Here is a 72,089-nt window from a genome sequence, read left to right on the forward strand (position 1 = left end):
TGTGTTGCTCTCGATTGTTATAACCATGGTCACATTTCTCACAGTAATAACCGTATTTCAGGAATCCGGTGATACTGGTAATGGTATCGAAATGTTCATCGTGATGATAGACATGAATGTATTTTCCGTCCTTAAAGTCTTGGCCTCGAAACAACAGAGGTCCGCGCACTTCTTGAGGGTGCACTTTCAAGGTGTAGCATGGAGCTAGGGCATCTTGCAATTTTTGCATCTCAGGAATGCCACAGGGTGTGTCTTTGGACAGGCCAGCTTGTTGCAACAGGAGTTCTGCTTCGTTTCGTTGCTTGGCTCGATGGGAACGTTGAATAGTGTTCCAGGTTCTTTTCCATTCTACCGTGTCGTTCTTGTCGGCATAGGTTCGTCCCACCACGATGGCACGGGCTAAACACATCTGGTCATGAGAGTTGTTAATTAGGACGAGACTCTTTTTGGTGTTGCGAAGGTCGTCCACCAATAACATCTTTTTGCGTCCTGTCCCTTGAGGAGGAGAGACGTGGGTCATGTCCAGTGTGGCTTTACCATCGGTGATGTCAAACTGATCATTAGATTGTTGTACGTGTTGAATCTTGTCCATGACTTTGGAAGCAGTCAATTCTGCAGGGGTGCTAAACTCGATCCAAACAGGGGATTTCAAACCGTCGTGTTGTATGGAAAGTCTCAAACGATCGTCTTCTTTGGGTTGACATTGTCGCTTGAGTGCAGTGAGCAAAGAATCCCACACCTCAGTGATGAACACTTCTGCTTTCTCTAACGGTACTTCGGACTTGAAATCTTTAAACTTCACCGTGTATTTGTAAGCCGTGGTTCTAAATTTTCTAGAGGAGCGCTTTTCCGTCTCTCGAATGGAATAGTACTTTTCAGGGTTGACAAAGGGTGGTGAACTTGGTTTAGAGGGTTCTGATTCTGGTTCACTCATGTCCTCTTCAAAATCACTGGCATGAATTTGTGCCAAGATTTCAGCCCTGGTACGAGGCGATAGATCACGTTTCTGCCTCTTACTTTCTTCTTCTTTCTTCTCGAATGAATGGGATCGTTTCATCTTGAAAGCAAAAAGTCAGATGACTCAAGTTCAAACACCATAAACTACTTTATAGTCATAGCAGACCAGCGTATATAAAAGGGTGTGTGTCTTGTCCTTTCACTATTCATTTCACTCTCAAGCCGAGCACAACGATGGAAGAGACTGACCAGATGGAACGTTTCGTCAGAGCTTTGCGAGGGGTCATTAGAAAATTCTCTTCAGACCAGCCTACGGACTACTCTCCTTCCTTTAGAGATAAAAGTCAAGATACTTGCAATATCTGTCAGAAGAAAGGGCATTGGTCTTCAGAGTGTCCAGACCGTCAAAAAAGAAAAAAAACAGGGGATAAAAAAGACAAAAGTCAAGATACCTGTTATTATTGTAAAGAAAAAGGACATTGGTCTCCAGATTGCCCAAAAAAGAAACAAGAGGAGTCAGAAGAAAAGAGGAATTCTTCAGAAGAAGAGAGGGATTCTTCAGAGGAAGAGAGGGATTCTTCTGAGGAAGAAAGAAGACAGGTGAAGAAAAAGAAGCAGGAGAAAAAAAGAAGAAGGGAAGAAAGCGAGGAGGAGGAAGAAGAGGAAAAGAGTGTGACGGTGAAGAAATTCAAAAAACAGAGAGACTAAACAAGGAGAAAAGAAGAAATCAATGAACTTATTATTAAAGTGTTGTGTTGTGAATTGTGAATTGGATTGTAAAAATGGAGAAAAGAATAAATGAATGATATAAGGTAAGAGTCTTTGAGTTTTGATTTTAAAATAAGAAGCTACACTCACGCACTCATACACAGACACGTACTATAAGGGTAACATGGGTGAGTTTTTTTGAGTTATTGGCAAATTGAAATTGTATTTCTTTTCGAGAAATGTGGGTGGCCCTGAAAAGGGCCTTTTTTCTTCATGGTGCAGGGGTGAGTTTAAGCAATCAATTTTAACTGCCTTAAGCCTTTGCCACGGCCAAGGCCTACTTCTGGACTGCGTAATGATGATAATGATTGGGTTGAAATCACTAAGGGTGGTACGGTAGGCTTAGTCACAGGGTTGACGTGTTTGGCTCGGGAAGGTCGTATTCTCTTCGGTCGTGATAAAGAAGTCTGATACATTTGTTTCAGACTTCTTAACTCCGCTAAAATGTCCAACAGTACCGTGACCGTTTGATTTTCACCCTCTTGTTTCTTTGCTGCTACTTCTTCTTGCTGTTGTTTTTTTCTTACCTCTTCTTCTTGCTGCTGTTGCTGTAGGAGAAAAGCCTGTTCCGCTTCCTTTTGTCGTTGTATAAATTTCTCCAATTCTTCTTTCTGTCTCTGTCTAAAATTCTCCACTTGCGGTAATGAAGAAGGTAACGAAGGTTCCGGAACAAATTCTTGCGAGGAGAGAAAATCCACAAAATCCCAATTCACCTCTTCTGAAAGTAAGTCCGGGTTCCCTTGGGCGGTCTCCCCTGCTGGTGCACCCCACTGGATCGTTTTCTGAGTTTCCGTCATGTTGAATCACTATCGCATAGATTGACTGCACACAAGCGCTAGCGAATCTATATTGACTACGTGACGTCACAGACTGCTCTCTTCGGATTGGATGCGGGCTGACTGAATTCTGTAACGCGTGTTTGGATTGGTGAATGAACTCAATCCGTTTCAATCCTTTCTGTCCCTATAAATAAGCGCCGTTCACTGCATTGATTCACCTATTCTCGGAGCCTCAACATGTGGACAGACGTTGAATCTTCAACCCTTGTGTCAACAATGATGTTCAGGACGGACATGCTCATGTATGTCCGATCCAAGTGGACCGTTGTCCACAGGACCAACAGCAACCTGTGGATAAGAAGAGTCTATATAGAGAGACAAGGTTGCCTCAAGAGGACTCTGATGTATGGCCCTGCTGTAAGACGAAGTTTGAGGAAAAGAAGATGTCGCAAATGCCCTCTATGTTAAGGGCATATTAACATAAACCCAAAGGCCCTTTTCAGGGCCAGCCATATTTCTCGAAAAGAGATAGTCTTTGAATTGCCTACCCCTTTTTTAAATTTAAATTTAAATTTAAATTTTAAAAAAACTTTTTTTAAAAAAAAAATCCCATGTTAAATTCCCCTTGTACGTATAGTATCCCACGATTTATTCCCATGTTAATTCCCCTTGTATGTAAAGTGTCCCACGATTTATTCCCATGTTAATTCCCCTTGTACGTAAAGTGTCCCACGATTTTTCGCCATGTTAAATTTCCATTGTACGTAAAGTGTCCCAAGGGGGTCTGTAATGCTAATTCCCATTGTACGTAAAGTGTCCCCCTTCACTACTACCGATTAATGTCACCAACCACAGAATCCCTGCTACTTTCCAATTAACCTTAACCACGCTGAGGATTATTCAGCACATTATAAGCCACGTGAGACAGGTTGCAGGGATTGACACCGCACTTACCAATCAATGTTCATAAGACGTAAGCAAGATTGTCTTCCACGAAAACAAAGATTTCAAAGATCAAAAGTCGTCGTGGGTATCCACGGTCGCTCTCGATGTGTTTATTTGATTTTACTGCATACAAATCATTTATCTCTTTCGGATTATGGTCATGTAATCAGCTTTGCAGACAATACGGATCCGTAGTTGAGTATTATCACGTACGACAGCGATGACTTGCTATCTCTAATGCACAAAAAGACAGCGATGCTGTCAAGGAAAAAGAAATGAAGTTAATGAAATAATAACCAGGACTGATACTACAAACATCTATCGTCTAATAAGCAATTAAATGATTTTTTTATAGTTATAATGGCATGCCTACCGACTTAGTATTGCAATTTCTATTGCCACCCAGACTACCTCATTGGCTCGTGAGCGCTCGTAAAACCTCCAGTTTAATTTGCACATGCGTAATCGTGATTTTCGTGTCAATTTCCCTAATATTTTCAAACCAAGCAGTGATGCTGTGGAGTTTCTTTCAACCATCCGTCCGGAAATCATACAGACATTGCAGCGCTGCGACAATCCCGAGTCCTAGATGAACATTAGTATCGTTGTGGACTTTACTATGTCGCTCCCTGGAGCCAATAAAGGGGTTAAAGCTTCACGCGATTAATTTGTCACTAGCACCCTCGTGGCACTAAACCGCAGAGACACTGATGTCATCAATGATGAAATCGACCAAGTTTTTGAAAACTTTTCTAACAAAGTTTGATGATTACAGCCGAGAAAGTTCAGGACGGACTCTATATCACGTTGATGTTTTCCCCTAGAAGCCTTTTCACGGGTTTTCAACGCAGCGTGTACTCCTGGATGAGCAGTAATAACTTCGAATAACAACGAGTTCCCGTGTTTTTCACTGGCGATCTTATCGGCTCTGCATCGAGCTCGCTATTATATGGATCAGCGTCGAAAATGCAACAGCACGGTAGTGAACCAAATTTAGCAACACAGAATTCCCTTTTTAGTTTCTGACATTTATAAATTTGAACGAATCAACCCTGATATCGCCGTTAATGTGCTCATTTGGAACATCGGCCGATTCGACTGTCTAAACATGCTTGCGCAGAGTATCGTTGATCTGCTGTTGTTGAGCAGAGCGGTACCATCAGGTATTGATTTTAGAAAAATCCCTGAAAGGTTTACAAGGACAAAGGGAGAAAGTTTTCGTATCGATTTTGCATGCATTTATTTATCACTCAACATCTGCTTAACAGCTATGACGTACGACGAGGCGAGGGGGTCAGAGAAAAGATGTAGCGTACCATTATGAGGGAACCTGGCAAGAAACTTGTGAAATTTACCACAATTACCTAAAGTAGACTTTGGCAGTAAATCAGTATGCACCAATGCCCTACTTTGTGGTCGAAGTCCTCCTCGCTCGTGGTGAGAAATGATAGCGCGTTGATTGTAAACTCGGACTGATGCCCGATTAATGGCTTTGATAGTTTACTGTTAAATCATTCCACGATGACCTGATCTTCACGACGAATCCGCAGATTATGGTTTGCAAGCAATGCATCAACAGCTCCGAGAAATCCGTCGAAGATATCCACGTGCAGAAGTGTGGCTATCTGAGCAGCCCACGTACGCATATGTTCAATTCGTCTGCTCCACATGCTGAACCTTTAGACATAAGTGTCTTGGCTTCCTTTTATTTGCTGGCAACATCAACGACAATAAGTGGATATTTATATGTAAAATCGCACCTACCTTCACGTTTGTATTACGTTCCTTATCATGTCAAAATATAAACTATCACTCTGGTGAACTTCGTTCAAATCATGAACGGAAAAGATTGCTCTGGACAGGAAAACGAATCAACCATACCGCGTCTTTGGCTAGCACGCTCTGGCGACATTCGATGTAACTTTTGCTACACTCACTAACTTTCCAAATGTTGATTCAACCTTCCAGCAACCGTGGAGAGTTTTATATCGCAGACAGTTTGTTGTCCAAATGTGTTATATCGAAAATCACCACAAAGTGTGATCTTGTCCTTCATGCTTCCTTTTTACTCACACAACCTATACTGCAAGCGCATTCGATTCGTAAAAGAGATATACACGTCAGCCTTATGGTGTACATGGATTTCGTCTGATGAACACGTTAGATCATGTCGGTAACATGCAGCATCGACGTGGTTTAGAGATTCCTCTGAGGATTTGGCCGGATATTAGTATTCAGTCGTATATCTAGCCGTGTTCTTCTTCCGCAATCAATGTACTTGGCTATTTATGTTACAGCACAGCGTGCTGACATACGCCACTAAGATACTTCCAAACCTGCAGACTCGCAACAAGTCCACATACTTCTGAACCCGAACAAACTGGAGAAATTGGAATCACTCGTTGGGTCGGTTTGCACCTGACATAAGGCGCCAGAAGTCATCAATAAAGCCAAGTTAACTTGTCAGAGGTTGCTCACCGAAAATATCACGGACTCAGCAGAGACACTTCGCGCGTTTATGCACGAACTCATTGAAGACATCGATTATATTTATAACGAATCAGATGATGACGATCTATGAAGGAATTGTGACGCTTGGCGATGTACGTAAACTCAATACCACTTGCTTTTCAAATGCCAATTACGGGGGGGGGGGCAGCACACTCGAGATCGCCCAGAGTCCGTACGCGTTTATTGCAGATGGCATAATATCGATGCGGTTTGGATGCTTTCTGTTAATAACTCCCATGTGTTCTCGACAGACGGTGGCACAACATGGAATATTGGTTACCAGTTACAATATCACCCCAGACATTGTCAGGATCACCTCGATGATTCAGGTTAATCTAACATGTAACGCCACAAGTTGCAGTTATAGAGCGAATCTTTCTGGTTAAGCGTCGCGTGGTTATATACTGATAGTTTTTCCCGGATACGCTACTGGGTGATTTACTAACGATTACTACAACACCACCTGTGTGTCTTCTATTTAGCAGTCCCCGGCTGACTTACCTTCGTTTTTCCTTCATCGACCAGGTTGGCCTGTGTAGGACCTTTGCGAGGAGACTCTGACGATACAATTGCGCGTTAGAGATCCACCTGATATCGATATATACAATAATAGCTACAAGCATGTATAATCAAGGCTAAACATGTTACGGTATAACCTTGGCGATGGGAATATTTCAAAGGATGTTCCAAAGGTGATACTGACCTTGCCTCTTACTCTGGTTCAATCGGTAAACAATTTGCAACGCAAGTCGTTGAAACGTCAAAAGTGATGCTTTGGATCGGTTGAATATTCTGGGTTCAAACAATGCCACTATCCGGGTACCGCAAGAAGCGAAGCTTTTACTCCCTTCTATAGCTACAATGCCTGAGTCGGTTAGTAAAATGTCATTAAAGCTTTTCAACGAAGTTTCGCTGAATTGGCAGAAGCCAATACCGATTCGCTGATTACAAATCAGGCAATGGGAAGAGGATTACGGTTGCACAAAAGGTATTAAATAAAGTGGAACACAATGGCTCGGTTGAAAGATGTATCCGATCTTGTGTTGGACATGGATTGCGAGACAAAAGTGTCAGCGAGTACCAGCGTTATTGGTACCGAGCTTGGGTCCCTAATGAACGTAGACGAATATAATTACAAGTGCACGACACGTCTATATACTTTTCCCATGTGGGGTGTTCTTGGAAATCGATGGAAAAACTTATAAGTGCCGACAAAGGTAATAATAATCACGTCAATATTGTCAACAATAGGATCGTGACGTTGTTCAACATCGCACAATATCTCATCGTCGAAAGTAAATCCAATCACATATGGACAATGTCGCTACGACGATATTGGAACACGTCGGTTACAGAGATGATTATGTGAGATCCGCTGCACCAACTGTAATGTTTATAAAGGATGCAGATCATACCCAGCATATTATTCGTCAACTTGCGCAGGATGCTTTCGCGGACCCGTAACTTGCTGGGGTGTCTGTCAGCCCCAGGACTGGCCCCGCTCCTATATTAAATCCAAACCCGAATTTCAGCCTTGGATTCGTTTGGTGTCGAGAACAATTTAGAGGAGACCAGTTGTTGTTTTCATATGCTATTCCTTTCAGTCATGTATTCGGGATATGCAGAGATGCTCGCAAAAGATAATTTTGGTGCCAAAATCACAGTCGTATTAACCCGAAAGAGCAATGACAACGATGACATTTGGCGTGTTGCAGGCACTGTTGATTGCCAAGTTATGTTGACTTTGCGGATGCCTGTTGTAATTTGCTACAAAAGCGCGTTTGTTGTCGTTTATGGAAGGAGGTAGGTCAACGGTATCCTCTCTTTCACCGCAGACTAGATACAAAGCGCCGTTCAGGTACAGTTTTCACGTAAAATAAATACTCAGCGAGATATCAGCTCACCATGATTCGTATTAGTGGCGTTTCAAAATATGCATCAGCCTGGTGGCGCACATGCCAGTAGTGTGATGTAATTTTACCTTTGGGATTGTCTGGAGTTTCTCTTTGGTCAACCGGTCATCAACCATCAAGAACCATTCGAAGAACTTTTACTCGATTGGTAAGCTAATCAAGTTGCACATATGTATCACAAGCTATGGTTGTACACGTGCCGCAATTTAATCATCGACACGGGTCTACAGAGTTCCCAGCATAACTTTACTGTAGCCGATTTATTACTTTTTATAAGAGCACCTGTAGACCTTCTACAACGATGAAGTGATACACAACGACAAGTCCAACGTAATAAAATTCACCGTCTGTTACATCCAACCAAACAGTAATTCGATCGGTGAAAGAAAGAACGAACAAATATTTAGCATGGACGCACTTATCCATGTAACAGTTGTTGGACGAAAACTAGAACTATCGTTGACTGAGTAAAACGAGTGCGTAATCAGTGCAGTTCTAAGTGAACGTGGAAGTGGAAACCAACAGAGACCACACATATTCCCAGTGAACATATTTTCTTTGATTGCATGACAGTTGTGCCAGTGAACAAAAATAATTGCTTAGAAGTACGTGTGCTTGTTGCACTCGGCCGTGATGAGTCTGAACAAGGTCTCTCAAAAGAGTAATTATATTTCGCGGTAATAGCATTAATCAGAAAACTCGTGATGGGGTCTCATGATCCTCAAACGGTTAAAGCGAAACAACAGCTATGAGCTGTAATCACAAAATACACAATTGAATAACCCGTAAAATATAAACATGTTTGTGTTGTCGGAGATGCAACATGTGGATTCACCTCTGCAACAACAGTTGGTCTGGGTTTGGCGGGAATTGCGGCAGCTAAATTATCACAGTCTGATTTGTTGTCAAACCTGAATCGATAGCAACTGGTGTGCCTGGCGGCGTTGCAAAATAATTTCGTTACGGTTACATAAACCAATACACTACTATCAGGAAAATCTATCAGTGGTCCAAAACAATATCAGCACAATTGCCATCTGTACTGATGGTCATCGAAGATAAAACGATTACTACGGCCGAGTTCGACAGAACCGAAAAAGTAATTCATTTTCATGCAGTAGAAAACGAGTAAGCCAGTAGCAGGCGATTATGGATGCCCTTGACGACTTTTGATTCTTACAACCTTTGTTTCTCCCGGGAGGCGGTCTCGTTTTCAGGTTGGGAACCTTGATCATTAAGCAGTATAGGATTCATGCGACGGGTCTTTCGCGGTTATAATCATGGTCACACGAATGAGCAAAAATCTGTCACCAGGAAAAAGTGATGTGAAATTTGAAGGGTTTATGGGGTTGGTAGCCTTACTCGATCAGCGCGGTCTGAAAGCTCTTTTTTGGTACTACTCAAGTAATTGCTATATGGTTATGTATGTATGTATGTATGTATGTATGTATGTATGTATGTATGTATGTATGTATGTATGTATGTATGTATGTATGCATGCATGCATGCATGCATGTATGTATGTATGTATGTAAGGCTGCATATCTTGAACTGTGACGCGTCAGCTCAATTCGCAAATATCTTTCAGTTGATGCCACTAAAACACTTGTGTGTTCATTAGTACTTTCAAGACTGGACTATTGTAACTCAATTCTGTCTGGTTCATCTCAATATCTGTTCCAGAAACTTCAAAAAGTTCAAAACACAGATGCTCGGATCATACTTAGAGTACCACGATCAGAGCACACCTCCCCGCTGCTCTGTACCCTACATTGGCTATCCATTCGATCCAGAATCAAACACAAAATTTGTTCTCTGTGCTACGTTTCACTGTCGGACTCTAGACCATCATACATATCCGACCTCACCAATGTGTACACACTATCAAGATACTTACGCTCCTCTTCTGACAATCGTATACTCATTATTCCCTATTATGAAAACAACGTCATATGGACAGCGTTCTTTTGCATACCAGGGCCCAGCAACGTGGAATGAATTGCCCACTGAACTTATATACAAAGACACAGTGATCACATTCAAGAGGGCTCTCAAAACTCACTTACTTCGACTGCAAGAACAAACTTAGAGACGTAATAATGTTTCCTACCTTAAATATTCTCAGCATGTTTTTTTTAATGTTTTCAAATTTCATGGTGTTTCTTTTTGTAATCATATCATTAAAAAAAAATTATTATCTTATAGGTATTGTCTAATGTAAAGCGCTTAGAGCTTCTAAAGATTAGGCGCTATATAAAGTCCTCGTTATTTAAAAAATGCAAAAATACAAGAGTGAAGCTGGGTTTTGCTGTTGGTTCGGATGATATCGGTCTATTGCAGAGTGACATGGTTATGAAAATGAGCTAACCCTATCATTGGAGGTGCAAGAACAATTAACGAAAATCCAAATATTCGTTTGAACACGAAATAAACCTTACCATCAATGCCGAAGTAGTGAAAGACTTTACTCTATAGGTCGATAAACGATCTGTGACAGTTCGACAAGAACCTGAAGAAGACGAAAGATAAGAGAAAATAAATAGAAATTAGACAGAAAGGGACTCTGATTGTGATATTCGTATGAAACATTTTTTCTCCGGCGATGGCAGAGCCTTTGCATGGAATATATGTAATGGTCATTCAGATAACACACGTTTTTTTTAGAAAGGTCATTGTTCAATATTGTCGGGTCCGAGCGGTCTAAAGCGATCGCCTTTACCAAAACTGCCAACTGATCTCCGTCCACGTGGATTCGAGTCTCTTTATCGTTGGTAATGGACAGATCACAAATGGAAATATAATAACAATTTATTGAAATATAATAACGATTTATCGAAATATAATAACGATTTATAGAAATATAATAACGATTTATAGAAATATAATAACGCTTTATCGAAGGATAAAGAGCAAAACTTTCAGTAGCAGAGAGGGTGAACCCGCCTCATTTTAGAAGGGTCCAAATGCCGAAATAAGCCTTCGTAAAAAAAGAAAGATTAAATGACGTAAATAACTGTAAAAATCAAGGTGGTCTAACCACAATGAGGCTTCTCTAATTGGGTTAGTTTATTTTTTTATTTTATATTTTTCTCGGACCGAAAAATCAAAGATAAGCGCAAATATATTTCGAAATTGAACCAACTTGAAGTCGCACCCCCTCTGCTGCTGTAATTAAATCATTATTTGTTATATCATACTATGGTTCATCCTGAATCTTATACTGCGCGTTTAAATCGAAGCGACTAGAAGCAATTAAATTTTTTATCCCCGTGAGAGATTCTTTCAGAAAAAACCTATATAAACGGCAAGAAGCGCAAGTTGAATACACAGAAGGCACAGAAAAGTTATTTAACCCGTCACAAACATGTACTGAAAAAGTCGTAACGGCTATTAAGGAGGATCTTCTTCCAGTATCAAAACAGACCGCTGAACAAGCTGACAAAATAGCAAGAAGAACTAAACAAACAAAAAAAGATTTTACGAGATCTTCCGACTGAGATAGCTGCAGCTCAGCATCGTGCAGGTGAAGAAACACCTATCGCCGGCATAGAACAAGAACTTGCTACTAAATCTAAAGTAAGAAAAGAGAAAATTAAGTTAATTGAAAGAGTTAGAGAAGCTGTTGTTGAAGATATTAAAAATACCAAAGAACGTGATTTGCCTGCAAAAATATTACTTGGTGTGTATGATAAATCTAAGATGTTCAAACCCGATTATGAAACCGTAAATCATGACAATTTATTAAATGGGTATATCGTGTATATCACAACAAAAAAAGTGTCAAACGTGATGATGATAAATTTGATGAACTCGTTGAAGAAATATGAAGAAATGATAAAGAGCTTAAGCAACAACCTTCTTTACCGCAACAACAAATAGAACAACAACCTTCTTTGCCGCAGCAAAGCTTGATGTCGGAACTTGAAAGGTCTAAAGAGCTACTTACAAAAGCAAAAGTAGAAAGATCACCCTTAAGATTATTTAAAGAAAGCGCGGAAACAACACGTGAGGAAAAAGGAGCAACTGGAAGTGGTTTTTCTACAGGAAGTGGTCTTGTTGCCTGTACTAACAATATTCTCTACGACATAGAACGACTAGAAATTCTCATAGGAGGAAAACGTGCTGGTAATAATTCTCCGGAAATAATTAATGAAGCAGTTGATATTTGTCGGCGATTATTTTAAGGTGGATCATGGATATTATCATTTACCGAGAACTTATCGATGCACTTGTTGACGACCTTGACTGAGTGACCAGTTGTCACAGTGATTAGATAAATAGTAAGAAAAATAAGATGAGCATTCACAACAGTCATCATGGACCTCTAATGGTCAGAGCAATAAACTCATGATTACCAACCTACACAGCTATTTACGGAGATAGACTTGGTGATGTTGTTCAGGGGTTATTCAGAAGGTTAGCTCCAAAAGTAGCGCCTGTTGCAATACAATTATTGATGAAAGCTATTGATGTTGTTCGTGAAAAAGCTTATGGTACAATCGTCAATATTCCTGGTAAAGCATTTACAGCGGCTAAAGAAAGACTAGCACAATTAATACGCAGACAGCAAGCGGTCCGACCACAATTACTGGTAAAATTACCAAGCACTGAACTTATGCCTGCAAATGTCTGTAAAATAATAAACCAAGCTGCAAACCGGAGACTGGCATCGCTAGCAGATCAAGGACTTAGTGAAGCAGTGAATATTTCAAGTTTAATATCAGGAAGCGGAGTTTCCCGAGCGAGGTATGAACGTGTTAGACGAAAATAATTATAATAAAATGTTTAAGCGTGTATACGACACAGCGTTTGATATGGAAGCACAGGTCATTAAAGATGAGCCTGTGCGTGATTATCAGTTTTAATCTTATGACGTACGACTACCAGATCAACGTGGAAGAATTGAACTACAAGTTCATGACACAAGTAGATACTTTTACCCGCTGTGGCTTTTATTGAGGTAGAAGATGAACTTATGAAAACAGATAAAACTGAGTATACCAATGAAGTGCGAGATGGTTTTGTCAATAACGGAATCATGGCATTGTTTGATAGCGCCACTTAAATGATTGATGAAAAAAAACATCGATACGATTCAGAAAGAAGTTGACGTTGCTACAACAATAATAGGACTTGTAAGATACTCTGATGATTATACAAGATCAGCCGGTCCCACAATGATGTTTATGAAAGACAATTCTGATGCCCCCGACGACAGTAAGTATGATATAAGATGGCCAAGAAATTTAGCAGGAAACGCTGATGCTGATGTGACGCGGCTGGTTAATTTCAACTTAGGGCTTGCAACACGCCGAACAATGTTGCAAGAGCGTCGTGGAAATTTTTCATGCGCAATTCCACTGTCACATATCTTTGGATTTTGCAGAAATTTTAGAAAAGTTATCTTTGGAGCTAAACAGACAGTTGTTCTTGTGAGAAAGGTTACCGACGACGTCGATATCTGGAGACCTCTTGGTGATCCTGGTAAGATAATATTGACAAAACTTTCGTTGTGGATACCGGTAATGACTCCAACAATCGCTGAAGAACAGCGACTATTAGCTTTCATGGATACAGGTGGTAATTCTATATTGTCATGGTTGACAACAACCACGGACAGTATACAAACCGATATTAACGGTCAATTTACATGGCACATAGCATCACAGCAAAGTGTTTCTGCACCGCGACACATATTTGTTGCTTTTCAGAATTATAATCGAGTAAACTCACAAACTCACTCCCATGTGATATTTGACAGACTGGGTGTTACCAAAGTTTCTTTACGGATAAACGGACAGCAAGAACCAACAGAAAAACATACCACTAAATTATGAACAAAGTCATAGCGCGTGTATACCATCGGTTAATGACGTTTGTGGGACGTGAGCAAAATGTAGATACTGGTTTACAGATCTCACAATATGATTTTAAAAATCGATATCCAATGTATTACATTTCGCTGGAGCATCTTAATTTATCAAAACAACCTGTCGTTGATATACACTTCAGGTGGTTGTGTTAATTACATAGCAATTGCGGTCTTACTCAGTAACAAAGCGATGTTACTTGTAGGTTGTAGTGGTCGAATGAGAGTCGTTGATGCACCAGTGGAAAATCTTAATGTGTTACCTTAATCCACGTTATTTAGAAACACGAGTATTTTATAAAATGTCATATCATCATGTTAGTGTCAGTCTGACTCCTGGTCAGGTTAAAAAAATTCATTCAAATTCAGCAAAGAACTGCAGAATGAAAAAATCACTAAAGCGAGATCAAATCACAGGTGGCCAAAATAAATTATCAGTATCAGAACGTCAGCTTAAACATTTCAATAGCGCTAAACAATCAAAGACAGGTGTTAAACTTAATCTCTCTGCGGGTGCGATTAAAGACTCAATTAAAACAGGTGGTATATTTCCACTTCTTGCAGCTATACCAGCGTTAATTGCCGCAGCCTCTCCACCCGTAGCAAAGGCATCCGCGTTCGGTGCCGTCGGAACCGCTGTTGAAATGGCATTAAAGAAATCAACAGGAAAAGGATTAAAAAAGGAGGGAAAGGCCTAAGATTACCAGGAACCCCTTATCGATACAGAAAAGATCTGAGACTTCCCGGAACGCTTCGTTAGCAAATAACGATATATATATTTTTTTACCAATGTCAAATTTTGATTTACTTGATGCTGCTAAAAATTAAATATAAATATTTTTAGAGGTGTTTTTATGCGTGACCAATCACCAAAACAGCCAAACAATATTGAAACAGGTATTATTAATCTTGATGATAATTCAGGGTCTGGAACGCACTGGGTGGCATCCGCAATTGATCCACGTGGAATCGTTTATTTCGATTTGTATGGATTAGCTCAACCGCAGGAATTTATGCACCATGTTAAGCAGTCAAGGATCCAGGTCTGGTACTCGACGTTAACAACACAAAAATTAACAGATCCGCCAATATGCGGTCGTGAAGCAATTGCTGTACTCAAGTCTGTATCAAAATCATCGTTGCTGCCTTACAAAGTTGCATCTAATTATACAAGTCAGCGTTGGAAATCTACGATTTAAAAAAAGAAAAGAATAATGGTAGATATTTACGGAAGATCCCGCGGTGATATTACTGCGAGTAAAAGAAAATCTGACGTAGATTTGTCAAATTACAAGACTAAAGATGAAGTTGCCGATATTATGAACCTCTCTGGAGATAACCGAGATGAAGTTGTTATTTTTCAGGATAAACACGCTGTTTTAATGACGAGTAATATCAAATGTAATGGTATAGTTCGTAGAGTTATCGGTGATACTACGGATAATATTCCAGTATTTACTGATGTCGGTAAACTCAGAGACTCAAATATGTCATTCGCAACTATTAGAAATGAAACTGCAAGAAGCGTTGCTAATCGTTTGCGGAATAATGGTGATATAATAACAGGCGAACTCAGCATCAACGAAAATAACATAGTTGTTTTAAGAGATCCAAAAACTTAAAGAAACCGCAGATGATTTTTTTTGGTACTCGGTCCACTGTTGACATGTACTCTCTGATATCAAGACGAGCATTGACACGATTAAATAAACACAAGAACCCATCGTAGTGGAATTCCTGAGATCGTTAATAAAATTAATCTGATTAAAATTCCACATGGGCAATTTACCAACATAGTATACACAGTATCATCTGGATTCTCAACATGGTCACAGCAAAATAAAACTGTCAAACATACCGCAGAAGTCACTGGTGTGTATAAACTGTCTGTGTTCAGTGTTGCAAAATTTGAGATATTTACAACGTATCCCTGGCGGCATTGAACCGATAAGTTTTTTGGAGTTGTGTCTTTCATATTAAATAAAGGAAACAAAATAATGTTTATTCTGGAAGCAGCTGATAAGAAATCTACCGCAACACCTTACTGGTGGTGTCTAGAATATGTAGCTGAAACACCTCAATTGGTCACTAAGTAAAATATAATGAGTACCTCAATCGACGTTCAACGTTTTAGGTACAATCAAGCATGTGAATGGCAAACAAAATTAAAAGATACCGTCGAACAATACACAATAAAATAAAGAAATATCGCAGACGTGTAGTTATTGTTGATGTAATTGTTTATTCAGTGTCCACTGTTGTTGCTGGAACCGGCGTGTTATTATCAACGATAAAAATTATGGTGCCAGTAGCTGTAACAATCTGTATTTCAGCTACAACAACAATTGCCGGTGTTTCTCAATATCATTGCAAAAAGAAAATAAAAAAATATGTACTTGCACAAATGCAAAATTGCATGATTATATGAACAAGTTACGCACAGCGACAACGGCATAGTCCAAATTATCATGATTATTATCAAAGAGCCTTAATGATTTTGAGTTTTCAGAAATGATTAAAATTTACCATGATGGCGCTGCCATTAAAGGTACAAATGTGTCCAATGAAAAAAAATAATAATAGTAATAATAATAATAATAATAATAACAACAATAATGACATCGTCATGCGAACTAATGCATCAAATTGTAACGAACACAACTCCGTTGAAAATCACGATGATATCAGCAAGATCGACTAATCCTGAATTTAACGTCAATTTTCCAACTGCAATTCCAGTAAAAGAAATCGCTCTTGCACAATTACGAGTATATTAGAGCTGGCCAAACATCAGATCAAAATTATTCGGTGGATTACAAGCAAATAATTCACTTGTATTTGCCAATAAAAATAAATAAACCAAATGGAACCCCCGATTGGAACGTTGTTTCTATTCCCACTAACAGTTATCAAATCGAGCAAATCAATGACGAATTTCAACGAAGAATCAAATAGATAACTGGAAAAGAATAAAAAATAACTATTTCAGTTCATGAACCAACTTTATCATCCACGATTGAAATATATTCACAAGATTATGCCATTGATATTTATCAATCATCAATTATATCTGTTTTAGGATGGCCTGAAGTAGCACCAGAATATCATGGACCACCAGAACCAAAGTTAGACGAATTTCTCACAAACGAAAATAAATTTATAAAGGATCCAGAATATCGAGATATGATATTTTTCTCTATTACATTAATCCATATACATTCCATTCAATATTACATAAACAGAAAGATAATAAATATGCCATTAATGAATTAACAATAAAATCAATAGCTGTAAAATTAAAAAACGAGCACATGTTTTTCTCTGCAAAATTTTAAAAAATCATTTAAAAACTATATTTTGAGTATCCTAATGACCATATAAAAAAGAAAATTATTGAAACACTACAGCATTTAAATAAAATTGTAGATGATCTTTATGATATTAATAAAATGATAATTGCTGATTGGTTTTTTAACAGGTAGCGTAGTTCAGGAACTGGTACAATACCCGTCAAAGCGATATTTCCTGATCATTATAAAATAACCGAAGCAGAACTATCAACATTTGTAATACCAGAACGTGTCACTGACGGAATAATGAAATCAGTCAATGATAGTATCAATGAAAATTTTCCTAAAATTGTCGAGTCTTGGAGAAAAATATTTCCTTCAGCAGGTATTCTCAAACATGACAATCATCTATACGGAGGCGGGCGTCATATTTCACCAGGAATTGTTAATATAACTTCAACGATCGCAGTCAATCTTGTTTGTTGTGTAATTGATGGCAGCTATCAAATAGCTCTTGAAAAATTAAATCAAGCTCATCAAGGATATATTTTATATACATTTACACCGCAGGTACCTCCTGGATATATGATTGTTTAAGAAACGATCAATCCTGTTTATCTGTCATAATAATCTATTATCACGAATACATTTCAAACTTACTGACCAGTCCGGACACTTAATTGATTTAAGAAATTAAAAACTGAGAATAAATCTGCATGTTAAAATTTAACGATTTTAAACCTCAGCGTGAAATCAGAATTTATTTTATTCTGATGACAATATTATTTTTTTTTGTGTAAAACTATCAAGGAAAATCCGTCAGATTTCTTAAATTTTGAGCGCCATAACCCGAGCACACTTTTCTCTAATTGATCTTAGGGTTTTTTGGTTGAACTGTAATACAAGATGATTAATTTTAGCGATTTTTCAGCAAAATTAGGACAAAAATCACAAAAAACACAAAATCAATTAGAGAATCGCTGGGGGGTTTGACCCTCAAGAATTACGAAATGTGACGGATTTTCCTTGACAAAATACGACTAAAAATTAAGTTAAACAAACGATGAATTTTGACTAATTTTCATGAAAAACAACAAAATTTCAGAATATTTCATAAAAATAAAAATCATTATATTAAAAAAATGTCCGTTACATATATTTTGTCACTCGGAAAAGTATGTATAATTATATTATTGTAATTTTCACACTTTCTTCAAGCGACAAGGACATATATCGTGATGATTTGTTCTGTCAATAAAACCTCAGAATGACAAAATAAATGTTCTATCATGAAGTCTGGCGCCCCCTGTAAAGTATATGTGTATCATGTGTATGTTGAAAGTGGTACAAAATTATAATATAGTGATTTTACCACTTTCAACAATGACAAAGACATATGTTGATGATTTCTTTTTATCAACAAGCCTCATAATGACAAAATTAGTGTTCTATCATGAAGTCTGGCGCCCCTTGTAAAGTATACGTGTATCATGTGTGTGGAGAAGGTCAGAAATTTTATATTTGTATGTTTTTCCGAATTTTTCCAGTGATAAAATATGTGGAACGGACAACATATTTTACTATAATGATTTTTATATTTCCTGAAATATTTTATTTTTCTGAAATTTTTTAAAATTTTTTATGACAAATTCAAGATTTGAAGTCAAAATTCATCGTTTTTCATTCATTTTTCAAAAAAAACTGTCACGTTTAATAATTCTTGAGGGTGAAAACCCCAGGGATTCTCTAATGATTTATCGATAAATCAATAAATTCTCCTTTTTTGCTCGAGAATGAGTCAAAAACTGACCAAAAACAAAAAACACATGAAAAACATCATTTTTATGTGTGTTATACAAAAATTTATCGATTTGTCGATAAATTATTTAGAGAATCGCTCGAGGTTTGACCCGACGAAAATCAGTAATTTGGCGATTTGTCTTGATAAAAAACGACTAAAATAGGTTAAAATAAAACGATGAAGTTTGACTAAAACTCTCTGATTTGTAGTTAAAAAAAATTAACAAAAAATTTATTATAATCTGAATTTCAAAAAAATCTGAATAAAAATAAATCTAAATAAATTTTTTAAGATCTACACGTGTTCAGCGACAGGTACCCCAGTTACCATAACTTTTATTATCAATATTTTCACTTTCAACAGTAACAGAATTACTTTGGATCGCTTCACGATCTGATAATTGTCTTATACGAGTAATAATTTTTTTTTTTCTCGCTTCCCCATAATCAACCCCGAGAGCGTGCAAAATGAGCAACCACCATGTAGTGACATGGTGGGAGGGTATTTTTTTTTTTCCTGTTTAGGTTCGAGGCTGGGCTGTAGCCCCAATTATATATATATAAATCTCGAAACATGCGCAACCATCGACAGTTGTCAGTTATGGGACTCGATCGCCAGACGTCAAGCATGAGTTATACACGTAAGCAATTGAGCTACGGAGACATCTTACAGAAATATGTTTTAGAAATTATTATAAAATAACCCATGTTGGATCGCAAGAACTTGAAGTTAATTCTGCACACACAATTTCAGAAGAAATACGCTATTTATACGTATTTCTACTTAACAAGTCAGAAAATGTTATTAATTTTCTGGATGATATATATGAATGAAAATAATTCAGGAAATGGTTTAACTCGCTCTTGTGTGTTTTCTTAAGTATAATCGCTGACATTTGTTTTTAAAGATGAACCAGGAAACTGGAAGAATTTAATAAAACAAAAATATTGTTTCTTAAAATATATTATGTATCCTTAATAAATGATTACACCTACCCGTACTGACAGTCCTTGACATAAAACAATGGGAAGTACAAGGGAGATAACTGATACTTTCTTGTATAGCAAATTAATCCACTCTCGACAAACTGTCATGATCATTTTTTATTTTTTATTTTTGGTTAATAAAGGGCAGAATGACGAAATGATCATTATATCATAAAATTCGACGCCCCTGTAAAAATGTATATGGTGAAACTTTCTACATTTTTATTTTTATAGTGATTTGGAAAGTTTCATCATCGATGATAGAAATCTCAGCATGACGAAATAAATGTTCTATCATGAATTTGACAAATAACAGAATGAAGGTATTCTTAAGAGATGTCGAGTATCAGAGTTATACGCGCTAGCAATTGAGCTATGGAGACATCTGACATATATTTATAGGTCCTAAGGACCTAATAATGTTTCCTACCTTAAATATTCTCAGCATGTTTTTTTTTTACTGTTTTCTAATTTTATGGTGTTTGTTTTTGTAATCATATCCATATATGTTTTTTTAAATCATATATGTGTTGTCTAATGTTGTAAAGCGCTTAGAGCCTCTAAATATTAGGCGCTATACAAAGTCCTCATTATCATTATTATTATATGTTTTTGAAACTAATATAAAGTTACCTATGCTAGGTTGCTACACACAGTACAATGTGGATTTATTTCTGTTTAGAAACTCGCTGTGCATGTTCTGCCTTAACAAAGTTAAATTAATTATTTACCAGGAAAAATGTTAATAACGCTACGCAGAATTACATAGCAACATAATTATTTCCCATCCTTCATGTCATTGACGCTAAGAAAAGAGATAACCGTTGAATTACTCTGCGGAAGGAGAGGGGAGTTATCTCCCTTTAAGTAATAAGGAAATAATTGACAATTGTATAATTACTGAACAATAACACACACACACACACACACACACACACACACACACACACACAAGAAATTAAATAAAATAGTCTAGTGAATATAAGCGGCATAACTACTTCATACCCCCGGATATAGCTTAGTTTGATTATTATCTCTACCAATAATGGAAAATGATTTTCTGTTTATATTTATTTGAAGCACCAGATTTGTATATTTTATCTGCAGTTCGTTTTACCGAAACTGGTACAATATTAAAATATCTACCAGCTGCATTCATTGATTGAAATAATTTTTCTTCACCGATTTTAATATTTATTGATTTAATTGGTCTTGCATTTTTGAATATTTGCCAGTATTACCGGATTTATAATTTTGGCTTTGCGTGACAGCTCTCAGATTGGATAAAGAATTGTTTGGGAGATTTGAGTCAATATGATCGATCACAAAACCATCTTCGATTAACTCCCAAAAACATTCGAAATAAATTTATGACAAAGATGTATTTTTATTTTATTTTCATTAACACCAAATATTAGATAACTTTGATTATTAAGAAAACCGATTGGTTTTTTAGTCGACAGTTCCTAATGACACCGTCACGATTTGCTTCATAATTCGTTGTGATAGGATGCTTCACAAACTCTTGGCTCATTTATATAATAATATCATTTGTTTAAATAATAATTTGTCCAAATTTGTACTTTGAAAATCTAGTTAGATAATCTTCTACACTTTTTATAGCCTTGTCACTGTCATTATTTTTTTAATGATAAAATCTTTTGAGCTCTTTATATTTTTTACCACCATATTGTGCACATAACTGTGTTTACCTTCTAACTCCAACACCACATCGTAAACACGGCTTTGGACCAAGACTTCCATTACGAATGCTTTGCAAATGATGTCCGCAGAATTCGTTTACACAAGATTTGTTACAAGGAGTTGCAGACCCTATCATCAACCACTGGCATTTATCTCTTTCTTGAGTCAATATATATATATATATATATATATATATATATATATATATATATATATATATATATATATATATATATATATATATATATATATATATATAGTTTTATTTAAATACTTGTCTTGATGATAATATAAACGAATTTGAGAGATTATCCAGGATTAAACCTTCTAAAGATAAATTTAATCTTGATAGCATATTCCCTGACTTACCGGTAAAAACTCTGGTTGTTCAGAAGAATAAAAGTTTGATTAATAAAATTCACGACGCCTAGAAAGAATTTCGCACAGATGGCGTATCTTTCGTATGGTCAACGTTCAAAATCACGGATGGTTTCGATGCTACGATGAAAGACAAACGAGCGCAACTATCATTAATTATCTCGACAATTGAAAATAGTTTTTCCAGAGTAAAATTTGTTGTACTAGCAGCAACAGATATTTGCATTATCCGTGACAAATATGACCCCTGTCCTTCATAACGAAAAAATTGCCATACTGAGTAAACATTCCAAACCAGGAACTTAGTTGTATACGATGATGTGATGATGGACAAACAATCAAATCCAGCTAGAATATTTTTTCGAGGCAGACATAAAAACACAGATGTAATTTATGTTACTCAGCGATACACACAAATACCAAAAGTGATCAGAGATAGCTGTAATATATTAGTTATGTTTAATGGAGTCGATACGCATACGTTGCGAAATATTCATCAGACTTGGTGTAGCGGTGCCATGGATACAATTAAATTTCAAAACTTCTTTTCGCGAGCACAGTCAATCCCACACGGATTTATAACAATAAATTTACATGATCCTCGATCACAATAGCGTATATGTCTTGATAAAATATTTGGTTGAGAGACTGATATGATAATGAAAGATTATAGCAACAGAGGAAGTGCGACCTCAAATTGGTTCAATTTCGTAATATATTCGCGCTTATCTTTGATTTTTCAGTCCGAGAAAAAAATAAAATTAAAAAAATAAACTAACCCAATTAGAGAAGCTTCAGTGTGGTTAAACCACCTTGATTTTTAATGATATTTACGTCATTTAATCTTTTTTTTTACGAAGGCTTATTTTGGCATTTTGGACTCTTCTAAAATAAGGTGTGTTCACCCCCTCTGCTGCTATTTAATTTCGAAAAAAACCGAAGGGTACAAAAAGAAATTAAAAACAGCTTTTGCAAATATACAAACAGATAAATAAGATGTAACTGACGAAGAACTGATGAAGATAAATGAAAATGAAATCAAGAATACATATGAAATCATTATAAATGCTAGAGCTGCTAAAAAGTCCAAATCATATTATCAGATTTTGTAATTTGCAGTTTGACATCATATGATATTCATATTTCTTCCAATGGACAACTCATTTTACATAATGAACGGAAAGATAACTAAAGAAAATGACAAGACGTTTGTATGAATTTTTGACAGGAATGAGTATATCGCCATACCTATATATAATAAAAAAATTGGGATGATAAGGCCGGTACCAGGAAAGCAGTTCGGATTTCTTCTTGAATAAGACAATCACAGAGACGCTTTATATACAAATTTATGGATAAAGGCAATCCTTCTTCCGACTTCGTTGCACTGTCTTTTCCGGCATCGGAAGTCATAGCGCCGAATAATTGTGGCATATCTTTTTGAGTGTTTCGGCGTAGATATGGCCGCATCTACGTCAAGAATATTATCGTTGGCAAGAAAATGCACATTAAGTGCGATTAGAAAGAATGCGTTTCTTAAACCAGGCGTAATAGGTTGTCAAACCCATGTTGCGAATTTGACCTCTGTCCGTTCCAAACCAATTCAACGCAAGAAACCTTGGCCTTACGAGAAATGGGGTTATGGCATTTGGACACAATATATTGACGATACCAGAAAGAGGTTCAATGATAACACTAAAGTGATTGTGGTCGAAGGAAATATCGGTGTAGGGAAAACGGAATTTGCCAAAAAGATCGCAGAATTGTTCGATATGCGGTACTTCCCAGACGTCCAGATGGACGATGTATTTACCGTACCATGGAGCGGATTTGATTTGCGCGAGCTAGATGAACAATTACCATGGAATCTACAGTGCTTTGACCTAAAAGATTTCCTTACCATTGATCCTAAACAGCATCCAGATAAAGTGTTATCGTTGACGAAAACTCAATTTAGAATGTATCAGGAGCGGTATCGAAACTATACCAATGCCCTTGCACATCTCCTAAACACAGGTGATTATCTGTTTTATGGTAAATGGACGAAAGTCTTTCAGCAGTAGGTGTCTTTTCAGAATATCATCATACATACTATTAAATGGTGATTCAGTTATTTTGCACCAGATCAATAACTATTCCTTGGTAGATCATTATATAAATGCCAAGAGAAATGCTATAGTATTAAAGTACATTTACACCTTTAGCAGGGCTCTCAACAGAATTTCAGGATGAGGAGTCCTGGAATTCAGGCATCCCCAGCCTATTTCTTAGCATCCTTGACATACACTTGTGAGTTATTTCTTAAAAATAAATGGAAATTATAGATTTATAAATGATCACCAAATTACATTGTCCTGCATGTAAGACCTTGACACTTATATTTATGTTTTGGGCGTCGGGGGTCTTACTGCCTAACTAACAGTGCTGTGTAGTATGTTTTGATGTCGACTAACATCGTAATGAAAGTAAAATTTTCAGGAATATCTCACACAACTGGCAGCTACAGTAATGGCTCTTTTCTACAAAGTATAATCGTAATGTTTTAGTCAGACTTTACTTACTCTGATGTCTTTTCTCTAATAAATTCAAATTTCCACAAAAGAAATGGACCTGTTTTCAAGTTTCGTTGGTCTACATTTCAGTTGACTGGAAAGCGATGAAAGCCGGGAATGCTAAAATAGGGTTAAGTTGAAATATTATTCTTTAACTAAATGAATAAAAATATGTTATGCCTATTGGAACTGTAAACCAACGTTTCTTTTTGTTCAAGAAACATATCCGCGACATGAACCTACTTAAACATACTTTGGCATACCTCGATTACCGTTGCATTGCAACAAATTCAAATATATGTCAACGGAACATGAAAATGCGTCCATTTGCTAGTGTCATATTTTCATTTCGCCATTATAAAGACAGCACTGTAAGTATATTAATACACATAAATTAGTGGAAGTGTGTCAATGTAATCTGCCAGATGTGAGATATTCCTGAAACTTTAACTACCCATTCCTATGTCAACGACATCGGAACACGCTATACAAGGCCATTATTTGGATAGTATGACAGCACTAAAACAAAACCAAATGTGATATGTCTTGCATTGTAGGACTACAAATTACACAAAGAATAGAATTGACAACCATTGTTCACAACAGTGATAAAATTAATTATCACAAGCACAGGGATCGTCCTGGGCTTTGCCAATGTCGCAAATTGCGATTTTTTTCTCTTATTGGCGACAAAAATATCCCATCTGGCGATGTTTTTGGCGACATACTTTTTGGTTATTTAATTTGTACATACATTCATGGATTTGGACTGGAAGCCACAAACTTGACTAAGCAATGCATTGGAATCAATCTGTTACACAAACGATCCTTTGTTCGTATTGATGACCTCATCTTTACAGTGCATTGTTACATCATAATCTGCGTATGCTAACATCTGGGCTGAGTACTGTAGGCTGCGATAGTCAATCATGCCACCGCACTATACCTACAACTGACTGACTTCTGAAGACGCGAATAGAACAGATACAATTAATTGTAATCCTGCTGTGTTTTTTTTTTTTTTTTTTACATATACCAATACAATAGTTTCGCTGAACCTTTATAGAAAACTGATAACGTTTGAAGTACCCACTGTGTATAAATACAAAGCAAATGGAAAAAATCTCAATCACAATTATATCTGTCACCAGTGCAGCATTTTACTCATTGATCTTTTCCTTTTGCCATCAATTCCGTGTTATGGCTGCAGAGACTTAAACTCCGCAACAAGAAATAGCACAAAAAAAATCAGGTTTGCATAAATAATAATAATTATTTATTTCTCAAAACACAGGAGTGAAAGAATCCCTAAATTGGGTGTGAATTTATGCTTATATATACGGTCCAATATTGCCAAGTGTTGACTCGTGTAAGTTTCATTCGTGGGAATGGAGATCCTATTTTGCTTGTCGAGAAAATTTATACAGCATTCAGTGATCATTCTTGGGATTTAGGAAGCAATTCACTACAAGCTTTGTGAAGCTAGCCATAAAGCGGTGGTCGGTGGGGTGGGACTGCTGAGAGACTACTGGTGTCACCTGTCAGCACTGTTGACTGTGAACGTGGATTCAGTAAGATGAACCTCATAAAAACTGACATCAGAAATAAGCTCTGCATCTCATCTCTCGAGAATTTAATGAGAATCAGCATGTACAGATATGAAAAATTAGACTTTGAAACTGCATTCAACAAGTGGGCAGTCCTAAAATCGTGACGGATCTTCATGTAACACTTTGTAACATTTTGTTAATGCTTGTTGTAATTAAAGTATTAACTAACCCATCTTTTGTAATTTTCATTGCCTGTTACATTAATAGACTAAATTAACACTTCAAAAAATGTACACTACTTGTTTTGGCGACACTTTCTGAAAATTGGCGACAAAATATTGAGGTTGGCGATTATTTTGGCGACAGCTTTTTAAAAGCCAGGACCATCCCTGCAAGCATATCATCTTTGTTCTGTTATTTTTAAGACATGGCACAATAAAAGTATTCCAACTACTTTGGAAGACGTAAGAATCGATCAGATTCCATTGTTTTTATTTTAAAGCTGAATTTCCTCTGATGAAAGGTGCTTTGTTTTTATTGAAGATTATAGTCTGCTGGCTTTGATGAAGGGTGCATGTGTTATTGAAGTTACTGCTAAATGCACACTTTTGAGGACCAAACGCTGTTTTTTTTAGGGGCGTCAAGTGGCCATGTGGTCTAAAGCTCTCACCGTTACGGATCACTGCCATCTCACTCTGCGTGGGTTCGAGTCTCGGATTGGCCAGGGTGGTTATGTGGGAAAGCTTGCCAATTGCTTCTTGTGGGTCTGTGGTTCTTTCCAGGTTTTTCCCAGGTTCTTCTTCCACCATTCATGTATAGCCTATCTTGTGCTGAAAATGGCGTTAAACTCTACAACAACAACAACTGTTTTGTTAATTACATCAGTAACATAAAATTATTGTAGAACATTGATTTCATACTATTTTTTTGCATTGCTAAATATTTTTTGCAGAACTATCAGTGCTTCAAAGGCAGTCAGTTTTCTTTAATGTTTCAATGACAAAAAAACAATTTAAAAAAACAAAAATCCTCAAACAGAAAAAGAAAACCCAGTCATTTGGTCAGTTGTAGTCATTCCTGTTCCAGCCTTTGTTTTTTGATTGATTGTAGTTAATCCGGTAGGCCCTAGCATAAATATCTGATTGTATCACAGCATACATTACCCAGGCCAGGTGTCGGCATAAGCAGATTATAATGTAAAAATGCACTGGTAAGATGCACTTGTCAGTATGAACAAAGGATTCTTTATGTAACAGTAGATAGATTCCAGTGCATTTCATAACCATGTTTGTGGCTTCCATTCATGGTGCCTTGAATTTCTCCACCCCAAACCCAAGATTCTGTATATAGTAGTCTCCGTCTTGAATCCCCCCCCAAAAAATAAGCGGCCACCCACTTCTTACTGCCAGAATCCCTTGGCAATGATGAGTTTGTGTTCAAAAGTACCCCTCAAGGATGGCCACCCCTCTAATCCGACCAACAGCCAGCATATTGGTACAAAAATTAAAATGTTCCCCTCTCAAGTGGCCACTTTTTGGTTAAAATGTGTCCAGAACCAATAATTAATTCATATTGTGACGTAAGGTAAGTACACCGCTCCCTCAATGACTCACGCCCAGATAACTCGCGATCCTGCTTATTACGGGGTGTCCATCTTGGCTCCCGATTTTTTCCAGAGAAAATGCATTTAAAATATCTTTAAAATATGCTGAACATGAAAAAATTACAATAAGAATTGATAAATTAAACCTTGATACTGTACATTGCTCGTTTTATCATCGAAAATGGTGATTAATGCCTGTAAAAATATAATCCATATTTTGAAATTTGCAAGTTCTAAAGAAGAATTAATTTCAGAGATCTCGAAAACGCTTAATTATGCGTATTTGGACGCCAATTTTTGATCTGGGACGCAGAAAATCACTGAGGCGGGAGTCCTCCATACGCATGTAATAGGTGCGCGGGAAAATTCAGAGATTTGCCGGTCCTGTTTCAGGCACCTGCTTTGTGGGAAAATGTGTTGATCAGTTAACTGTGCTGATATTTACAATGACAGAATTCAGTGACTGAAAGACTCTTTGATGTACTGTTGCCATTTTATAAGAGTACATTAAAAAAAAAAAGAACATGATGCAACAGCTAGGCGGCTAGTTCAAAGGCTTTGACTGGTGGCTGAGTGAGAAAATGTACTGATATTTAGTGATTGAATTCAGAGGCAGAAAGACCCAGTTTTAAAATCCTAGCGAGACCTCTGTTTAAAGATATCATATATTATGTAAGTTTTTATGATAAACAGTTGTCAGTATACTGTAAATAAACAGTCTGGTGAAATAGCGATCAATGAAAACTTCTGGTAAATGCTAACAGGTGGCAACAGAGAATGAAATAAGCACCAATTAAACGTCTTCCTGTGTGAAAGTCACGTTCTAATCCTTTAATTCCGTTTCAGTGTAAACATTATAATCACAACATATTCTGTTCATTGAAAACATGAAAAGAGTCAATCGACCGTCACATCGAAACCCGTGAGTACTTCTCTGAGAACCTAATTACATGTACATGCCAGCTTTGTTTTGATCAACAACTTAGGGAAGTGTTTGTTGCATTAAAAAAAAATCGATTACAAGAGACCTCGGGTGCTGGATTAAGGGGCTTGGAGCTGACTTTGACGTAAAGCAAAACAGTAACAGAGACAACGACGATGATAGTCATAGTGACTTTTAATGTTTCAGTGAAACTGATGTCATTAATGCCGAGGCTGTTTGGGAGAAATTCGTACAGACTCACGGTCCTGAGATGGGCGTTTCTCTTGATGAAATGGAGGAGTGGATTTGTGCTGACAATGATTGCCCCACAGCCAAATACATGTCAGATGAAACTATAATTATTGCTATAGTGAACAAATTTGCAGGAGAAGACTATTATAACTGGAGTAACACAAGTGCTGAAAGTGATGCAGACGCAGATGCTGCACCCCCACCCCTCTGCACAGGAAGCAATCAAATATTTTGATATTGCCATAAGGTGGCTGGAGACCCAAAATGTTGACTACGTAAAGCTCATGCAGTTGATAAATCTGAGGGATTTTGCTCGGCGGCAGAGAAACCAAGGAGTAACACACTCAAAAAATAACAACTTTTTTTTTCAAAAAGTGAATTGATATTTGTCAAGCATGGCACAAACGGCAAGTATTAACTTGTTCTAATTTACATTGTTTTAAATTTGTAGACCAATTAAATATGTTAGTACTGATTAACCCTTGGTTTTTTTTTGTTTTCCATTTTACTTCTATCGCATTCAAATCTATCTATCGTTCGATCGACACTGTTTCTCAAAAAGAGTAGATCTTTTGTATATAAAAAAACGTCTAATTTGGATCAAACAATAAAACTAGAATGTATCCAATTCAGCATAATAATTAGTGACGTAGTACACAATGTGTGAAGTGGTACACATGTTAAGCGAACGGAAACCACGTGGAATAATGTTTTCGATGATCGCCTCAATATACTGTAATTTATCCTGAAATTAATGTTGTCCTATGAGGAAATAATAAAGTACACTGTTATGAAGAGATATTTATTAACAGTTAATCTCACAATGATTATAAAGTGAGTATTCAACAGTATAATCTGCCTACCCCCCCCCCCCTTATTTCTCCGTTATGTCGTCAGTCACTTTATTGGTTTTGGGCTTATTTTATAGGTCCCTCGATAACTCGCGCCTCACTTATAGTGCGGTCGATGTTTCTGGACCCCGATGTGCGCGAGTTATCGAGGGAGTGGTGTAATCAGATTATCTCTACCTTTGATACATGTCTTCCAGTGTCACGTTTCCATTACTGATAGAAGTGTTGACTGAAGTACACGTAACACCAAGATTAATATTATATCATTATCCGTAAAAGCCGACGTTTATAGGAAATGGGCTTAACAATGTTATGATAGAGTTTTGAGTTTCACACATCTGTCGAGTTCTAATATTTGATGATTACAACCGGATGTAATTATCAAGATCATAATATGGTCAGTGTAGGCTGAAAATAGATTTTGTGGATTAACACACACATTGAAATTAAACTTGAACAAAACAGGGTATGCTGAAAAGACTTGAATAAACAATGTTGTAACCGATAAGGAGATTATACAGCAGCATTGGAAAATGAAGCAAATGGAAAGATAATTATGTACCAAGATTTAAATGATGTTTTTGAATGGCTTTGCAATGTGCATGACAACAATACCTGCTTGCATATCACGCTTATGCCAAGAATAAGAACTATTAATGTATATTCAGTTGAAATAAGTATTCTTAAGGCTAGAAGAAACTTTTAATAATTAATGTTACCTTTAAATGAAGATATTAAATGCTTTGAAGTATGTAGCTTTCTTACTACGTAAATTACATATACTTCTCACAAAAATTTAGTTCCCCTCTGGAAAGGCCACCTGTCTTAAAAGGCCATGTTCCCACTGCAAAAGGGGTGGCCGTATACACTGTACAGATTTAAACAGTGAAAAGTGCTGTAGCCCAAAAAATTGCTAGATGATATGGTTTATTTTGCCAATAAGTTTAAAAAACTTGAAATTTGTGACATTGGTGAAGCCCAGCATCATATCTGATGTGTTATACATTTACATGTATTCTTACCTTTTCAGTATTAAACTATTACAAGGCTGGAAAATATCCCTTGACTGGTGGCCTTGACAAGTTCATACTTTTGCTGAACGAGTATCTGCAATTATATATTTTATGATAAATTTATGTTATGTAAATAATAATTCTGGTAGGAAGGAAGCCTATTAAATTGAGGTCAGGGTCACTTGGCAGAATAAAAATGGTGTACACACAATTACAGATCGTACCAAACATTAGGTGGTTTGTAATTAGGGTTAGAAAGAAGGTTATTAATTTTGGGATCAAAAAGTTATTTAAAAAATGGTCTTTTTACACTTGCATGAATTGTGTGTCACAAACCTTGATCAAAGTTTGTAGATGGTTTGATTAAACATATTGATTTTGGAGGCAAAAGACCAAGTTTCAAAGGTCACTTTGAGTGAAGGAGGAAAAATGGTTTCTGGACACGGATTTGAGTTCTCAACCAAATACCTTCACCAGAGTTTGTGGATAATTTCCACATTAGGCAAAAAAGAAGCCTTTTCATTTGGGGGTTCAAAGGTGGAGCTCACTTTTGCTAAGGTGGTGCTCTACAGTTTCATATTTTGCATAGGGTTAGAATTTTAAAGAAAAAGAATTTCTCCGGCTTTCCTCACTGGTTATACTGGCTATTTAAAAAAGACCTTGTATTTCTTTGGTATAATTCAAAGAACCTTTAATTCCCTTTATTTTGGTGTATGATGATTGATTGGTGTAATGTAGGTTATAGAGTATACAGCTTGGCCTTACTTCAGATGTGCACCTATCAAAATAGTGCCAGCTCCACTTAGTCATTTTCACTTCCTGAACTTCAGAAGTAAATTGTATAAAAAAAGAGCTGTTAACTTTTTACACTTTTTATATATTTGGTAATTCATTCATTGAGCTTTCAGAAGCTGTTATTTTCTACTCTGGCAAAATTCATTTCCCTATTTCAATAGCTGCTATGGATAGTGTACGTTAGACTAATTCTAGCTGATTTTTTAGCACAAGGGAGCAGTCATTTTAGCTAGCAGTGTACTTAGATCATGTACAGTATCTAAAGAAATATCCACATTACATTAATATAGCATAAAAGCATGCCAACATTATCTCTATTGTGGATGTTTTAATTGCAAAAGACTTCACCATACATACATCACTCTCTCAAAAGTACATAATAACTTGTGAGCGCCCCCTAAAAGAAAAGAAATGGTTTTTGCATGACAACTTTAGTTCTATACAAAATACATCAATTAAAGATTTTGTTGGGCTTGTACTCCAGGTAGGGAAGATATCTGTTGGTCCAAAGGTCAAAAGTCATGGACATGGTGGCCCATAGAAAAATGACCTTTCTAGAATAACTTCCCTTGTACTAGAAGTAAGTCAGTTGACCAAATTTTCTGGATGAATTACACATAGGGTAATAAAGAAACCTATAGATTTTTGGGTTTAAGGCCTTGGTAAGTCTAATGAGAAAATAACAGTTTTTGCACAATAATTTTAACTTAAGACTGCATGTCCTAACCAAAGATCTGTGTCATTGAGACTCATTGGTCAGTAATCTGTCATCATTCTTGATATATGATGATGAGGAATACTATAAAGAGTGTTGTCCCTGACTGTTGCCTGTGATCTACGATTGTTGTTGTTGTAGAATGTGCTCTTAACGTGTTATATTATGTTGCAGTGTATTGAACTACTATTCCATTTTCCATCCTATTAATTTAATTTTCCAATTATAGGTCAAGGGGTTGTCCTGGACAGAAGTGTCTTTGGAGAAGTGGCTTTGGTTGATGCCCTTTTCAAGATGGGTTATTTCAGGAAAGAAGGTACAGCTACCAGTCTTTTATTTGCCTGCATATATGTAACAATCAGTAGCAAAACAGTATAGACTAGTCTGAACATTCACATCTCTTTCCAGTGTGAGTCTAATTTTTTAATTACTGTAGGAGACCAAGTTGGTTCTCGTAATACACCCCAACTTGCTATGATTCCGGTGGACAAATATTTTGTTAGTTGTATGAAGAATGTTTCCTTATAAAATGTTGTATAACAAAAAACAAAACACTTGACACATTTAAACCATCAGTACAATGCTTGTACACAAATTTTGGTTATTCCAGCAGCTTTTTAATGTATAAATTGAAGAAATAATTTAGTTTCAATAGCAGCAAACTAATGCTTACTTTTTTTTTATTAGTGATGTCACACCATCAAGTTGTTGCATTGTTGGTGAAGTTTATTATGAAAGCTAAGACCAGCATGGTTAAAAACGGTCACTATTTGCATAGGAGGTTCTTTTATAGCTTACGACTAACAAGGCCATTGACATTTCTATTGAGGTATTTGAAGTGTAATTTTTGGATCCCAGTTTACCTGTACACCAGCGGTCTCAGAAACACTTAATCACACCTATTTTGGGTGCCAATTTTTTAACTGGGACACAGAAAATCTCTTACACAGGAGTCCTCCATACGCACATAATAGTTGGATGGCAAAATTCAAAGACTTGCAAGTCCTGCTTCAACCTACCTGCATAGTGAGAAAATGTATCGATCAGTTAGCTGTGTAGATATTTATTATTATTTACATTTAAGTAATGGGTGTTTTTGGTAATAGAAAATGCTAATTGTGACCTAGATCATGTAGAGGGCTTTATAACCTTGTTTACTGGAAAAATTATTTATTCCTGCAATAACATCTGCAAAAAGATCATTTATATTGTTAATTCAGATTTTGATTCCGGTGAAATTATTTATTATTCTCTGGACATACAAAGTGCTGTATAATATTCTTAGAAAGAGACATTAACTTGGAATCATAGTGAATTTAAACAAAGAACTCTTGGATTATATTACTGCAATTCAACAAAAGATTTGACAAGTCATTACAATTCGGGTCATTGGTTCATTAGTATGTTACAGGCCACTACAGGCACATCAACACCTTTAGCATTGGAAATTTGGAATAACACTAAAGTTTATTCAGAACTTTATTCATTTTTTTTACTTCAGTTAGTAATTCTAGGAATTTCTCGGATTTCATTAAAAATACCATAAGTTCTTTTTACATTTTCACTTTGTATTATAGGGAAATGAATTATTTGTTGAAGTTTACATAGCTTGCTGCTTTTTCGCTCTTTTTTGTTCCTTTGCTTAAAACCATAGAGTCGTCATAATAGTTCTCTCTGCGTTACAGGTTTTGAATATCTTCATGAGTTACGTAAGTACTCCATCTGTGAGCTGTGGAAGCCTCATTTGGTGATTTACCTGGATGCCCCTGTTAGCATGGTTCGAGAAAAGATTAAGAAGAAAAATAAGGTAAAGAAAGAAACCTATGGGATGAAAAAATACCTTGTTCATTTTTCCAATGGCAATGTTTCCATTTAATTCCCTTCCTAACTATACTGTAAAATCACAACACCTAAAGTGTTTCAGTTATGAAGTAGGGACATCAAACAAGGGTTTTATATCTGTTTTGACATACGATCATCACGTTTTGTCTTAGCTTGTACCTTTTATGATGACCTATTATCTTAAGCATTACATGTTATCATAATCAGTTATTTTAACCATTACATGTTATCATAATCAGTTATCTTAACCATTACATGTTATCATAATCAGTTATCTTAACCATTACATGTTATCATAATCAGTTATTTTAACCATCACATGTTATCATAATCAGTTATCTTAACCATTACATGTTATCATAATCAGTTATTTTAACCATCACATGTTATCATAATCAGTTATCTTAACCATTACATGTTATCATAATCAGTTATTTTAACCATTACATGTTATCATAATCAGTTATCTTAAGCATTACATGTTATCATAATCAGTTATCTTAAGCATTACATGTTATCATAATCAGTTATCTTAACCATTACATGTTATCATAATCAGTTATCTTAAGCATTACATGTTATCATAATCAGTTATCTTAACCATTACATGTTATCATAATCAGTTATCTTAACCATTACATGTTATCATAATCAGTTATCTTAACCATTATGGGGCCCCGAGTGGCCGAGTGGTCTAAAGCGCTCTCCGTTACAGATCACTGCCATCTCACCTCTGTCTGTGTGGGTTCGAGTCTAGGATTCGGCAAATGTGGTATGTGGGAAAGCTTGCCAGTAGCTTCTCGTGGGTCGGTGGTTCTTCCCGGGGTTTTCCCTGGTTCTTCCTCCACCATTAATACTGGCCACCATGCATAAACCCAACAACAACTTAACCATTACATGTTATCATAATCAGTTATTTTAACCATCACATGTTATCATAATCAGTTATCTTAACCATTACATATTATCATAATCAGTTATCTTAACCATTACATGTTATCATAATCAGTTATCTTAACCATTACATGTTATCATAATCAGTTATCTTAACCATTACATGTTATCATAATCAGTTATTTTAACCATCACATGTTATCATAATCAGTTATCTTAACCATTACATGTTATCATAATCAGTTATCTTAACCATTACATGTTATCATAATCAGTTATCTTAACCATTACATGTTGTCATAATCAGTTATCTTAACCATTATGGGGCCCCGAGTGGCCGAGTGGTCTAAAGCGCTCTCCGTTACAGATCACTGCCATCTCACCTCTGTCTGTGTGGGTTCGAGTCTAGGATTCAGCAAATGTGGTATGTGAGAAAGCTTGCCAGTAGCTTCTCGTGGGTCGGTGGTTCTTCCCGGGGTTTTCCCTGGTTCTTCCTCCACCATTAATACTGGCCACCATGCATAAACCCAACAACAACTTAACCATTACATGTTATCATAATCAGTTATTTTAACCATCACATGTTATCATAATCAGTTATCTTAACCATTACATGTTATCATAATCAGTTATCTTAACCATTACACGTTATCATAATCAGTTATCTTAACCTAGTAAGGCTTTAACATTTTAACAATTGTAAAAATCCTATTCTTTTAAACCTCAAATGTTCTTTTTCAAACAATTTTACTAACAAGCACAAACATGCAGGTTGCTTAAAATATCTGCCAGGGAGTGAAGTACACACTCAAGACTTGTTATCCAAAAGTGATGAATTTAGGAGGGATTAGGTTTCGAAACCCTAAAGGCTGATACAGAAAAAGCGAGTTGGTTACCTGGAGATGCTAAATATTCTGAATTTTGTGGAAGTATTATTTTTTGTAAAAATTTTTATTATGAATTATATAGACAAAAACTGGAATATCAGAATTATTCACATTCTGAACTATATAGACAAAAATCTGGAAGATCAAAATTATCTGGGATAAAGTTTTTAAACCAGAGGCTTTTATGTGGACCTGATTAAATAGAGAACAGCTGCGGCATCAGTAGTATATGGTTTCTCAATGTAAAAATACAGATTATATTTAAAAAGAATGTAGTCAACTAGACGGAATATTTATATGTCAGGAGAACTGTTAATTTCAATTTTGCATGGGCAGTGTTCTCTGACCTTGTATACACCCCAACATAAATGTAAAAATATCTCACATGGGGTGGTAAAGGTCAGAAGAATCTAAAACTAAGTGAAAATCATTTAGGTGTCACATGACACATGCTAGATTTCGGACAAATGACTAATAATGTATGACCTTTGTTTATTTTTACACAAGGATTCACATGTATCTTACAATATAAACTTCAACATTTTTTCAGCCGCTGGAAGTAAGGAGTCCAATACTGAATAATGAGGATTTTTTGAAGGCCATTGAGGATAACTACAAAGGCAATTTCCTGCCTTACATGAGGTTTGTACAATGAAATTCTAACATTCCATCTGCAGCTGGTGTGAAGCATGTGATTTTTTTTGTTGCCATAAGTCTTTTAGCTAATGTCAAATTTGTATTTCTCACTTGAAGAGTTATGTCTTGTTTTACAGAAAGCTTCATTTAGGACTTAGATTTATAATTTCTTTCATTTTGTGATGGATTGGGTAAAATAAAGCATCCTGCCCAGTTTTCTGTTGGACACTCAAGAAGAGTTAGACTTTTTATTCTCTGCATCTGATTTTTATAAATTCTTATGATTTGGTTAACAGTTAAGCTCAGCTAACTGATTCCTATCAATTTTGAAGAACTAGCTGCTAGAATTTCCCACCTAGTACAATGAAATTTTCCATTCTTTTTCTGTCCACTACAGTTAGTACAGTGTGATTTTCCATTCTTTTTCTGTCCACTACAGTTAGTACAGTGTGATTTTCCATTCTTTTTCTGTCCACTACAGTTAGTACAGTGTGATTTTCCATTCTTTTTCTGTCCACTACAGTTAGTACAGTGGGATTTTCCATTCTTTTTCTGTCCACTACAGTTAGTACAGTGATTTTCCATTCTTTTTCTGTCCACTACAGTTAGTAGAGTGTGATTTTCCATTCTTTTTCTGTCCACTGCAGTTAGTACAGTGTGATTTTACATTCTTTATCTGTCCACTACAGTTAGTACAGTGTGATTTTCCATTCTTTATCTGTCCACTACAGTTAGTACAGTGGGATTTTCCATTCTTTTTCTGTCCACTACAGTTAGTACAGTGGGATTTTCCATTCTGCATCTAGCTCCTGCTTATCTTTAGCTCTTATTATTAATACTTTATTTCATAGTTTCCCTTCTTCATTGAAAGATCCCTTTTCAATGTAATACAAGTTTGATTTCTTAATTATGCATTTGTCATGAACTCTCCAATAGTTAGATATTTAAGACAGGGGAGGATGAATGTTTGGGACAGGTGATAATCATTCATAGAATGAAGACAGGAAGATGAATGTTTGGGACAGGTGATAATCACTCATAAAATGAAGATAGGATGATGAACGTTTGGGACAGGTGATAACCACTCATAGAATAAAGACATGGAGAGGATGAATGTTTGGGACAGGTGATAATCACTCATAATGAAGCAGGGAAGATGAATGTTTGGGACAGGTGATAATCACTCATAAAATGAAGATGGGATGATGAATGTTTGGGACAGGTGATAATCACTCATATAATGAAGATGGGATGATGAATGTTTGGGACAGATGATAATCACTCAAGAATAAAGCCAGGGGAGGATGAATATTTGGCACAGGTGATAATCACTCATAGAATAAAGACAGGGGAGGATGAATATTTGGCACAGGTGATAATCACTCATAGAATAAAGACCGGGGAGGATGAATGTTTGGGACATGTGATAATCACTCATAGAATGAAGAAGGGAAGATGAATGTTTGGGACATGTGATAATCACTCATAGAATGAAGATGGGATGATGAATGTTTGGGACAGGTGATAATCACTCATAGAATAAAGACAGGGGAGGATGAATGTTTGGGACATGTGATAATCACTTATAGAATGAAGAAGAGAAGATGAATGTTTGGGACAGGTGATAATCATTCATAGAATGAAGAAGGGAAATGAATGTTTGGGACAGGTGATAATCACTCTAAGAATGAAGATGGGATGATGGATGTTTGGGACAGGTGATAATCACTCATAGAATAAAGACAGGGGAGGATGAATGTTTGGGACATGTGATAATCATTCATAGAATGAAGAAGGGAAATGAATGTTTGGGACAGGTGATAATCACTCATAGAATGAAGACAAATATACATTGTTGCATTTATTGACATACAACACTAATAATGCACGCACTCACACATTCCCACTAAAACTAACTGCTGTGATGAGACAAATTTAAATTAAATGAGATTAATAGAAATTCATTCAAATCCTGTTGTTCAGCTCTCTTTTAATTGTACAGTTCTATTATTGCACTATATTAGGAACTGGCCCAAGTCAGTTTTGCCACTTGTATCCGGATCTGAATATCACTTCACAGTTTGATTCCATGAGTTTACATGGTTTTCATCCATAAGACACACACACACACACTTTTCGTTGAGGCCCCTTTTATGGAGCCGTGCACTGCCACACTTCTGTCTCAATCTTGAGTTCTTTATTTTCCCAAAACACATCCGTATGTATGTATGACAACTTATTTTCCATGCAGCATGAGCATCTTGCAGGAACATATGCTTTTCCTTAAAATTACAATGTCAGTATTGTTCAGTGTGTATATCTTGTATTCACTCTTGGTAACATGTTATGCTCAAACTGTTAATTTTGATGGGATTGTGTGAAAGCATTTCTGCATGTTCTTTTATAAAAAATGTTAAGTTAACCTTTACATCATTTATACTCTCTCATAAATATGTAACAGTAATGGACACCACTGATTTCAGGGCAGAAAGCAGCAAACAACAGCACAAGCTCCTACATTTGTTTTAGTTGCCAGATGTGATGTTTTTATTGAATTGACAAGCTCCTAATTTTTTTAGTTGCCAGATGTGCTGTTTTCATTGAATTAGATTATCGTTAGATACATTTGATTGCACTTTAGAATATTGTTGATCACTATCACAGACATAGAGAGTAGTAATCGATGATATTCTTTTATAAAGGTAGGGAAAATAGTTCAAAAGATAGCTATCACATGTTTTCATCACAGCTCAGATTATGCTCTATGCTTTGTGTATGGAAACTGATGGCAGTGGAAAGAAGAAGCATGCTTGCAAAACATGGCATCTCAAGTTGCTAAAAGAGACCATGAAACGAAAAGGTAAGATATAGGTTTAGAAAAATGTATGGAAATGGCTGGAGTGAAACGCTGACAGAAATTTAGTTGGTCTGTTTATAAGAAAACTGAATGCTAGAGGACTGGCATTTTATGACCTCAGCTTTACAGTAATCATGGTTGGAAGAGTTTGGAACAGCATCTATAAAAGAAGCTGCATATAGAAAAATTTAAGCTCAGAAGGCATCTGGAGAAAGTGCAGTTAATTACTATAAGAAGAAAGATTTCTTGCATGAGAGAACAGATGTAGCCCTCTGTCAGGATATGCACACTGCATATTGCCAGTACAAGCACCGGCTTGAGAGGAAAAAGGCTCTCATTGAGCAGGAAAAGAAATGATTGTACAATGAGCCAAAAAAATCAGTGGTGACAGAAAGGAAGACTAAAGAAATCTTTGCCAAAGCCACAAAAAGAGCTCGACTGGCATATCAACAGGTTGTGTCCATTGGAGAAAAAGACAAGTGAATGTATGGGATTATTTGTATATAGTTGATGTACTTGGGTGTTTATTTTACAGATTTGTTATGAAAAGAGATAATGATAATATATTTGCTGCAAAAATTGAGAAATTATTGTGACTTAATTATGATGTGAACACTGACATGCACATGAAATAACTTCAGCATCAATAGTATTGGAGAACAAGTTCATGTGACTATAAATATTGTGAAATTATTGAAGTCAAGTTGAACATTTTTGGTAAGTTTATTAGTTTTTCAAATGATTATTTTGGTTGATTTTATGATCATACATTGCACCAGGAGCACTTTTTTAAGAGTGCCCCGGATCGGGGACACTGACCCTCAAGACCCAGTTAGAGAAGGACCCACAAACCCCCATAACAGAATTTCAGCTTTTTTTTTATGGAACACCAAAATCATGTCTGTATATAGTAGGTGAATATAAAATGCATAATGAATATCAGGACCATAGATGGTCGTATTGTATTCACTGTTGTGTTGTCACTTTTTCATGCAGTTACAACCTTTGTTTGACTTGGAAATTTTAATATTACTAAGTCTGAAAATTTATTTCTTAGGATTTGACAAAAATGAACTTTATAACAGTGATATTTTAAACACACATGATAAGATGATCAGATGTAAGTGATTGTTATTCTTGTGCATACAGGATCTCCATCCATTCATACATATTTATGAGTATACACAATATACATACCTGTTGTTGTTGTTATATGGTTTAACGCCATTTTTCAGCACACGATAGGCTATGCATGGCGGCCAGTATTAATGGTGGAGGAAGAACCAGGGAAAAGCCTGGGAAGAACCACCGACCCATGAGAAGCTACTGGCAAGCTTTCTCACAAACCCACATTGGCCGAATCCTTGACTCGAACCCACACAGGCAGAGGTGAGATGGCAGTGATCCGTAACGGAGAGTGCTTTAGACCACTCAGCCATTCGGGGCCCCTATACATACCTGTGTAATGTTTCTACACTGTTAGAGCTTGAAAATAAATTGGGGGTCAGTCATAGCTCAATGGGTGTAGTTTATGCCAACACTTCCACAACCTTGCTTGCACATCTGGGTGTGGGGGTGATTTTGTTTAAATTTTTTAAAAAATGTCCTGACATGTATGTCTTACATATCGTAGAATTAAAGTATGTGATTAATGACAAGAGATCTATGAATAAGGTCTTTTCATGTCCCCCAAGAACTTGGCTACCGGGTCAGTTAATGAACTGTTGGGAACCTGAAGCTGTGACCTTATGTATACTTAATAGGCATGAAAAGACAAATTTAACCATCAGCAATTGATGACTCTGGGATTTATCCTTAGCCCTTGGGACTTTGCCCCCATGTCAGAGTTTGGAAACATTTGTGATCTGTCAACTCTTTATTTTCATATGGTTTTAAACTGCATCCATTTATGATCTGCCCATAACATTAAGGTTTATGTTCAGACTTCAAGGATCTGGATGCTTCTGTTTCTTTTCACTTTTGTACTGCCAATTTTTATATACTTGTCATTCCTTTTTGGCATGTCAGTTGAATCTCTCCTAAAATAATTCTAGTGACAGTATGAGACACGTGTTTTAGTAGCAAGTTGAAATTTGTAGTCATTTTTATCACTTGGTCTGGACAGTATGAGACATATTTTAGTAGCAAGTTGAAATTTATAGTCCATTGTTATCACTTGGTTTAGACAGTAGGAGACGTGTTTTAGTAGCAAGTTGAAATTTGTAGACAATGGTTATCACCTGGTCTAGACAGTATGAGACATGTATTTTAGTAGCAAGTTGAAATTTATAGTCCATTGTTATCACTTGGTTTAGACAGTAGGAGACGTGTTTAAGTAGCAAGTTGAAATTTATAGTCCATTGTTATCACTTGGTTTAGACAGTAGGAGACGTGTTTTAGTAGCAAGTTGAAATTTATAGTCCATTGTTATCGCTTGGTTTAGACAGTTTGTAGTAGCAAGTTGAAATTTATAGTCAATTGTTATCACTTGGTTTAGAGCAGTCTTGCTTTTACTCTTATTTATTTTAATTTTTGGTCTATCTGAAAAACCTTTAAATATTGTTGAAATTTATGTTTTGCAGAGGTTTACCATCTCTTCTCTTTTATCTTTTTATCTTTACAGGAAATATGCTGAGGTTTTGAGCTATGACTTGACTGAAATGCCAGATATGGATATTGTAAGTTGCAGTCTTCAGAATGCCCTGTTGAAGATTTGTATCACGTACTTGTCTTGATGCAGATGAAATTTTGTTTGTCAACCAGTCACCAAGAAGTTGACCTTGGATGGGTCTCTTTTGGTTGGCTAAATGTGGAAACTCGGACTTAAAATTAATACATATAGCCTCTCAGTACTATTGAATTTAGTATGTATGTCAAGGTTCAGTACTATTGAATTTTAGAATGTATGTCAAGGTACAGTACTATTGAATTTTATTATGTATGTCAAGGTACAGTACTATTGGATTTTAGTATATATGCCATGGTATAGTACTATTGAATTTTAGTATGTTCAGGTACAGTACTATTGAATTTCAGTATGTATGTCAAGGTATAGTGCTGTTGAATTTTAGTATGTATGTCAAGGTATAGTGCTGTTGAATTTTCGTATGTATGTCAAGGTACAAACAGTAAGATAACCTCTCTCCTGCAAAGTGCAGCAAATTGGAATTTTGTATACACCTGCCCATTATGATGCTGTATGCGTGTCTGTCGGGTACCAATTTCGTTTCTGCACAATAACTCAAGTTCCCTTCTATTAACAGTTACCAGAATTTGTTGGCAGCTTGTATTTGTTTTAAAGAACAAACCAGTGGATTGTAGGGTTGGAGGTTAAAGAGGAAAATGGTGTTCACAATAATTTGAGTTCACCATCATCTGTGGTTGCTAAACTTTGTGGTTGGCCCACGCCATAATAATACTTCTACACCATAGACCATGGCCAGACTTTGTGGATGGCTTGCACTTGTAAAATAAGAACCAGTCTGATTTTAGGGTCAAAGGTCTAGGTCACTGTGCATTTAGGGTCAAAGGTCTACGTCACTGTACATTTAATAACTTCAGCTAACCAACGTCTGAGGTTACAAAACTTTGTGGATGCTTTGCATATGAGGTAAGGGGAACTCAATTGATTTTGGAGTCAAAAGTCAAGGTTATTGTGAATGAAAGAAGAAAAATGATTTGTGCACAGCAAAATCAATTCTAAAAATATACTTCATAGTTTTGTCTTGACTAGAAGGTATTCCATTTTCAAGTTCTTCCTTTAACATTCTGATAGAACTTTTACCAAGGTGACTTGAGCAGGGTGCAGCAGACTTGAGGTCCTTAGTCATTCCCATCGTTGGTTGATGTGCAGTGTTCTCAGATGTTATCTTCTGAAGGACCTGTCCCTCTTCTAGTCAGCAGTGAACCATCTTGGTTTTATCCCAAACCTCGAGAAGTGGGATCTCACCCCATCTCAAGACTTCATATGTGAGGAAAGAGTTTCCTCATCGGCCTAGGGAGAGTTTGTGTTCCTCAGGACAGGATGGGCCATATTCTGTCCCTCATGATGGGTTTACTTTTGTTCTGTCCAATTCATGCTTCTGTAAACTGGAGACTGCACAAGACCGTCTGTATCATCTCAGTTCTCCAGAGTTCTAATTTTCACCACCATGTGTGTTCCGACCAGATTCCCAATTCACACCCCTGAACCGCATTCCTTCTTTTACTCCATTGCAGCAGCATATGGATGATGTGCTCACCTGGAACCACCTGTAATTTTGGAGGGAATTTGGTCCCAGGAAGAAGTGACCCATCATATAAAACCTTGGAAATGAGGGTAATATTTCGAGCCTTAAGGGAAATGTCAAATTCATAAGGAGTTACTGCATTATTGTAGCCTCAGACAACACATCAATAGTAGTGGGAGGTACACATGTTCCTTCTCTGTGGGTGAAAGTCTGGAACCACCTCTGTTGGATAGCCTTGGAGAAGATCACTTGCCAAGTTTGCCATATTCTGGGCCAGAGGACACTTCTGTCCAGAGGGTGTTCTGTAGTTCTCATAAAATGGTCTTAGCACCAGTCAGTAGCAGAGTAACTTCTCCAACAGGCTTCCTTTTTATGTCTCTCCAGTACCAGATCCGAGGGCCTGGAGCAGTGGACGCTTCTGGTGTTGAGTGGGATCATCTGTATGCATATACCTTACCACCTTTAAAAATAATTCTGCAGGTACCTCGAGTCAGGATCTCCACTGCTCAGCTCATATGTGATTCAGTAATCTACTCATCTTGTTGGTAGACAAGACCTGGATGGGGCTGTTCAGGGGTTTTCTCCTCCATAAAATCCCTTAGATTCTTCACACTCACATTTACTTCATCTTGTGAAGTCAATCCGCCACGACTAGTTTTCAAATAAAGTTGTCAGCTGCATTATCAAGTCATAGGATATGTTTGGTTTCTAGTGTTTTTTATGCAAAGTGATACCTGTCCTTTTTTGAGGGTAGTTATCTAGGAGTTCTGCCTTTAGTTGAATCCTCATCTTTCTGATATCATCAGGTATTTCGAGATTCAGGGACCTGTAGATCTCTAATGTCTAGTTGGAATCTTCCATGTATTCTTTGGGCACTGTCAAAATCCCCTAATTGACCTTTGAGTGAAGCTTGCATTGTGAATTTTACTCTTGGCATCAGTGAGGAGAAGGAGTGAGCTTCTAGTCTTGTCAGTGGAAAAGGGTTGTTTATTGTTAGCTTTACTTCATATTGTGATCCTCTGTCTGTGCTTGGGATTGTCAACATAGGTTCCTTTGCTCAATAGGACCCTAAGGTCAAGATAGGTTCCTTTGCTCAATAGGACCCTAAGGTCAAGATAGGTTCCTTTGCTCAATAGGACCCTAAGGTCAAGATAGGTTCCTTTGCTCAATAGGACCCTAAGGTCAAGATAGGTTCCTTTGCTCAATAGGACCCTAAGGTCAAGATAGGTTCCTTTGCTCAATAGGACCCTAAGGTTTTACTTGGCTTGTTCTGAAAAAACAAAAGGGTTTGAAGTATATCTTCCAACCTATTATGGGATATTTTAGTGACCACTCTTTATTGTTCTCACTGTCTTGACAATTTATCAGTCTAACACTGAGGGGGAAATATCATAAGAATTAAACTGCATGAAGCTGGTGTTATTGCTGAATCATGGGCTGTTTGAATCACTGCTCTTTGGATGAATTTGGGAGAGCTGTGTTCAGGCAATCTCATAGTACCTTCTCCTCCTTTGATTTTTGGCACATCAGAGAGAATCATTTAATTTTTGGTCTGGTAGTCATAGTACATGTGGCCCAACCATCTCTCAGCTTACAGTGGTGAGCATTTCTTTACGTATGGGTTAGTACGGTAGTTTTCTATACATATTTGTTTAGGCCATCAGCCACCTTCCTAAATTCAGTAGTTGGAGGTAATATATTACTGTTATTGAAATCTAGCTTTTTCGGAATTTTAAAAATAAATCATAAATTTAAATAATTTTAAAAGATTCCATCCTTCCAACATGCCCTGATATCATTGGCTAAAGGTCCAAGTCAAAATAACATGTTATTTTGTATGTTATCTGTGACTAAAGAGTTACACCTGGGTCTAGTTCTTCTCATTTCTAGCCCTCCAATACTAATTTGTAGGAGGGAATAATCAGCTTGGACTGGGAACAGAAGTTTGTTATCACTAATCCTCTTCAACTAAATGGAGCACTACCAAGACATTTTGCACACATGCATTGCATAGTCTACTTGGTAATGAGTAAAAATGTGCTCCTCAGACATCCACTATAGCTGCTACAGTGGCCATCTTGTTATTGTTTCCCCTCCTGAATGGATAATTGTATGAACATGCTTTTATTATTATTGAAGAACTAATTAGGATGTCTGTACCCAGTAGGCAAGAAAGAACTGTTAGTAGGACATATAGGTAAGCAGCATTTTGGTGTAGCTTTTAGTTACTGGCATAACTAGGTCTGTGTGGACATGGTGTAGCTTTGAGTTATTGGCATAACTAGGTCTGTGTGGACATGGTGTAGCTTTGAGTTATTGCGTAACTAGGTCTGTGTGGACATGGTGTAGCTTTGAGTTACTGGTATAATTAGGTCTGTGTGGACATGGTGCAGCTTTGAGTTATTGGCATAACTAGGTCTGTGAGGACATGGTGTAGCTTTGAGTTATTGGCATAACTAGGTCTGTGAGGACATGGTGTAGCTTTGATTTATTGGCAGAACTAGGTCTGTGAGGACATGGTGTAGCTTTGAGTTACTGGCATAACTAGGTCTGTGTGGACATGGTGCAGCTTTGAGTTACTGGCATAACTAGGTCTGTGTGGACATGGTGCAGCTTTGAGTTATTGGCATAACTAGGTCCGCATAGACACGTATAAGCCTTGAAAGTCTGTGAGGGAATAAGCCAAATAAACATAATTAAAGCAGTCACATGACCTGCACATAATAATGACAAATCCTGGACCAAAAGTCTTGTCAAAAGACAACACTTTATGAATTCGTTTAAAAGGTTATTTGTAACTTTGATTGATCAGTAATTGAGCAAGTAAAATAATTTGGAACACTAATGTGACAGTGCTTATATTTACATTTGTCAGGTTGCAGAGGACCTTGAGGAATTGGATCTGGTTGAGCCACCAATGGAGGAATATGACCAGGAGGATCGCTTCAGCGATTGGCACCATGAGCAAAACTTCGACTTTAATGGATACAGGGTTGAGTAAGTAAAGTTACAGGAGAGTCATTTCATTTTTTTGAAGTTAAAATGCTTGCACTCGCCATTTTTTTATATTTATGAGTATGAAATTTGAAATGTGTTATGGAATGTGAATGTCCGACTACAGTGCCAGATTACTTATCTGAATGAAGAAATTTTGGGATGCAATGTCAGAATGGACAATGTGACATTCATGGTTGTGATAACAAACAAAATTATGCTCCAGCTTTATTAGAGAAGCTGTGATTCTTTTTATCTTGAGAATGTCTTGAGAAAATGTGTCAGAAACAAGACGATTTAGGTATTGCTAATGGGCTGTCATAATTGTGACTCTTGTCATTTGAAGATATGATTGTGTAATGTCCCATAATGCTAATGGACTGTCATAATTGTGACTCTTGTCATTTGAAGTTATGGTTAGGTAATGTCCCATAATGCTAATGGACTGTCATAATTGTGACTCTTGGCATTTGAAGATATGGTTAGGTAATGTCCCATAATGCTAATGGACTGTCATAATTGTGACTCTTGTCGTTTGAAGATATGGTTAAGTAATGTCCCATATTGCTAATGGACTGTCATAATTGACTCTTGTCATTTCAAGATATGGTTAGGTAATGTCCCATAATGCTAATGGACTGTCATAATTGTGACTCTTGTCGTTTGAAGATATGGTTAAGTAATGTCCCAAAATGCTAATGGACTGTTATAATTGACTCTTGTCATTTGAAGATATGGTTAGGTAATGTCCCATAATGCTAATGGACTGTCATAATTGTGACTCTTGTCGTTTGAAGATATGGTTAAGTAATGTCCCATATTGCTAATGGACTGTCATAATTGACTCTTGTCATTTCAAGATATGGTTAGGTAATGTCCCATAATGCTAATGGACTGTCATAATTGACTCTTGTCATTTCAAGATATGGTTAGGTAATGTCCCATAATGCTAATAGACTGTCATAATTGTGACTCTTGGCATTTGAAGATATGGTTAGGTAATGTCCCATAATGCTAATGGACTGTCATAATTGACTCTTGTCATTTGAAGATATGGTTAGGTAATGTCCCATAATGCTAATGGACTGTCATAATTGACTCTTGTCATTTGAAGATATGGTTAGGTAATGTCCCATAATGCTAATGGACTGTCATAATTGACTCTTGGCATTTGAAGATATGGTTAGGTAATGTCCCATAATGCTAATGGACTGTCATAATTGACTCTTGTCATTTGAAGATATGGTTAGGTAATGTCTCATAATGCTAATAGACTGTCATAATTGTGACTCTTGTCGTTTGAAGATATGGTTAAGCAATGTCCCATATTGCTAATGGACTGTCATAATTGACTCTTGTCGTTTCAAGATATGGTTAGGTAATGTCCCATAATGCTAATAGACTATCATAATTGACTCTTGGCATTTGAAGATATGGTTAGGTAATGTCCCATAATGCTAATGGACTGTCATAATTGACTCTTGTCATTTGAAGTTATGGTTAGGTAATGTCCCATAATGCTAATGGACTGTCATAATTGACTCTTGTCATTTGAAGATATGGTTAGGTAATGTCCCATAATGCTAATGGACTGTCATAATTGACTCTTGTCATTTGAAGATATGGTTAGGTAATGTCCCATAATGCTAATGGACTGTCATAATTGACTCTTGGCATTTGAAGATATGGTTAGGTAATGTCCCATAATGCTAATGGACTGTCATAATTGACTCTTGTCATTTGAAGATATGGTTAGGTAATGTCTCATAATGCTAATAGACTGTCATAATTGTGACTCTTGTCGTTTGAAGATATGGTTAAGCAATGTCCCATATTGCTAATGGACTGTCATAATTGACTCTTGTCGTTTGAAGATATGGTTAGGTAATGTCCCATAATGCTAATGGACTGTCATAATTGACTCTTGGCATTTGAAGATATGGTTAGGTAATGTCCCATAATGCTAATGGACTGTCATAATTGACTCTTGTCATTTGAAGATATGGTTAGGTAATGTCCCATAATGCTAATGGACTGTCATAATTGACTCTTGGCATTTGAAGATATGGTTAGGTAATGTCCCATAATGCTAATAGACTGTCATAATTGTGACTCTTGTCGTTTGAAGATATGGTTAAGTAATGTAAAAGAAATCCAGGAGCCTTAGTATCATGTGCTTTTCCAAGAAAAAAAAAATAATAGCCTATTATGTACACTGCCAACAACATGTGCATAAAAGAAATCTAGTAGCCTCAGTACTGTACATTTCCATGAAAAGTATCCAGTAGCAGGGATGGTCCTGGCTTTTAAAAAGCTGTCGCCAAAAAAATCGCCAACCTCAATATTTTGTCGCCAATTTTCAAAAAGTGTCGCCAAAACAAGTAGTGTACATTTTTCCAAGTGTTAATTTAGTCTATTAATGTAACAGGCAATGAAAATTACAAAAGATGGCTTAGTTAATACTTTAATTACAACAAGCATTAACAAAATGTTACAAAGTGTTACATGAAGATCTGTCTCGATTTTAGGGCTGCCTACTTGTTGAATGCAGTTTCAAAGTCTAATTTTTCACATCTGTACATGCTGATTCTCATTAAATTCTTGAGAGATGAGATGCAGAGCTTATTTCTGATGTCAGGTTTTATGAGGTTCATCTTACGGAATCCACGTTCACAGTCCACAGTGCTGACAGGTGACACCAGTAGTCTCTCAGCAGCCCCCCTCCCCTTATGGCTAGCTCTACAAAGCTTGTAGCGAATTGCTTCCTAAATCCCAAGAATGATCACTGAATGCTGTATAAATTTTCTCGACAAGAAAAATAGGATCTCCATTCCCACAAATGAAACTTACACGAGTCAACACCTGGCAATATTGGACTGTATATATATAAGCATAAATTCACACCCAGTTTAGGGATTCTTTCACTCCTGTATTTTGAGAAATAAATGATTATTATTAATTATGCAAAACAGTTTTTTTTTGTTGCTATTTCTTGTTGCGGAGTTTAAGTCTCTGCAGCCATAACACAGATTGATGGCAAAAGGAAAAGATCAATGAGTAAAATGCTGCACTGGCGACAGATATAATTGTGATTGAGATTTTTTCCATTTGCTTTGTATTTATACACAGTAGTCGGTACTTCAAAGGTTATCAGTTTTCTATGAAGGTTCAGCAAGACTATTGTATTGGTATATGTATAAAAAAAACCAGAAGGATCAGCCATACAATTAATTGTATTTGTTCTATTCGCATCTTCAGAAGTCGGTCAGCTGTAGGTATAGTGCGGTAGCATGATTGTATCGCAGCATACAGTACTCAGGCCAGATGTCAGCATAAGCAGATTATGATGTAACAATGCACTGTAAAGATGGGGTTGTCAATAAGAACAAAGGATCGTTTGTGTAACAGATTGATTCCAATGCATTGCTTAGTCAAGTTTGTGCCTTCCTTTCATTCTGCCTTTTAATTTATCCAGTCCAAATCCATGATTGTATGTACAAATTAAATAACCAAAAAGTATGTTGCCAAAAAAATCGCCAGATGGGATATTTTTGTCGCCAATAAGGAAAAAAATCGCAATTTGCGACATTGGCGAAGCCCAGGACGATCCCTGCAGTAGCCTCAGTACTGTACATTTCCATGAAAAGAAATCCATTAAACTCAGTAACATGGACATTGCCAACAAAAGAAATCCAGTAGCCTTAGTATCATGTGCTTTTCCAAGAAAAGAAATCCAATAGCCTCCCTATTATTTACACTGCCAACAACATGTGCATAAAAGAAATCCAGTAGCCTCAGTACTGTACATTTCCAAGAAAAGAAATCCAGTAGCATTTCCATGAAAAGAAATCCAGTAACCTCAGTATCATGGACATTGCCAGCAAAAGAAATCCAGTAGCCGTAATATGATGGTCATTGCCAACAAAAGAAATTCAGTAGCCTCAGTATCACGTGCATTTCCAAGAAAAGAAATCCAGTAGCCTCCTTGTCATGTATACTGCCAACAACATGTGCATAAAAGAAATCCAGTAGCCTCAGTACTGTACATTTCCATGAAAAGAAATCCAGTAGCCTCAGTACTGTACATTTCCATGAAAAGAAATCCAGTAGCCTCAGTACTGTACATTTCCATGAAAAGAAATCCAGTAGCCTTAATATCATGGTCGTTGCCAACAAAAGAAATCCAGTAGCCTTAGTATCATGTTTGTTTCCATGGAAATAAATCAGTAGCCTCAGTATCATATGCATTTCCAACAAAAGAAATGTTACAGATGTGAAACTATTGTGTCACTGTACATAATAAGCTTGTAACTGTCATATCCCAAATAATTATTGCTTTCTCTTTTGTAGCGTTTCCAATGCAGACAAATTTGTCCTCAGGTACATGGGCATCCCTGAGCCATTTGAGTGTCCGGAATTACGAATTATGGGAGATGATATAGACACTTACAAAAAAGTTGTCCTTCAGGTAAAATTGATGACACACTTGATTAAAATATTTATTACAGAATTATCCTTTTCTCATATTCATGTCATGTGTTAGCAAAAGGATTGTTTTTACATTTATGTATTTTTTTCAACCTCGGTACGCAGACAGCAAAATATATAGATGACCTCTATTTTCAGGCAGAATTGGCACTCATCTTTTTCAACATTTAGACTTTTCTAGTTTTCACATATCTTGAGAATTCTCTGCATTTTAAGGATTAATCAGAAAAGTTCAAATTCTTTGCTTAAAATGGACTCTTGATATTGAAGAAAAGTCCTTGAGATTGAAGAAAGTCCTTGTTTAGTCCTCTGTTTTACACTATCGTCTTTTGTAATCAGATACTGTCGGAGCAAAATTGTTCCAAATATGGTGTATTAGGGATGTAGCAAAAGTGTTCCAAGTAAAAATATGTATAAGGGAAGTAGCAAAAGTGTTCCAAGTAAAAATATGTATAAGGGAAGTAGCAAAATTGTTCCAAGTAAAAAGATGTATAAGAGAAGTAGAAAACGTGTTTCAAATATGGTGTATTTAGGGAAGTAGTAAAAGTGTTCCAAATAGACAGATGTATAAGGGAAGTGGTATAAGTGTTCCAAATATGAAGGTATATAAGGTGGCACTCTACAGTTTCATATTTTTTATAGGGTTGGAATTGTAAAGAAAAAGAATTTCCCCAGGTGTCCTCACTGGTTATACTGGCTATTTAAAGAGACCTTATATATCTTACGTATTGTTCAAAGAACCTCTAATTCCTTTTATTTTGGTGTATGATTGATAAGGTGTAATATGGGTTGTAGAGTATACAGCTTGGCCTTACTCCAGATGTGCACCTTTCAAAACAGTGCTAGCTTTGCTTGGTCATTTTCACTTCCTGGACTTAGGAGGTAAATTGTATTTTAAAAAATGCTGTTAACTTGTTTTAAATTTTATGCATGTAGTAATTCATCCATTACACTTTCAGAAACTGGTAATTTTCTAGTTGGGCAAAATTCATTTTCCCTATTTTAATAGGTGCTAAAGATAGTGTACTTTAGACTAATTCAGGCTGATTTGTTTTAGCACAAAGGAGCAGTCATTTTAGTTGTTGTTGTGGTGGGGTTTAACGCCTGTGCGTGGCAGCCAGTATTAATTGTGGAGAAAGAACCTAGGAAATCCCTGTGAAGAACCACCGACCCACAAAAAGCTGCTGGCAAGCTTTCTCACATACCCACATTGGCCACATCCTAGACTCGAACCCAAGCAGACAGAGGTGAGATGGCAGTGATCCGTAATGGAGAGCGCTTTAAATCACTCAGCCACTTGGGGCCCCAGTCATTTTAGTTAGCAGTGTGCTTAGATTTTGTACAACTTCCATAGGTACAATACACAAAGAAATGCCAGCCACATTACATCAATGTAGCATAGAAGTATGCCAGCATTCTCTTCATCGTGCATGTTTCAAATGCAAACAACTTCACTTTACATACGTCACTCTCTCAAAAGTACATAATAACTGGTGAGAACCCCCTAAGGGAAGTAGCAAAAGTGTTCCAAATATGAAGATGTAAAAGGGAAGTAGCAAAAGTGTTCCAAATATGAAGGTGTATAAGGGAAGTAGCAAAAGTATTCCAAACCTTTTTATAAAATATGAAGGTGTATAAGGGAAGTAGCAAAAGTGTTCCAAACCTTTTTATATGAATTACATGAAGGAAGATAGTAACAGGATTGATATGGTCAAACATATTAAAGCTTACTGTATTTTAGAATACATTCAAAGGTGTTATTTTGACATTTATTATTCCAGTAACAATGGACATAGAATAGACATTTATTTTTGTAAGAAAGTGTTCTTAGTAACCCCGTTTGTACAGACCCATATTCCACATGCTAATGTTTAAAAATATTAATCACAAAAGACACAGCTTTAGAAATAAGTTCAAAATATTAAGCTTTTGTGATAAAAGGATAAAGAAATTGGAGATAGGGCCAAAATTAGTGCCGAATAGTACAATAAAAATGGATAATTTTATTTAACTGTAAAAATCTGTAGCTTCCAATACATAGCAATGAAACAGAATCACAAGAGAAATGAAAATGGTACCATTTGAACATCAAAGATGACCACCATAGTGGCCATCTTTACAGTCTTATCCATACTCCTCCTGAATGGATGGTCATATCAACACACGTTTTTGGTGAAAGATTTCTTATGATTTTCAGTTGGTCCTAAATGAAAATGGTTCAGATGTGACACCCAATATGGTTACAACAGCAGCCATATTTAAAATCTTTTTATCAATGCTACTCCCGAACAGAAAGTCCTGTTGACATACAGAAGGATTCAAATGTCCATTATGGTCACTACAGTGGTCATTATGAAATTGTTACTACTAAAGTGCGACCCTGCTATAAGGCACCCTGTGATAATGCAAATTCAGATATAACATGGTTGTGGTGTTGCTCCCAAAATTTCATGTATTCCTTCCCACATGAAAAAAATATATTTTTTCTTCAGAGTACGTGAAATAGTGTAAAAAAATTATATTTTCATTTTGTGGAAGAGATCGTGTATGAATTCGAATGTAATACGATCGTGGCATGGTTCCTAAAATTTTAAATAAATGTACGTTTATTTTTTTGTAGCCGGAAAAAAAAATTTTTTCAAAGTACAAGAAATAGTATGTTAAATGTTTATCATCATTTGGGGAAAGAGTTCGTGTATGAATTAGAATATAATATGATCGTAGATTGGCTTCAGAAATTTAACAATTTCACCAGGTTCTTGAAGTGTTATGCTAAAATAACCGTTATCAGAAATGTTACTTATTACTGATCCATGAGTAAAGCCAGAAAGATGTCTTTGTGATTGTCTTCAATTAATTCTGTATACAATCGTTGCACAAACAATAGCCAACACGTGTTTCTTCTTTAACTGCATACACAACCAAGCAGCAGACAATGCGATGGTTGATAAAAGATTCTCACAATTTAATAAACATCAAAAGTGAAACTGCCAACGTGTTTGCTGGGCTTGGTGATGTTATTAGGCCCAATCAGTTGACCAGTAAATAATGTCCACAGTATTAGCTGGAAATTGAAAGGGTATGTGTTCAGCTTACATATCTTTATAAAAGTATTTTTCGCATGTTTCTTTCGATATTCACAAAATCTGAAGTAAAAGTTCTATGCACGCTGAAAGTATGTGTTGATTTTTAATTATTCTTGCTGTAGCCATTCAAATGAATAGGCGTACAAGCATTAATCATTGGGAATTTACAATGGATAAAGGTACACAGAAACGCTAATGAGAAAATTTTAGCAGTATGAAATTTGTACAGATGTAATGAACCGTACATCAGCTTCATCATTCTTAATCTAATTTTGCTGTTAATTTTTCACATTGACACATAATTGTGACAAAATTACTGAATAGTTTAAATATGAATGCGTTTTTTGCAATGGAATTACATGTATTATGAATTAACTGCATGCAACAACGATACGATATCGGACAGTAGGTAAACGGTGTTAATACTCTTTTCATGCTATATATTAGACGTTGAATTCAGACACAATGATCTGTGACAAAATTATTGAATATTTTAAATATGTGTGCAGTTTTACAATGGAATTCATTATGGATGAATTGCATGCCACGACAGCATGATAGTAAATGATGTTGATAGCTTATTTCATGACATACGTTAGACATGAAAAAACATATATGTGCCAATGCGTTGTTCTCTGAGAAAAGTAAAATACTGTAAAACCCCACATTAACGCAACCCCGCTATAAACGCGATCCTATTTTGTACCCCAATTATCGCGTTATAGCGGGGTTCCACTGTACTGACATGGAATGGATGGTCATATCAACATCAGATTTTCACTAAAATACATGACATCTGCTTGATTCTAAATGAAAATGGTCTGATCTGATGTCCAGTATGGCTACAAGAGTGACCATCTTGAATATCCTATCACTACTACTCCAGAACAGAAAGTAATAATACCATAGGGTTTGGGGGGCCCCGAGTGGCCGAGTGGTCTAAAGCGCTCTCCGTTACGGATCACTGCCATCTCACCTCTGTCTGCGTGGGTTCGAGTCTCGGATTCAGCCAATGTGGGTATGTGAGAAAGCTTGCCAGTAGCTTCTCGAGGTTCGGTGGTTCTTTCTGGGGATTTGCCAGGTTCTTCCTCCACCATTAATACTGGCCGCCATGTATAGCCTATCGTGTGCTGAAAAATGGCGTTAAACAACAACAACAACAACAACAACCATAGGGTTTGGTCCTGTGCACATCGGTATGTCCAAGCAGTTCTGAATGGATGGATATATCAACATGGGATTTTACTGTACAACTTCTTATGATGTCTAGCTGGTTCAGAATGAAAACGGTACAGCACAGACATGGCAATGGTCCTCTTAAAAATCTTTTTACTGGTTTTCCTGATTCACTGAAAGCCTCCCTATGATGTCTAGTTTGTTTACAACGAAAATGGTGCCAATCTGGTGTCCAGCATGGCTGTGCAATAGCCATCATGAAAATCTTGATATCACTGCTTCTTCTAGTTGATGGTCACATCAACATTGTGTTTTCACTAAAAGACTTATGATATCTTAATAGTTCTAAATAGAAATGGTACCAATCATATGTCCAATTTAGTCGCCATGGCACCCATCTTGAAAATCTTATTGTTGTTATAGCACTAAGATAGAAAGTCATATCAACATGGGGGTTTCCACTTCATATGATGCCTTGTTAGTCTTAAGCACTAAGACGGAAAGTCATATCAGCATGGGGGTTTCCACTTCATATGATGCCTTGTTGGTCTTATGCACTAAGACAGAAAGTCATATCAACATGGGGGTTTCCACTTCATTTGATACCTTGTTGGTCTTAAGCACTAAGACAGAAAGTCATATCAACATGGGGGTTTCCACTTCATATGATGCCTTTTTGGTCTTAAATGAAAACAGAGGCATTCAGACATCTAATGTAATTTAAAAATCTTGCAATCACAGAAGAATATTAAAGATGGTTTCAACAATGAAAAAGGAAGAAAATAGTCTTCTGCTGAAGCCTTTATCTTGAACTAAGGAGATCTCCAGTCATGAGCCATGCACGTCAGAAATCCACGAGGCAGAGATTCTGGAACCTCCTTCGGCAGATGACTATGTAAAATAGTCATTGATGACCCTGCAAATTTACGCTTAAACAGTGCTAAACAGAATCAGATCAGATGTGACAAAATGCATCCTGTTGTAAAGGTGATATACTCAGTGGGAGCTCTCATGGACAGCATTTTGATAAGGGAGTGTTATATATTGCTTTGAGTGGTTCCAGTCTTGAACTGCCCTTCCCAAACAAGTTTTCACTTAATGATCAGAGGTCACCAAAATGTAAAACTTTCTCCATCTTTTCTTTCACCTCATGAGAGGCTACCCCTGTATAAGGCTTCTTGTTCATTGCAGGAGGGTTTGCCATGTATATACATTGTTATCATTGTTAATGGAGATTACTGTGTGCTTTTTTGTCTTTTTTAGGATCCAAGAATCAAGTATATGAAAGAGTACAACCCAGAAACTACAAGCACATGGAAATTACTGCTAAAACTATAATAGAGGACTATATGACATGTTCACATAAAAAGAGGAAAGTCTGAAATCTGAGTTTTTATACAGAAAGGATAGTTGATGTGAAGCTTATAAAATGTTAAATATGATAGGGTCTTGTGTGAAAAACATACTTCCTTAAATTTTGAGGCACCTATAAAAAAAGGGTTGGCTCTGCTTAACTTCAGTAATTAATATTGATACATTTTGAAGATGTAAACTAAGGTGTAATTCTGAATGGGTCCTATCTTTGGAAAATGGTCAGTCTAAAGACACCTGTCTACTCTCCTTTTTTGTATTAGAATTTATCTGAAAGAATGTCGTTTGCATGTTGAATTTTTATAACACAGTAAAATGTCGATTATCTGAATGATAATTGGTCCAGTATTCGTTAGTCATACAGACTCCAACAATGGCCACAGAACATAATACATAATGATCAATTATTTGACAAGCAATGTTTATATATATATATATATATATATATATAATTTCAATTATCCAGTTGTAAATTTTCCTTATTAGTTGCTGATAGTGATTCCATCCATGTGCACAGAACACTTAAATCCCCAAACTTCTTATTGGAAAGCCAATTTTCCTCACAAAATCTTTGACTCCTGATGGATTCAGATAATTGCATTTTACTGTAAATATATTTTAAGAGTTGTACCGTCAAGATTACTTGTAAAATTCTTTGATGTAGTGAATTAAAAGTGATTGAAATTAAACTTTTTCATAATTCATTCATACCTTTCTAGTTTATACTGCCTGATTGATATTGATTACAATTTTTATTATTAATATGGAGACACAAATCGGAACTGAATGACATTGAAGTTATTGAAGCATTTCCATTGGTAGTTTATTACTGTGAACTAAATACAGGATATCTACGATTTTTGAGTAGTTATAAGGAAATGTTTGATCGGTGAAGTAGAAACATTGCATTATCACAAGTTGTGAAGCAGCCACTTGTGACAATAAAAGTGTTTCCACTTCATGATTGAAATGCTTCCTTATATCTTCTCAAAGAATATAGATTTTCATTTTGTTATGAGAAACGCCTTTGATTTGCATGGATTTGCTTCCCCATTCTGTGCCAATGCAGTTAAGACCATGACACTTTACAAATTTAGTATTTTTAAAAACAATGATTTTTATTTTCATTAGCACATTGATACAGTGAACATTGCTGGGGTGGGGGTACTATGGCAGCGTGACAAAACACTCCAACAGACTTTTCAGAGCATAACATTATTAAACAACAAACTTTTTTATTGTGAGTTTCCTTATGAGAATTTAGCTGCTGTTTTTGTTTATATCTTTCATACATGAATTTTGAGTGTTGGCAGACTTGCAGTCTGTTTCTGTAACAGACACTGCACTGGAATTTAGATTGTAACTTAATTTTGGTTTGCAATCAACACTAATAAATGCCTAATTTCACCATCATTTTCAGACATGATTATGATTGCGATGACAGTTAAAATCTCTACTTCACCATTTTTTTGTACTATATATGACCAAAATTTTGTGAAAATATGAGTGTAATATTTAACGATCCTGTATGATGACACAGAATATCAAATAGTAACAGGTCGTGTGAGTTCAGTCACTGACAATTTGCATGATTCATGCGGAAACTAATTTTAAAAATGTTAATACTTGAAGCTTTCCTTTTGTTTTTTGGGTTTCATTTTCAGGCATTCATGATAGTCTCTTCTTTTTGATTACATAAATGTATGCTGGAGGGTTATCAGTCTTGATCTGTTCATCCCAATAAGGAGAGAGAGAGGAATGGTGGGAAAAAGAATGAGAGAAGAAAAAATAGGGCTAAATATGGAAGTACATATTTCTGAAACATGCATAACGGCATATGTATTCCATAAATGGAAAAAGAAAGTAGTCCCAAAAGTAATAACACATTGTGGCAAGTGAAGGAAAAGAAGAAAGAAAACAAAATTTGGCCTGAATTTGGAAATACAGGTCTCAAGAGCATTCATAAGTGCAAATGTATTTCTTAAATGGAAAAAGAAAATAGTTCCAATAGTGATATCACCACAGTGGGGATATAATATTTTACCCAGTGATAAATATAACAAAATTTAATAGCAGTAATATGTTACTGCTTCTATTGCATTGCCGTTCTTTTCCATGACCTTAGTCCCCAGTCCTGGCTAGTTATTCCCTACTCCAATTACTACTTGATAGCCAGAATTGAAAAGAAGATGGTCTCAGTGGACCAACAAGTGTGTAAGAAGGTGATAGGTTGTAAATGTTTCTGTGGGAAACAATTACACATTTGTTGAAACTTTGTTTTGTTATATCAGAAAGAGATGACAACTTTGGCACATATGACTTCAAGTTTGCTCACCCATGGCTGACTGTTTGAGATTTCCTCATATTTTATGAGTATGCATAAAGAAAAAATATGTTGTCAACAATATATCATCAAGAACACAATGTGACAATATTTGACACATAAATGAAAGTACCCATTTTCTACAGTTTATAAGTAATTCTGTTTGGAAGAGAAACTTGGGCTAATTCCAACAGTGTAAGGTAATGTTGGCATTCACAACATCAAGGTTGGTACTAATTACTGATCATACTTCAAATGTTTGCCAGTAGCTGTCATTTAGACAGCTATTGGCAAACATTTGAAGTATAGTTTCTTTTTTGCAACGAAATTTCTGGATAAAAAAATTTATGATTTTTCTGTAAATTACTGTACTGACAAACATCCAAGGCATATATTCGTTTGGCGTAAATAGTTGAGGTGATCCAAATGGGTTATATTTGGTCACAATAGCAAGAATATTTTTGTCCTGTGCTCACAATAATTGGTTAAGCATGTTTTTGCATGTTCATGAGAAATCTCGGCATGTGATAAAGGGGCATTGTGGATCATCCCCCTTTGCTTGCAAGTGACATAGGTTGAACTTATCACAAAACTATACACACTGTGGTATTTAACCATTTCTTAACAGACAGACAGATCCTAGAATATTTGATTCCGTTATGCCTTCTTTGCTGTAGATCACCGTTTGCTCTATTATATCCATGTATGTAGATATTTAAACCTTCAACCAGGGTAAAGCCAAGATTTAGTTGATGTCAACATGACCATGTTAGAACACCTGAAGTGCTGCTTTTAAAGTCTTTAAAGCATACATTATGACCAAGGTGTTCAAGACACCGAACTGAATAACCCACAAAATGGTTATGGACATGTAAGGGCACTTGTGCCCACTGGACTGCGTAGATTGGGGCTGGGAATACCATGAACTCCAGATTATCAAAGGAGGTTTATGATGGGCATAACAACAAAACTCCAGATTATCCATAGAGGTTTGTGATGGACATAACGACAAAACTCCAGATTATCCATGGAGGTTTGTGATGGATATAATGACAAAACTCCAGATTATCCATGGGGTTTGTGATGGACATAACAACAAAACTCCAGATTATCCATGGAGGTTTGTGATGACATAATGACAAAATTCTAGCTTATCCATGGAGGTTTGTGATAGAATGACAAAACTCCAGATTATCCATCGAGGTTTGTGATGGACATAATGACAAAATTCAAGATTATCCATGGATTATCTAGATTATCAATGGAGGTTTGTGATAGACATAATGACAGAACTCCAGATTATCCATGGAGGTTTGTGATGGACATAACGACAAAACTCCAGATTATCCATGGAGGTTTGTGATGGACATAATGATCAAAATCAAGATTATCCGTGGAGGTTTGTGATGGACATACTGACAAAACTCCAGATTATCCAAGGAAGTTTGTGATCGACATAGCAACAAAACTCTAGATTATCCATGGAGGTTTGTGATGGAATGACAAAACTCCAGATTATCCATGGAGGTTTGTGATGGAATGACAAAACTCCAGATTATCCATGGAGGTTTGTGATGGATATAGCAACAAAACTCTAGATTATCCATGGAGGTTTGTGATGGAATGACAAAACTCCAGATTGTCCATGGAGGTCTGTGATAGACATAACGACAAAACTCCAGATTATCCATGGAGGTTTGTGATGGACATAATGACAGAACTCCAGATTATCCATGAAGGTTTGCGTTTGTGATGGACATGATGACAGAACTCCAGACTATCTATGGAGGCTTGTGATGGAATGACAAAACACCAGATTGTCCATGGAGGTTTGTGATAGACATAACGACAAAACTCCAGATTATCCATGGAGGTTTGTGAGGGACATAATCACATAACTCCAGATTATCCATATTGTCACAAACTGTCCCATGGCTAGAACCTCCATTGTCACCACCTGTACCTAGCAAGATATCTGCAGCTGTGACAACACCTGGAAAGAATGTGTGGATGGCAACTCTGCAACTCCAATTCACAGGATGTAATCATCACAGTCAGTGTTTTACATCTAATTTTGGAAAGGGTGTTGGGGAGTCCTGATGTCCTTCACTATGCAAGCATTTGATGAGGGCTCAAGATCATGGACTCCTCCAGTGTAAACTTCACGTCTCATATTGCTTTTGATGTTTTTCCTCAAAACAGTAGTACAAAAGGACAAATTAGGAAAGTATTGTTGTGGTAAAATCTGGATGCTGGCCTGTGTTTGATTTGGATCCAGGTTTAATATTAAATTTTGTGGAGTTGGTCAGTGAACAAGCTAACTTTACTTGAGATGTTTTAAACTGCATGCAAAATGTCTGCATGTTCATGTGATTGCTTATTAAAAATTTCAAAAAAACGATGTCCACCAAGCGATACATGTTCAAGACCAGGGGCGTATTAACCATTAAGCAGACTAAGCACGTGCTTAGGGCACCAGGGCCAAAGGGGGCAACACAAAGTTGAGAAAAGGGTGAAAAGAAAAAAAACGAATGAAGATTTGTATAAAAAAATTGATAAAACTAGTGCAAATTGATCATAATGTTCTGTTTCTTGATCATGGTGCGCCCTAGGGTTATCTTCCCAGGTGTACTTGGAAAGGGAGGGGGGCATCAAGATTTGTCAGTGCTTAGGGCACCAGTGAGCCTTAATCCGCCCCTGTTCAAGACGAAAGGGAAAAGAAGTCTCTTAAAAAGTGTTAATAGGACAGAATAATAAAAAGCAATATTCAGTTTTTTGGGGGGAAAAAGCAAGATAGCAGCAGTTCTGTTTATTGGACATGTGTTAATTTGAGCATGTCTCCTGGCAGGAGATATGACTGCCATTGTCATTTGTAATAAAAATATAAAAGCCAAACATTACATATTGTTGAGAGATAGCAAGAAGCCATTAAGCACCATAGGGTTTGGGATTGCATTGTGTGAAACTTTACTGGAGGTAGTTAAGGTCTAAGTGTACTTTACCTACTTTATAGTTGAACATAATGTTTACCATCATTGCATCAGTCATGAATATAACTTATTAAATGCATGTTTTCCAACTTGACAATAGCAGTACATTATATTTTTTGTTACACCTTTCTGAAAATACTAATCTAACTTATGAAAAAAATATAGACTGCCTAAGTGAGAAGGTGTTGTTAGGGTTTTAAGGTCTGCTGATTTTCCGTATGGTTGAAATCACAAAGATATTCTTAGGATTTTGGGAAGTCATGCAGTATTATGTTGACCGTGCAAAGGGGAGATTATTTGTAAGAGTTTCTTCCCTTGGTCTACAAGTTGTGTAACAGTTTTGTTGGGGAGGTAGTGATGTTTATTTTCTTTAATGAGATTGGGGAATGTAAATAAAGAATAATCTTGAAATGATGCAAAATTAAACTTTCCTGTTAAACTCGTTTTGGAGAGTCAATTAAAAAATATGGTTTTTTTAAGTTTTAAAATTTTTAATGAAAATGAAAATTAAAATTTAATGAAAATTAAAAAAGTGAAGTTGACCAGTTTTGCTCTTAAAGAAAGTGTCTCTATTCTTTTATTATGGTATGGACTGGTTTCTGTGTCATGTGGGAAGTAATTAAAGAAGGGCTTGTTAATAATAGGTAAACTCTGGTAGCATCTGACTGCCTTGTTAGGGATAGTAATTTAGTGTCATCATTCTCACCAGTAAAGGGGAGGATCTCATTGAAGTTCAGCATGCAGTGTAGAGAGTTGATGGAATTTTTTTTATACCATGGTAATGCAACATTTGCAAGTTGTATAAGGGAGATGGAGAGTATAATTATTATACTTTTACATATTTCAAGTGAAACTAGGACAGGCTATACACAAAGAAGAATAAACTTTGTTTAAACCAGGAATATTCAGCATAACAAAGTGGATATTCTGACTGATGATACTCTACCAAGTTCAAGTGACCAGAAGAATGAATACAGAGGAGTTCTCATGGCAGTATCTAGTAAGTTGTGAAATCAGATTGTATGGAAAATCTGGGTCTGCTAGAATTCTATGACGATCGTCAGAAGCAAGACTGACCCTTAAAGAGACAGACATGAATCAGCATGATGGGACATGTATGATTTGTATGAATAAAATTGTTTGAGATGTGGAACAATATCATCCATTGTATTGACAGTTAAGACCACAGAGTGAAGGAAAAAAAAGTTAATATGGCTAGTCAGTAAAGTCCAGCAAGCTAATGTGACCTTTCGTTGTCTTTATTAGCATGATGAATATTTGTGCTAAATTTTTTCTATTTTAAATACAGATTTGATAAATTATAACAACTCGGGTACTAGTCCTCATTGTTTGTGAAACTATAATTGTACTGGTACTTGAGATTCTTGTACAGTAATGCAGGACTTGTAAAATCGTACCTTCTGGTACTTGAGGAAACCACTCATTTTTCAAAACTGAAGAGAAACATAGTATTTGTCATGCTTAATTCAATTAACACTGGTTTATTGTAGAATCAGACAGGATGATATAACACAGGTTTTATGAAAATCACCAAATTGTCACCACAGATATCTAGACTAAAAGCTCTGCAAAAGTCCATTTTTCTCTGAACAGGAATGCAGTGAAAGTTCATATTCTCAGCAAATGACAATAAAAACACCATGTTACTTTACATGCAATCTCACATTTTCCGCATGTACATGTACTTATATAGCAGCATATGTGCAATTGATATTAAAACTTCAAAAATTTCATATTAATTGGCAGAAATTTTTAGACAATTTCCATAAAGTGTAAATACATGTTACAGAGTAGCTAATGACATCTTTTCCTCTAAATCATTCTTTATAATGTACCTTATGTGATAAAAAATATTAAAGTTTTAAATGAATAAATTCAGTCCTCTGACCAATTTTAGCTCATTAAATGCTGTATCCAGATCATGGCTTGTAATCATGCAACAAAATCCAAAATACAGATTAATGTGTTCAATCCAATATACAGATTAGTGTGTACCAGAGTGTGTACAATATACAGATTAATTTGTGCATGAGTGTATACAATCCAATGTACAGATTAATTTGTACCATAGTGTGTACAATCCAATATACAGATTAATGTGTACCAGAGTGTGTACAATCCAATATTACAAGTTTATTTTTAGATATGAAAACTGAGTGTAACATCTACATGGTGAATAAACTATTAATGCAAACAACAATAGAAACTAAATATAATCTGTAATACTTTCAATCCACCTCCAAATCCCAATTTGAGATACTTAATAGGAAAGAAGAAAACAAAATATTTGCACTATAAAGTGCATAACTGATGAGGAAAAACGTTTAGTAAGTTTATGCACCTTCATGTTTTATGTCCACTAAATAATATAAAATAGGCTGGAAAATGTTATCCTGTGATATAGAAACCTAGAATTGATTCATAACACATGAAAAAAATAAACAGTATTTGTAAATAAATGGTTAAAGTATAGTTCTTTTATTTGAAATTTATTAATTTTTAAAATTAGTCATAACTATAAGGATTGGACTTTTACAGGATTTATAAAACTTTAAAAGAGTACACACTATGCAGGGCATTCTATAAAATATGAAATATTTTTTAATAATAATAATCTTTGATAATATTGATAATAATCTTTAATAATAATGATACTATTAATAATGATAACGATGATGATAATTATAATAATACTATTCTTTAATAATAATGATGATGATGATAATTATAATAATAATATTTAATAATAATAATAATAATTATAATAATCTTTAATAATGATGAGAATAATAATCTGTAATAATAATAATAATGATAATTTGATGAGGATGACACTTTTGGTGATAAAAGATCAATATTCCATAATGATAATAATCTATAATAATAATAATAATAATAATCTAAAATAATAATGATAATAATAATATATAATAATAATGATAATTAATAGTAATAATAATTATAATAATAATAATAATAATAATCTATAATACAAATAATAATGATGATGATAATTTGATGAGGATGACACTTTTGGTGATAAAAGATCCATGTTCCATGAGATCTTTAACATATTTCCAGGTTTTATCAGCTACATGCACACCACACAAATTTTAATTAGATTAAAACTGGCAAACAAGTCTATAAATTTATGTACATGAATATACACATGCAAATAAGTCGCACAGACGTAGAATAAAAGGCACGTAAACATGGACATCTGCTCGCTATCGGAGGGAGGGACAGCCCCAAATCCATTGTGCAGTATGAATTTGAATTGCCCATAAAAACTTGTAGACTGGTTATCAAAATTTCATGGTGTGATGGTTATGGCTAAGGTTTTGTTTGTAGATTTATCAGTGTCAACAAATGACACAATTTCGCATAAAGATATGCCGTGTTCCATGTATCTTTGAAAGGGTTTCAACTGACAAATTTAATTAACAACTATATGAAGAACTAAATCGATAATCACTGGGGAGGCGAAATAAAGGCACACTTTAAAACTTTTTCACCTTGGAGATGCAAGCCATGAAATTATTTATACACATAACATACAATACAAAGTAACTAAAATTATTTATAAACATAATCGCATATGATAACAAGATGGCCACTATCGCTTAACCAGCTTGAAGCTGTTGTTCCATTTTTTAGTGACGTTTACACGATATTTGTGCTTGTTGCCTGTTTTCATCTGTGTTATTGTATTCATTATGCCTTGGCTGTTAAATTCGTATGTGTTTCTTCATCTCCTTTTGGAAATTAGAACAATTAGACTTTTTCTCAGCTGTCTTGCTCCAATGTTTTTGAACAAACCGCCATCACGTGATACTCGCCAGTCAACCCGTTTATGCCACGTTGGACCCTCACTAATTGCTTTAACTGATCACTCCTTGGCTCTCCACACTACATTGTGCTCTAGACTAAACGAACTGGGACTACATTCATCATTACCTAAATGTAAGCAGAAGCGGAAAAAGAAACGTTGTTTCAAAGCTGGCCGGCGTAGAACAGGAAGGAGAATTCCAGTTATCTCCCTTATTTCGGCTCAACAATTTAAAAAAGTTCGACCGTTAATTTAGATAATCTAATTCAAATCCCTATTAATTCGTCAACCTTTGTATCAGCTATCCAAGAGATACCTCTGCGTATTGCATTATTCAATGCCCATTCAGTAGGACCACCGGAAAAGCGCACAGAAAGAGTTAATTTTATCAACGACTAGAATATTGACATCTTTTTCCTGACAGAAACATGGCTAAAAACACCAGGCGATGAGCCCAAGTGTGTGGATCTAACACCCACTGGTTACTCCATCAAGTCGTTCCCCCGCAATTCTCGCGGAGGTGGAATTGCTGTCATCACAAAGAACTCCATGATAAAACGTCTTAACCACACCACAACATTCAATTTCAACTACACATCGTTTGAACAAGTCCAAACCACACTCACACTGGAGCAAAGGTCAGTCCAGTTGTTTTGCCTATAGCGCCCTCCTCCTAGTAGAAAAAACAAGCTGGCTGACTCTCTCTTTTTGGAGCAGTTTCCGAATCTCCTGGACTATGGAAATTCGATAGGTGGCAACCTGATTATTCTTGGAGATTTCAACTTTCACTTTGACTGTCCCGGAAACCCAAATACATTAAAACTCATAGATTCCATTAATGTTTTCAAGCTCAAACAATCATTTAACCAACCCACCCATAAACATGGTCACATTTTAGACTGGACTCTTCATAGACCTGATGATAACATTCTACGGTCCTCCTTGGTATCCCATGACCTTGCATCAGATCACCTCTGCATTATATGCCATCTTGATGTATCAGTCACCAACCCTCCACCTTTATGTGCTACTAAGAGAAATCTCCGTATGATAAATAGAACCAAACTACTGCACGACATCCAAGCAAACCTAACAACTTGCTTACCTCCTACCGCAGAACAACTTGATAACTACCTGCGTTCATTGCTTGACAAACATGCCCCAGCTACCAAGGGCAGAGTATCAATTCAAAAGTGTTCTCCATGGTATAGCAGTGTTAGGGACCAGCTTCGCACTGCTAAAAGAGACCACCGTAAAGCTGAGAGGCTTTGGCTTTCCACCAGACTCACTATTCATAAGCAAATCTATAAAGTCGCTAAGAAGAATGTCACAAATATAGTCCATGCAGCGAAATCAGCCCACTATACTGTCACGGAATGGTGTAAATGTTGTTAATTAAATACATGTACTCGGGTTTCGTTTCCTTTTTCTCTGTACAACGATACCCGAGGGTGATTATAATATGGTCTATGTATTTCGAAATCGTGAGTACGATTCGTCCTGTGCCACACGTGCAAGGTGCCTTTGATAAAGAATAACGAAAATTCTAAAGGTATAAATACGTTACTACATGTAAAGGACCTTTACAATACTAATGGTTTTGTCAGCAAGCGGCCTGCTAAAAGGATTCGCACAACTCCAGCTGTAGGGGTAGGTAATTTTTGGGTTTTAAGTGATAACTAGTGTAGTACCATATTTACCTTTGCATGTTTGTTATAGTTTTCTTTACATACCATAATGCGTGCATTTTTTATTCTTGTTGCGACGTAGTGCAGGATTTGTATTGGTAATGTAAAGTTACATTTTTTTTAAAAAAAAAGTTGTTTACTATTGTCTTATCAAGCAGGGTTAGGTTTACTATTGAACCTCTGTAATTGCCATAATAATATAATCTTTTTAACTTACCATGTATAACGTCCTTACGTTATGTCTGTATCAAGTGTAGTACACTGTATCGGGTATATTTTCAGCTGAGTGTGAGTGAGGTTTTGATGGTAGGAATATCCGGGGTGTCCGGTGTTGTCCGAGGGTAGAAACGTCCGTGTGTCCGGAGCGTTTAAGGTGCCGGAGCGTCTAATGTCTAGCGTCCAAGGTGTCCAGAGGGACTAAGGTGACCCAGCTGTAGAGCCGTCAAAAGACCAGGGGGTCCGGAGGGTCTAATATTTCAAGTGTCCGGAGGGTCTAATGTTTCAAGTGATCATAGTATTCCGAGGGTCCGGAGTCTATAGTGGTTGTGAAATTGATTCCGAGGAGCTGTGGAGCGGATATGGTGCACGGGTGACGGAGTGCATCTCCACACATGTATTTTTAGCTGTATGCTAATTTTGGGTTAGTAAGACCCAGTGTATTATTCAGGACTGGAAGGATAGATTGTATATCCGTTCTTGTTTAGTGACATAATTTCGCTACCTGAGCGAATACATTTTTTTTACTATGTGTAAACGCTTAGTGTTTACTATTTGAGTGAACTAGATTCATCTTTCCATTATTGAATCATTTGTGAAATCATTTATCCTGTATTTTAGGGTTACTGAACTAAATTTATTTGTATATTTTTTCCATCTTTGAAACTGTGCGGTTTTTTTTGTTAAATAGATCCAATATTTGGATTATAAATACGCACACATCTTCATAATCCACTACTCATATAAATCGCCACATTAAACCATATATCTGTGTCGTCAAAACGTGTTCTGTTGTTAATCCGAAATATCCCACCCGGTTATCTTGTTACATATACTACTAAGATCATGGAAAGTCACAGCTGCAAAGAGCTCTTCGAGATTACTAACAAGCTAATGTCAAGGAACAAATATACACCACTTCCAACTACCTTCTCTTTAGTCGACCTTCCGGACATGTTGGCGAATTTCTTCCGTGAGAAAGTACAAACCATTATAGATAAGCTTGACACCACAATTTCAATTGACTCGTCGTCACCATACAGTTAGGATACAGAATTTGAGCGGTAACCATTAGCAGCATTTGAACCTGTCTCTATGGATTTTGTACGTACACTCCTGATGAAGAGTGCTCCAAGGTCATGTGAACTTGATCCAACTCCAACATCACTACTGCTTGAGTGCTTAGATCCAGTGTTGCCTTCACTAACTGATGTTATTAATACCTCTCTCTCATCCGGGGAATTCCCATTATTTTTCAAAGCTACCATTGTAAAGCCTCTGCTTAAGACACCAACACTGGACCATAACGATTTAAAGAACTACCGGCCAGTTTCTAATCTCCCATTCATATAAAAAAATCTTAGAGAGGGTTGTTCTATCCCAGCTTGTATCTCATCTGGATTCAAGCAGTCTTTTTAGCAATGCACAATCTGCATATCGCCCTTGCCACAGTACTGAAACTGCTCTTCTAAAAGTAGTTAATGACATTCTCTTTGCGTTGGATAGCGGAAAGATTACGTTCCTCACCCTCCTTGATTTGTCTGCAGCATTTGACACAATATACCATGATATATTACATCACCGTCTCCAGCATGTCTTTGACATTCATGATACAGCCTTACTGTAGTTCAACTCCTACTTGGTCAACAGGACACGGATTGTGTCTGCAAATGGAATGTACTCCAGCCCAGTTGATCTGTGTTGTGGTGTTTCACAGGGGTCTGTTCTTGGACCTGTTCTCTTCATTCTGTACACTCAGCCGCTCTCAGGTGTCATAGATCATCGTCCATTGTCTCACCGGTTTTATGCTGGTGGCACCCAGGTATGTAGATCTAGCCTCCAGGCTGCGGTTGATACTGCCATCCAGGGTGTGGAGGGGTGCATTTCTGATGTGAAATCATGGATGACACGTAACAAGCTGCAGATGAATGATGATAGAGCTGAGGCCATTCTGATTACAACACAAAGACTTTCCCATTCACATCATTTTCCTCAAGCAATAAATATCAGCAACGCCAGCATTAGGTTCACACAATCAGTACGAAACTTGGCTGTTACTCTGGACGGTGCTCTCGCGTTACGACGGCGTGTCGTGGGTGTATGCGGGGCTGCGTGTCTTGAGCTGGAACGCATCGGCTCAGCTCGCAGGTGTCTTTCAGTTAGTGCCGCTGGGGCGCTTGTGTGTTCATTGGTGCTTTCGGGGCTGGACTATTGTGGGCTCAGTTCTGTCTGGTTCGTCTCGGTGTCTGCTCCGGAGGCTTCAAAAAGTTCGGAACGCGGCTGCTCAGGTCGTACTTGGAGTGCCACGATCAGAGCACACCTCCCCGCTGCTCTGTACCCTACACTGGCTATCCATTCGATCCAGAATCAAACACAGAATTTGTTCTCTGTGCTACGTTTCACTGTCGGACTCTAGTCCAACATACCTATCTCACCTCACCCATGTGTACACACCAGCAATATACTTACGTTCCTCTTCTGACAATCGTATACTTATTATTCCAAGTATGAAAACAAAGTCATATGGACAGCGTTCTTTTGCATACCATAGCCCAGCAACGTGGAATGAATTGCCCACTGAACTTAGACACAAAGACACAGTGATCACATTCAAGAGGGCTCTCAACACTCACTTAGTTCGACTGCAAGAACAAACTTAAAGACCTAATAAAGTTTCCTACCCTAAATATTCTCAGCATGTTTTTTTTTAATGTTTTCTAATTTCATGGTGTTTGTTTTTGTAATCATATCATTGTTTTTTTTTATCTTATAGGTGTTTTGTATTGTTGTTAAGCGCTTAGAGCTTAGGCGCTATACAAAGTCCTAATTATTATTATTATTATTATTATTATTATTATTATTATTATTATTATTATTATATGCTACAAAATCATTAAAATCAAGAAGCACGACCAGTATTGTAAGATAAGATCATTGGCGTCATCTCAAAATATTTGTTTCCCAGAATTTTTTTTCGTAGAAGAGAGGGAGAATAATATGGACCGTGGGTGGGTGGGTGGGCAGAAAAAAAGGTTTAGGTCTATGGTCTACAAGTCCAACGCAAAGAATCAGGCCGATAAAAAAAATGGATGGACTGATGGAAGACTAAAGGTAAAAATATTCCACGATATACGACTGGAACCAAATTACGAAATTAACCCGTGACTACCGTAGGGTATTGTGAACACGGTTCAGACTGATGATTGTATCTACAAACTGGTCAATCATCGGTTTCAGAAGTCTCTTTCCCACAGCAATTCCTCAAAATTAAACCAATAATCACTGAATTCTGGAGAATCTATAAAAAGACACATACATACAAATAGCATGCACCCTATTTTGGTCGTATCATGCTACCCTAGATTGTTCGCATCATGCTACCCTATTTTAGTCGTATCATGCTACCCTAGATTGTTCGTGTCATGCTATCCTATTTTGGTCGTATCATGCGACCCTATATTTTGATGCATCATGCTACCATAAATTGGTCCTGTCACGCTACCCTATATATATATATATATATATATATATATATATATATATATATATATATATATATATATATATATATATATATATATATATATATATATTATATATATATGTGATCTCAAATGCGTAATAATTTAATTTTGAATTTATGAAACGAGTTGAATAATATATGGCTCGCAAAAGCTGGATATTATTCAACGAGTTTTATAAATTCAATATCAAATCATTATATTTTGATCACTTAGGTTTTACTTGATTGAAAATGATTTGGAAAGAAGGAAGAACGAATAATTTCATTCATTCTGACAGACGTATCACCTATCATTTGTTGTGCGTAAAAAAATAGTCCAACCAAAGTTGAACTAGTATTGCCTTTTAAAAGTAGATTATGCTTTTCATACAAACTATCAATCAAAGAACAACCGTCCTTCCGGTTAAATAGAACATTTTACACAGACAAAATCATTTTCAACACAGAATGTCCAATGCACGTGATGTCGCATTGTTTGATGCACTACCCGTTATATTACAGTTGAGGATCCGTGTTTACGTAACCTCGTGTCACTTTTACAACTCACATTACATGATAGTGATATTCATGTGGAAATAAGGATGCAAAACTTATCATTTAATGTATGTGTGACCAGATATTTGTAGTATTTCTTTTGGAATAATAGACTAAAGAATATGCAAACAAATTACATATTTTTACTCGGAATTGCATCACATATTTACTGGATAAACTTCTGTCCGTTTGGAGACCAGTTCATGTCCACATTCTTCTATCAACAGAGGCCAGTTTATCTACTTCTGTAAGTTAACATTTAAACCACGCTTGTACATAGAGTGGATTCCATGCTACAGATATACCATCTCCCTTAACCCCCAACCCACACAAGCAATACCCGTAGTTTTA

At 36.4% G+C, this 72,089-nt stretch overlaps 1 protein-coding gene across 1 annotated transcript; it reads left to right on the forward strand.

The window, feature by feature from the left end:
- The first annotated feature begins 23,271 nt into the window (after positions 1 to 23,271).
- LOC149781059 (NADH dehydrogenase [ubiquinone] 1 alpha subcomplex subunit 10, mitochondrial-like) lies at positions 23,272 to 57,318 on the forward strand. The gene is made up of 8 exons (XM_089938197.1): positions 23,272 to 23,917; positions 32,384 to 32,470; positions 33,840 to 33,961; positions 36,328 to 36,419; positions 41,894 to 41,948; positions 46,375 to 46,496; positions 50,844 to 50,961; positions 56,507 to 57,318. Exons 1-8 carry the CDS (start codon positions 23,362 to 23,364, stop codon positions 56,579 to 56,581), a joined length of 1,227 nt encoding a protein of 408 aa, XP_089794323.1. The 5' UTR covers positions 23,272 to 23,361; the 3' UTR covers positions 56,582 to 57,318.
- The last annotated feature ends 14,771 nt before the right edge of the window (positions 57,319 to 72,089 follow it).

This window comes from Sinohyriopsis cumingii, chromosome 16 (genome assembly GCF_028554795.1).
Source record: "Sinohyriopsis cumingii isolate HCF-2022 chromosome 16, ASM2855479v2, whole genome shotgun sequence".
In the NCBI taxonomy this organism is placed as follows: domain Eukaryota; kingdom Metazoa; phylum Mollusca; class Bivalvia; order Unionida; family Unionidae; genus Sinohyriopsis; species Sinohyriopsis cumingii.

What these genes read in the sequence shown, in the direction of transcription:
- LOC149781059 (XM_089938197.1), top strand. Translation starts at nt 23,362, where the DNA reads ATGGCCGCATCTACGTCAAGAATATTATCGTTGGCAAGAAAATGCACA. An exon ending in AAATGCCAGATATGGATATT is followed by an intron (nt 41,949 to 46,374) that starts GTAAGTTGCAGT and finishes TACATTTGTCAG; the next exon opens with GTTGCAGAGGACCTTGAGGA. An exon ending in TTTAATGGATACAGGGTTGA is followed by an intron (nt 46,497 to 50,843) that starts GTAAGTAAAGTT and finishes TCTCTTTTGTAG; the next exon opens with CGTTTCCAATGCAGACAAAT.